Raw genomic sequence first — 72,089 nt, forward strand, 5'->3', positions numbered from 1 at the left:
TCCTCGTTGCTGGAGAAAATCGCTGTGTTGGTCTTGATAATAGGACTCATCAGCACAGAGTGCTTCCTGGTAACTCTACTTCTGTTTCATTCCTTCCTGATACTAACCAACCAAACTACATATGAAACGACAAGGCGACATCGCATTCCTTATCTTAGGACTTTACCTGAAAATGTGCATCCTTTCAGCAAAGGCATGGATGCCAACTTAAGTTCTTTCTGCTGCTCACCGAGCTCCGAGTACCCAATTTACGTACTCCCAAGCCGAGAGGAGTTACAGAATATGGTACACCCATTGTGTTGCTTTCAACTGTAAGTAATTTTGTTGTGACCCCTGCTTTTGCTAGCTTCATGTTGTCCGGGAGTTGATTTTAGAGTGGAATTAAACCCCCTGTAAACATGTAATAGAGGAATGTAAGATGTTCCTTGCACATTTAGGTTGCAAAAGGATTACTGGTCAACTTAGTATTGTCAAGCTCCATGTGAGGTTGGTAGAGAATTTAAATCCTGTTGATGTTACATATCACTACAAAGATTATGGCATGTGGTCTATTGATTTATGTTGCCCTTGGTTAGACAAATTCCTCCTGCCCATGAAACAATGTAACAATAATATTAACATTATATGCCACTCCAAGTTATTTCTTTTTGCACTTGAATTTCTTGGGAAAAGAAAAGGTTTAATTCAAATATTTATGAGATTTCTATTCTTTTTGACTAAGATTGTTAAAGATGACTAAGGCATATTACAAATTTAATGTCTAAACTTTGCTGGTATAAATTCAATGATCTATTCTTAAAACTAGACAATAAGATAAAACACTGTTGGATTTATGGTTTTGTATTACCTTTGAAAATGAAGTTATAAATATTAAAGAAATACAACAAGTTAGATACAAGTAAGTAGAAATCAAAATTATTACATACAAGAGAAGTGTAAAATGAAATGCCTCTCTTTCAATACTCTTTACTTATAGGAGGAGTTTATATATACTCTAGTTGAATTTCATTTATAATCATCTTCATCTATCCAATTTAATCTTAGATTCTTCTTAACCAAGCTACTACATTAATAAATTATCTTTATTCTTTTACTATCTTTGACCATTAACAATTTATTTAAGATAATTGTATCTTATTTTTATTTTAATATTTTGACTTTGCTATTGATTAAAGGCTTTTAGATCTAATTCTTTTATTAACTTCTAATGCATATCCTTTATTAATGCTTTTGTTAGCAAATCAATAAGCATGTCTTCTATTGCATAATACTTCATGTCAATCATTCCAATTTCAACCTTCTCTCTTATAAAGTGACGTTGAATGTGAATATGCTTGGTTCTTGAGTGATGCTTTAGATTTATTGTAGAAGTAAGATATCTTTAGTTATTACATTATATTGAAGTTGCTTCCAATTGCACAAGTCCAATGTCTTCTAAAATTTATTTTAGCCCAATTGCCTCTATTACACCTTAAGTTACTGCCATGTATTCTACTATCATGGACACAGAAATACAGACTCGAGATCTAACAAGAAGTTCAAGAAGAACTGGCAAGAACTAGATTAATCAGATGAATACAAGAACAACACCAGAGAGGTGAGCTAGAGCTCCAAGAGATGTGTTGTCGAGACTGAAGAACTCTTCAGCCTCGATTCTAATATATACTCCTATTTAGGAAGCTTCTCAAACAACTTCTACCAACTAGGAAGCTTCTAGAAGGTTCCAGAGACTTGCTTCTAGAAGGTTCTAGAAACTTGTCTCTAGAAGGTTCTAAGGACTATATCCCTAATATCTTCTACTAACTAAAAAGCTTCTAGAAGATTCCAGAGACTTGCTTCTAGAAGGTTCTAGAAACTTGTCTCTAGAAGGTTCTCAGGACTATGTCCCTAACATCACCCCCTCTTTTAGCTTCGAGGTCTTTGAGAAGCAATGTTGTTGTTAATCAGTACCAACGCAAGAAAATGAAGATCTGTCGCATAATGTCTGCTATGAACTCCAATTGTTGTTCACGAGGCAAGTGGTTCATCGGCCCTTGAAGCCAACGGTAGTGGCCCACTCCTTCAACTTCTGACCAAGCATGAACTTCCGTGTCCTCATTGTGAAATTGTCCTGCAAACACGCCTTCTGGCTGACTATCGTAAGCAGGCTCGAACTCAAATACAATCACCAGTGATCGGTTACTCGGTATCCTCCGTCGTCGTCGTGGTGTAGGCGATTCTTCATCTCGGGGTCGCCTTCGTGAGCTAGTCGGTTGAGATAATCTGACTGACATAGTATCTATCTCTTGGCTATCCATATCAGAAGACCAAACTATGGCTACTGCAAAAATTCTACTTTATCTTGGAGAAAATAACTACATCAATTGCAAATTTTGGTGGTGCTTTCTCCCTTTCTTATATTCTTGGATGAGCAAGCTTTAGAAGGAAGCTATCGTCGAACCGGCTTAGGTTTATGAGGATATTGTTGATGAAACTCCTGTATCTTTTGCAGCGCATTGGCGAGATTTTCAGCTGACTCTCACGTTTGCTCATTAATGTTGTAGCCGCTCCAATGAACAAGGTATTCTAGGTTGCCCCACCTTTGCCGTGAATCCAACACCTTTTCAACCTCATATTCCTCGTGGTTCTCGATCTCAATACTAGGTGGTGGACATTACACTCTTTTAGGAAAAGACGACTCTCGATAAGGCTCCAACAGAGAAACATGAAAGACTAGATGTACCTTCATAGAAGCCGGTAATTCCAGACGGTACGCCACTAGATTGATTTGCTTCTGAATGATAAATGGTCCCAATCTTCGATAGTTCAACTTATCACATGGTCGCTTGGTCTTGATATTTCGTCGAAGAAGCCATGCTTTATCTCCAATTTTGAAAGTAGGTACTTGATTCTGAAATCTATCTGTAGATGCCTTGTAAGATTCTTTAGCAGATTGTAATTGAAGCTTCAACGTATTTTGAAGCTCTGATAGTTGTTTCGTAAATCCTTCAGCTACTGGATTGTTATTTGTTGACGGATTCAATAAATCAAGCTTCAGATGATACCTATAGTTGGAAAAGAATGGTATATATTGAGTCGACGCATGGAGGGTGTTGTTATATGCAAACTCGGCTAGCGACAGATATGTGGTCCAATCATCTTGCTGATAGTTGATGCTGCATTGTAAATATTGTTCCAAGACTTGGTTCACCCATTTTGTTTGGCCGTCAGTTTGAGGATGAAAAGCCAAAGAAAGCTTGATATCCACCTTCAGTATCTCAAAGAGAGATCTCCAAAACTTTGATACGAACTGGGTTCCTCGATCTGATACGATATCATCTGGTAGTCCATGATATCGATATACATTATCGAGAAAGAGCCTTGCTGGGACTTCACTGGATGATGTCTTCTTACAAGGGACAAAGTGCGCCATCTTTGTAAGCCAATCTACCACGACAAAGATGTTGTCAAATGAGTTCGATGATGGCAGGTCCGTGATGAAGTCCATGAAAACTGAAGACCATGGTCGACATGGAATCGACAATGGCTGTAGGAGTCTATAAGGGTGATGCCAAAGATTCTTGAATCTTGAACAGATGTCGCAGGAGAAGACAAAATCTTTCACATCCTTCTACATTTGGGGCCACCAAAAATCTCGAGAAATAAGCTCCAAGGTCTTGTTGAATCCAAAATGTCCTATAGCTAGAAAATCGTGGCGAGATTGAAGAACTTGGAGTCGTGCTGGTCCTTTAGGGATATACAATCGCTCCTCAAAGTATAAAAGATCTCCTTCCACCTTGAATTTGTTGTCATTGGCATGCTGCTTGATATCAATGGCTATTGAATCTTCAATGGTTACGGCACGTATTTGATTCAGGAAGTCAGCATCAATTGGCACAATAGTAGCACAAAGCCAAAATTGCTCTGGCTTCAAGAACATCGTATATTGTTGATCAAACGCTGCTTCTCCAGCCTTTGGTACAAGATACGATCTCCTCGATAAGGCATCAGATAGTCCTTGTTGCTTTTCAGGTCGATAAGTGATAACAAAATCGAACCTAGATAGCAACATATTCCACCGAGCTTGACGTCGATTTAGAACTCGAGTCGACATGAAATACTCCAAATTCTTGTGATCTATGTATACAGTCACTGGGTGTGCAGCTCCTTCAAGAAAATGATGCCATTCTTGGAAAGAATCCACTATAGCAAGAAGTTTCTTATTATGGATTTCGTAATTACTTTCAGCAGCAGAGAACTTTTGAGAATAGAATGCAACCGGATGGAGCTTCTTGTCTTCTCCCATTTGTGAAAGTACAGCTCCCAAAGCAAAATCCGAAGCATCAGTTTCTAAATAAAAAGCCTTTGTAAAGTCTGGATGTATCAAGATTAGAGCCGTAGTAAATACGATCTTCAGGTCTTGAAATGCCTTCTCCGCTAGAGGTCCCCATTTCAGCTTATCCTTGCATGTCAACTGAGTGAGAGGAGCAGCAACTTGAGAGTAATTCTTGATGAAGATCCGATAGAAGTTGGCAAAACCAAGAAAGCATTGTACGTCTCTAACCATCTTTGGAACCTGCCAAGACACGATTGCTTCAACCTTCTTGGGGTCCATCTTCAAGCCTTCCGTAGTCGCAATGAACCCTAAAAACTCCATCTCTATTTGGTGAAATAAACACTTCTCCAACTTGGCATATATTCCTCGCTCACGTAGTTTTTCCAAGACTAAACGAACGTACTTTTCATGCTCTTCCTCATTTTTGGAGAATATCAGAATATCATCCAAATAGATGACAACAAAATCATCAAGGTGCTCTCAAAAAATGTCATTCATCATATGTTGAAAGACCGCTGGAGCATTGGTAAGACCAAAGAGTATGACATTATACTCAAAATGGCCATACCTTGTACAAAAAGCTGTCTTCTAGTCATCTCCTTCCTTGATTTGTACGAGGTTATAAGCTCCCCTTAGATCAATTTTTGTAAAGATCCTTGTACATCGAAGTTGTTCTAAGAGACCAGAAATAAAGGGTAACGGGTAATGATTCTTCTTTGTTACCTTGTTGAGGCCTCGATAGTCCACACACATCCGCAATGAGCCATCTTTCTTCTTCACAAATAAGATGGGTGCTCCAGTTGACGATTTTGAATGATGGATGAAGTTCTTGGCTAGATTCTTGTCGATGTACTTCCGCAACTCCGCCAACTCCGTCTACGATAGATTGTAGATTGGGCCAAAAGGCGGTTGTGCTCCTTCCTGTAAGTCTATGGCACAATCATATGGTTTGTGTTTCGGTAGCATGTCGGCATTCTTCTTTTGAAACACGTCTTTAAAATCCTTATATTGCTTCGATATACTTGTTGTCGAGATCTTCTCCCTGGTAGTTGGAGCCGCATAAATGACAAATGGTGTACCTTTCTTGGACGATCTTATAAACACTCTTGCTCCAATGAATAAGGATTTTTCTATTTGGGGTTTTCTACTAGGCTTGCTCTTGGATGGTTTTGTGGGAAAGGTCATCTTCCGCAACTTCCAATCTATGAATGGGTTATGCTTTTTCAACCAAGAAAGATCGAGAATAACAGGATTTGATGGGATTCTAATAATATTGAAAATAATATGACTACTATGGCCCTTAAACGTCACTTCTATAGGTTTTGATTCATGGGTGACACTACTAGACAATAAAGGTCGCCTATCTATGACCTCAACGTGAACAGGTTTGGATTTTTGTACTAAAGGGATCTTATGATGCTTTATAAATTCTTCATCTAAGAAACAAGCAGATGCTCTTGAACCTAAAAATACAAAGGTTCTCAGTTTTTGAGGGTCAATAAGCGAAGGGATTGTAAAGCAAAGGGCAGGTTAAGAGGAAAGAAAGGAACCTGGTTGTTGTTGCGATATTTCACTGTCCAGCCGCACGGTTCCTATTGTGGCTGGGCATCCTTGTTTTCCTGAACAAACGCACCTCTAGTCTTGACAATATGTCGGTTTTGCTTCTTGGGACAGTTTCCAACTTTGTGGCCTTCTTCACTGCAATATAAGCATAGACCTTCTTCCATATGCCGCTTTTTTTCTTCTAGAGTAAGGGATTTGATATGTACCACATCAATTTGCATGTCTTCTACCTCTGAATGTGAATTCACTCTGCTTGTCGACATAATTGGGACGTGACAAACCGTATGTTGTCTTGAACGTTGGTCTTAGCGGCGTTAGAATAGGCGATTATCGCACTTCATAGCTTGGCTAATAGCTTCATTGAGCGTTTGCGGATCAGGATGAGTTAACAACAAATCCCTCACATCGTCCCTTAAATCCCAATAGAATTGACTCATCAACGCTTCTTTATTCCAATTGATGTCACATGCTAATTGCTTGAAGTCCGATGCATAGACTGATATAGAATGCATTCCTTGTCGTAGTGACTGGATCTTTGTTGTAGCCCATCGAACCTTGTCGTGTTCACCAAATGCTTCCGCAAACGCCTCCAAAAAGGTTACAAAGTTGTTTAGTATGGACAATTGTTTCTCAAACAAAGGAGCAAACCATGATAGAGCTTGCCCTGTAAGTAAGGTCTAACAAGTCCAACATGTGACTCTTCCATTGGATAGCGTTCAGGCTGTAAAACTATTGTCAACCTGATTTGGTTGACGAATCCTCGAAACTTAGAATACTATCGTGATGTAACACGATTAATAGGTAAAAGAGTGTGGAGATTATTATAATTTAAGAGATCTTAGTTCAAAGTATTAGAACAAATTATCTTAGAAATATAGTTAATAGCCAAAGGGGTAGAAAAATTAAAAGGTATCAATGCTGCCTTTTAGAAAGGTGACTTCTACTTACTTTGTAGTACCATAAGTAAGGCAAATCAAAATAGATTGGAAAAATAAATGATATAGGAATCTTTAGAAGAAAGCTAAGAGTAAATTCTAGAAAAAATTTACTTAGAAAAGCTAGATATTGATACCCGGAGAGGATCGGTTATGAACCAGGATCGAAATCAGACCCTGAGGTACAAAATTGAGTCTCGACGACGACTCCGGGACTCTTTGGCACATCGAAGAATGGAGTTTGATAGAAGATTGAATAGGGTTTCTATGAGCATTGATTTTGGGTGATTTGGAGTTGATATGAATTTGAAAGAGCTTTGCAAAGTTGAGTTTTTTTTCGGATGACTTGGGTTTTATGAAATAAAATAGGGTTTATGTTTTGAGTGATTTCGAGAGTTTTGTTGCAGACCTATAAGTGAAATTTTTTGGGTTCATGGTTATAGTTGTGTTGAATACATGTTGTGAATTTGAGCTTGATCTAATGGTTGAACTAAGAGATATTGAGGTTTAAGTGAGTCAAGGTCTCAGAAAGTAGAATTTTAGGTTCAGTGAGGGTTTTTAAGATTTCATGCAATCTACTAGTTGGATTGGAGTAAAACTTGTGTGAGAGGATATTAGACTTGTTTTCCTATGTCCATAAGAAATTTGAAACCAATCGAACGGCAATAAGAAGAGAAATTGACTTTGGAAGGTTGGCAACAAGATTGGAGAAGGAGGCCGGCTAACACCAAAACACATTTTTGAGGTTTTCGTCAATTTGGTAACTCCGATCCTTTTCAAAAAAATTTGCTTGTTTTGAACTTGATTTTTAAGATGTTTGCAAATTTTGAATTGAGATCAACGGTTTATTCATTAGATATTGAGGTTTAAATCTATCATAGGAATTACTAGGATTTGGATTAGGGTTTGGCTAGGGTTCGGTTTAGGGTTTGGATTAGGGTTTGGATTAGGGTTTGGATTAGGATTTAGGATTTGGATTAGGGTTTGGATTAGGATTTAGGATTTGGTTAGGATTTGATTTAGGATTTGGATTAGGGTTTGGATTAGGATTTAGGATTTGGTTAGGATTTGATTTAAGATTTGGTTTAGGGTTTAGAATTTGGAATAGGATTTAATTTAAGATTTGTTTAGGATTTGACTTAGGATGTAGGAATTATTAGGGTTTAAGATTTAATTAGGTTTGGTCTAAAGTTGAGTGAAATTCAATAGGATTTAAACTAGAATTAAATTAAGGTTGAATTGACATATATTTGAGTAAAATTTGTGATCATTCTAATATTTCTTTAAGAATTTTATTGTTTTTTTGAAATTTCTTTGAGTTTTTTTTAATTTGATTACATTTGTTTACCATTATTATAGTCTAATTAGAGCATTGTTAGTATTCTATTAGAATTAGGATTTTGTTATCGCAATTTCTATTCTTCCTTCTACAGCTAGGTACCCGGAGCATTCTCAAGTAAGACTTCACACATTACGACAACGCGTACCATCGAACTTGTCTGGAAGGCTAACTCGGGGCTCCTTATATTGTAGAACCAGCGGTGCTTGTCGAACCAGAGGCAAAGTTGCTTCTCCAAGTGCAGAAGTTTGAGGCTGGTACAACCTAGATTGTGCCATTCCAGATGCTCCATCATTATGAAGCCTTGCCATGACTCCTTCAATCTCTGCAGTTCTTTGCGATAATGTAGCTAGAGCATTCATGATAGCATTCAACTTAGACTCCGAACTTTTCGTCATACTAATGTCTTGGCCCTCGGTCATTCTAAGAGAAGGACAGAAATGACTACAAGAAGACAATATTGGTTTAGAGGAGGGTACTCCGCAACCTCTAAAATGCCTTAAGAGCTTCAAGAAAAGGGGTAATCCATTCTCTCCAAGAAGAATAAGACTCCAATATTGTAACAAAAGAAGTATCAGTTTAGAGGAGGGTAATCTGTAGCCTCTAAAATACTAGTACACTTCCAAGCAAAGGGATAATCTACACTCTAACGAGGAAGAAACTAGCTCTAATATTTGAGATGAGTGCAGTCTCGACAAACTGTAACGGACACAAAAATACAGACTCGAGATCTAACAAGAAGTTCAAGAAGAACTGACAAGAATTAGATTAATCAGATGAATACAAGAACTACACCAGAGAGGTGAGCTAGAGCTCCAAGAGATGTGTTGTTGAGACTGAAGAACTCTTCAGCCTCGATTCCAATATATACTCCTATTTAGGAAGCTTCTCAAGCAACTTCTATCAACTATGAAGCTTCTAAAAGGTTCTAGAGACTTGCTTTTAGAAGGTTCTAGAAACTTGTCTCTAGAAGGTTCTAAAGACTATGTCCCTAACATCTTCTACTAACTAAGAAGCTTCTAGAAGGTTCCAGAGACTTACTTCTAGAAGGTTCTAGAAACTTGTCTCTAGAAGGTTCTAAGGATTATGTCCCTAACATCTACATCAATTGTGGACTTTGTAATTCTTAGTTGTTTCTTGCAATTCAATGAGATTGCTTCCATTTCAACAAAGAACACATATTCCATTGTTGACCTTCTATCATTTGTATCTCTAACAAAATTTGCATCACAATAACCATATAATATAATATTATTTCCTCTAATATATAATTTGAAGTTCAAAGTGTCTTTCAAATACCTCATAATCTTCTTGATGGTTGTCCAATAGATTGATCTAGCCTTTGACATGTATTGACTCACAATACTCACCACATGTCACGGACATACACATGTAAGCCAGTAATTACAGGTATAAATAAGTAGAAGTAAGTAAAAGTAGATAAGAGTAAGTTAATTCTATAATATTTGATATGAAAGCTTCTTGGAAGCTTCATAGATACTACTTTGACTTTATAAGTGTCTTTAATTGACTTTTTGGGATTAGAAACATAATCAACAAGTTGGCCATGTGCCACATATATTGTTAGCTTGAAGACCAAGCTAACTATGTGGCCCAGATGTAGAAAAACTTGCCTTATAAGTCAAGGCATGTGTCCTACAAAGTCAATACATATTGGAGGTCCTATAGAATATTGCCACGTAGCTCTTAGTAAGATAGTATATATAGAGATAAGAGTGAAGCCTTCTTCACTCTTATCAACTTCTTTCTTGCTTCCAGTCTAACTTCAAGGGTCTCTAGTTTTCTTGGCTTTTGGCAATAGCCATTCCAATTTCTTTTTTAATATACAAATCAAGTTATTTCTATTTTGTCATCTTTCTTTAAGAGAAGTCTCACTTGTTTATTTGTCTTTATCATGTTCTTGTCCTTGACAAATTGACAAGAGTACACTTACAATATCAGAGCTTTGTCTAATCTTGATTAAGAGCGGATTACTTCTTTTTCTTGATAAGATATAAGCATATTAGAAGTTACGGGTTACCCTCTTCTAAATTGATATTGTCGTTAGTATTTTCTTTGTTCTCAAGTCCTCTCTTCTATTTTTCTTAAGCGATATTAAACATCTTCTCTTTTCTAAGTGTTATTATGGCAGAACTTGCTGAAATGAAGAGTGCAATGGCACAAATGCAAGAGCAATTAAGGGAGTTAATGCTTGCGATGCATCAACTCAATTTAGCACCATAGGGAGCAATAAGATTGGCAGGAAGTAAAGATATAGAAATGATTGGAGCTGCTTAAACATCTGCACCAAATCATGTCCCTTCTCCTATGGTGGAATGTCCTTCCACTATTAGAAAATCAAGAATTGCCCTACCTAAGAAGTTTAATGGTACTAGATCAAAGTTTAGAAGATTTATCAATGAAGTACAGCTTGTGATTGAACTTCAACTCCAAAGCTATCCAACTCCAGGATCACAAATTAGATTCATTTGTATGCTTTTTTCAGGTTTAGTATTATTATGGTTTTCATCTTTTCTTGAAAGACAAGATCCAATATTGGATAATCTACAGGTTTTTTGGTGGAATTTCGATCCATATATGGAAAACATGATGCAATTCGTATTGCAACCAATAAGATTTGTATTTTACGACAAGGCAACCAATCAATAACATTATATACTTCACAATTTTGACAACTTGTAATTGATATCAAGTGGGATGATGTTGCACTTATTAGCCAATTTCTCTATGGATTACAGTATGAGGTAAAAAAATTAATGCTCAACTTACCTGATCCTCAAACATTGAGTCAAGCAATTGACTTTGTTGTGAAGTGCGACGATCGCCTTTTTGAATTTCGATCTGAGAACCGTACAAGTGGACCTCAATGTTACTATAATTCAATAGCAATACCAACATCTCTTCAACACATACATTCAAAAGTGGAGGATATGCAAATTGATGCAGTACATTTCAAACCTCTTACTGAGCAAGAAAAGACTCGTCGTTGTCAGGAAAGATTGTACTTATATTGTGGGGAACCTAAGCACACTGCTCAACATTGTCCAAAGAAGCGACACAACCATAAAATAAAGAGTACGACGATCAAAGGAGATAACATGTCGAAAAACAAATTTATCCAGCTACAATAGCGATTGTGCGATAGGAACCTTGTACAACGCCTAGTGAAGGTCCTATCTTCTCCTCAAAATCCTCTCCAAGTTTTACGATAAATGTTATTCTAGGACCTAAATATCTCAAAGCCTCTACTTTGCTAGATTCAAGAACCTCAGCATGTTTCTTAGATGAAAAATTTGCTAAAAGACATAGCATATTTTTAGTAAAGAAAACTAAACCTATTTATGTAGAAGTCATAGATGGTCGTCCGTTGTCTTTAAGAGATGTTACTCATGAAATCCTTCCTATAGAAATAGCAATTAATGGTCATTGTAGTTTTGTAATATTTAATATCATTAGATCTTCTTCTAATCTAGTCATTTTAGGTTTATCATGGCTAAAAAAATATAATCCTAAAATAGATTAAACTTCTTGTAGTCTTGACTTTTCTGAAAGTATGACGAAGAGTGTAGTTAATCAAGTAGAAAGTCATAATTTTAGTATAATTAAACCTATATTTTTAGGTGCAAGTACTTTTTTGTATGCTACAAAAGAAGGATCACCTTGTGTCATTTATGCTACATCTGTTTCTATAAATGGAAAGACTTCAAGTGGCATTCCAAGCCAATATCAAGATTTTCAAGATGTATTTGAGAAAAAGAATGCGGATACTCTTCCAGAACATCGTTCCTATGACTGTTCAATTGACTTTCAAGAAGAAGCACAATCACCATTTGGACCAATCTACAATTTATCTCAAAAAGAGTTGGCTGAATTCAAGGAGTATATTGAAGAAAATTTGGCCAAAAACTTCATACGCCATTCCAAATCTCCAGTAGGAGCTACAAATTTATTTGTAAAGAAAAAAGATGGATCATTGTGGATGTGTGTTGATTATCAAGGACTCAATAAAATCACTATCAAAAATAGATACCCGCTACCTTTGATATTTGGACTTCTTGATCAGTTGAATCAAGCTAAGATCTATACAAAAATAGATCTACAGGGAGCATATAATTTGGTATGCATCAAAGAAAGACATAAATAGAAGACTACATTTTGAACAAGGTATGGATATTTCGAATACCACGTCATGCCTTTTGGACTTACAAATGCACAAGCAGCATTCTAACATCTAATGAATGATGTCTTTCGAGAGTTTTTATATGATTTTGTTGTTTGTTACCTAGATGACATCTTAATCTATTCTAAGAACTCAGAAGAACATGAACTTCATGTTCGCCAAGTATTACAAAAATTAAGAGATGTGGAACTCTATGCCAAGATAGAAAAGTATGTATTTCATACTACTCAAGTTGACTTTTTAGAATACATCATTTCAAATGAAGGACTTGTGATGGATCTTAAGAAAGTTCAAACTATTATAGATTGGATGATCCCCAAAATAGTAAGAGATGTCCAATATTTTTTGGGATTTGCCAACTATTATTGGATCTTCATCAAAGACTTCTCTCAAGTTGCAACTCCACTTACACGTTTGACTTGCAAAGACAAACTTTAATGGAATCAAGAAGCAGAAGTAACATTTGAAGCTTTGAAGACAACCTTTGTTTTTGCACCAATCTTGTATCACGTTGATTTTTCTAAGCCATTTTTTATGGAAATAGATACATCAGACTTTGCTTTAGGTGCCGTATTATTACAAATGGGAATAGATAATAAACTTCACTCAATAGCTTTTACATTCTAGAAAATTTTCAACAGCCGAGATCAATTATGAGATATACGATAAAGAACTTCTTGAAATCGTGGATTTGTTTCAAGAATGGCACCATTATCTAGAAGGTGCTTCTAGCCCTGTTACAATATATATGGATCACAAGAACCTTCAATATTTTATGTGAACACGTATTTTGAATCGTCGCCAAGCCTATAGGAATACGTCTTTGTCAAGATTCAAGTTCAAGATCACTTATCGACTATGAAAACAACCAGGTTTATCAAATGCACTCTCTAGATGATCTTACTTTGTAGCAAAGGAAGGAGATGATGCTTTTGATCAATAATGAATAATTTTCTTGAAGCTAGAGCATCTTCATCTTCAAGCAATGAAATCAACACTAATTGTTCATTCAACTTTCATTAACCAAGTTCAGTTAAGTATGTCTTCTGATCCTCTTATTCGTGATATTGAGGAAAATCCTTCAAAGTCTCATGATACTTCCAAGTTTGAATTCAAGAAGAATCTACTATATTTTGAGAGACGCCTATATGTTCTAGAAGGTGAAGCTCGATTACGTGTTCTTCAAGCTTGTCATGACTTTCCAGTAGCAAGACATTTTGGGTACAATAAAACTTTGGAATTAATATTAAAGGACTTTTGGTGGCCACAAATGTGGAAAGCAATCAAAAATTTTGTACAATCTTGTGATGTTTGCTCAAGATCAAAAACTCCTTGTCATCAACCTTATGGACTTCTTCAGCCATTATCCATTTTAGAACAACCATGGTCTTCTATTTCTATGGATTTTATCACGGATCTTCCAATCTTAGGTTCTTATGACTCTATATTCATGATAGTAGATCGTTTTACCAAGATGGCATATTTTGTACCATGTACAAAATCTATCACAGGTGAAGAAATAGCTAAGCTCTTTCTTAACAATATCTATGGCTATCATGGATTATCCAAGGATATTATATTAGATAAAAAAACTCAATTTGTATCAAGATTTTGGTGGACTCTTTTCAAGATTCTAAAAGTGGATATAAAACTATCTTCAACATTCCATCCTCAAACTAATGGACAAACAGAGCAAGATAATCAAGTTTTGGAGCAGTATTTAAGATGTACCATTAACTACCAACAAGATGATTGGACAACTCTTTTGCTATTGGCAGAGTTAGCTTACAATAACACAATACATTCTTCTACAAAAAAAATACCTTTCTTTGCCAATTATGGTTATCATCCACGACTTGATACTTTTGACTTTTTAAAAGTTGATAATCCTGTTGTGAAAGTTTTGACAATTCATTTGTAAAAGCTACATACAACAATGCAGGCGTAGTTAAAAGAAGTTCAAGAACAATAAAAGGTCAATGCGGATGTTTATCGAAAGGAACAACCACCATTCCACATGGGTGATAAAGTATGGTTACTTTGTTGCAATATAAAGACCACTCGTCTTTGTGACAAGTTTGACTATCGAAGGCTTGGACCATTTTCTATTTGTGTACAAATCAATCCAATTGCATATCGTTTACACCTACCAGAATCAATAAAAATCCATCCAGTATTCTATGTGTCTCTTCTTGAACCATACAAAATAGTAGACATACCAAGAAGAAGACAAGCTCCACCTCCTCTTATAGAAGTGGACAATAATGAAGAGTTTGAAGTAGAAGAAGTCTTAGATTCAAGGCGGCACCAAAATAAAATGGAATATCTTGTCCATTGGTGTGGATATGATATTAATGAATGTACATGGGAGCCAGTAAAGAATCTTGTAAATGCAACAAAGGCGATGGAGGCTTTTTATTGATGACATCCATCAAAATCAAGATAAAAATCTTCTTTATAAAAGAAACAAGATCTAGGCAAGATAACATTCTACTTTCAATCTTTGTTTGTAGCTTCTTTGTAGTTGTGACGCTCAAGCGATAGAGAACCAACAACCAAGGGATTTGTCTCAAGAGCCTTTGTTTGCTGACCAACTGAACAAGTCATTACGATTGTCACAACCTTCACGAGGATGAAACTGAGATGAAGATCTTCAAAAATAACATGTTCTTCCTCGAATAGATGGCGAGATATAACACATTTGGTATCACAACCTTGTAAAGGACTCTCGATGTTTGGTGATTTTACTAGAGATAGAAACAACTCCTGATGGTGTTCCAAATGTTTTATTTGAAGGAAGTTATAAAGGCCTGAAAAATGATCAAATGACTAGGTGGTCTTCCCACCCTAGTATAGGACACTACTGATGGTTGAGATGCCCTATCAATCATCTTTGAAGAGAACAAAGATCAGAGTATGTGGTGAATACAATTTATCGCATCATAGATTTTCTCAACATATGATTACCACTCCTCGTGGAACTCCCCTAGAAGGGAGGGTAATATCACAGACATGTGCATGTAAGCCAGTAATTACATGTATAAATAAGTAGAAGTAAGTAAAAGTAGATAAAAATAAGTTAATTCTATAGTATTTGATATAGAAGCTTCTTAGAAGCTTTATAGACACTACTTTGACTTTATAGATATCTTTAATTGACTTTTTGGGATTAGAAACATAATCAACAAGTTGGCCATGTGCCACACATGTTATTAGCTTGAAAACCAAGCTAACTATGTGGTCCATATGTAGAAAAACTTGCCTTATAAGTCAAAGCATGTGTTCCACAAATTCAATACATATTGGAGGTCCTATAGAACGTCACCACTTAGCCTCTAGTAAGATAGTATATATAGAGATAAGAGTGAAGCCTTCTTCAATCTTATCAACTCCTTTCTTGCTTCCAGTCTAGCTTCAAGGGTCTCTAGTTTTCTTGGCTTTTGGCAATAGCCATTCCAATTTCTTTTTAATATACATATCAAGTTATTTTTATTTTGTCATCTTACTTTAAGAGAAGTCTCACTTGTTTATTTGTCTTTATCATGTTCTTGTCTTTGACACCACATATGCAAGATCTATCTTTGTACCAACTATTGCATATATAAGTGAGCCTATTACTATCTTGTATAAAACATCTTTCATTTCATCTTCAACTTGAGCAAACTCATCATCCGTGAGCTTCATCAACTTCAAATTGGTCTCTAAAGGTGTTTCAATGGGCTTACACTCTTCTATGTTGAATTTTTTCAACACCTCTTCAATATATTCTTTTTTGCTCATTATAATGGTCTTCTTATCATAATCTCTTACAAATTCTAGTCTTAAATAATAATAGAGTTTTTTCAAATTATTCATCTCATATTCTTTCTTTAACTTTACTTTCAACTATTCTATCTTCTTTATGATATTCAATAAAATTAAATCATCAATATAGAAGATGAAAATTAATATGAACTAATTTGATTGCATCATATAAAAAGAATGAGCAATCTCACTCTTTACAAATCCCTCATTCACAAAGAATGTGTTAATATATTAGTACTATGCCCTTGATAATTTTTTTAGTCCATATAATAATTTCTTTAACTTAAAAACAAGGTATTATTTTCCTTCTTTAATAAATTCCTAAGGTTAATTTATATATACATCTTCTTTCAACTTTTCATTCAAGACAACTATCTTTACATCCATTTAATGTATCCCAAAGTCCATTGCTACCCCAATTACCACTATAGTTCTAATAGTATTGAATTTAGCCAAAAAAGTAAATATTTCATTGAAATTAATATCAACAACTTCTGAATAGCCTTTGGTAACTAATCTTATCTTATATCTCATAATATTGCCTACTATATCTCTTTTGGTTCTAAACATCTACTTACAACTAATTGAAGATCAATTTGGTAGAAGTTGAATCAATTTCCATGTTCTATTATTTATGAATGATTTATATTCTTCTTTTATAGCCTTCTCCCACTCTATAGCATCTGTGGACTTCATTGCATTATACAAATTCAGTAGATTAGCAAGAAGTGCAACATTAGCATGTTTTTTACTTACTAGAGGGAAGATGTGGTTTTTTCACTATTCACCACATGGTTTTCTTTCTTTCAAAAGAAATCTTTTTTTACTTAAAGAAGATTCTTCTTGTTCGACTTCATGCTCTTTTCTAAGCTTCTTTTCTTTTAAATCTTGTCTTTTTTCATTGAAAGGTTGATATTTTTTTATCATCATCATCATCATAAGCTTCAAAATCTTTATTGCTAGTCCTAGGAATAATAAAGGCCTTCTTTTTCATCTTCATTACTTCTTCACCTTCATTCACATCTCTACTATCTTCATTGTTATCAGTTTGTTTTACTTTCTTTACTGAATTTGAAGATGTGTCTACAAACATACTATTACTCCCATTTGGACATATTTCTAACTATTCATAAGTACTCTTATGCTCCAAAAATTCTACATCATGATTTTTGATGATTTTCTTGGTATCCAAATTCATTAGCTTATATGCCTCACTACATTTAAAAAATTCGACAAATACATATTTTATACATTTTTTATCAAGTGTGGACCTCATATAATCTAGTACCTTTGTATAAGCAATGCATTTAAAAATCTTTATGTATAAATCACAAGGTTTCTTCCCACTCCATACTTCTTCTAGAATCATTAATATAAGTACACTTGTAAGGCATCTACTCCTTATATATAACAAATTCACTATGGTTTCTATCCAAAATTCATATCCAAAGTATTGAACATGTAATATATTCCTTACTATCTCTATAATAGTTCCATTTGCTCTTTCAACAACTCCATTTTGTTGTAGAACATAACGAGTAGAGATTTAACTTGCAATATCTTAAATCTTCAAGAAATAATCAAAATACTTTGGCAAATGCTTATACCTATAGTTCGTATGCAACATCTTGATCTTGTATTCACATTCTTTTTGTCTAAATACCTTAAACTCTTCAAATCTTAAGAAGCATTCACTCTTGGATTTGAGGATAAAAATCCATATCTTTCTTAAAAAATCATCAATAAATATGATAAAGTAACTTGTTCCTCAAATTGATGGTATCATCATTACTCTACAAACTTCAAAATATACAATCTCTAATAACTTGCTTGCTTATGTTACAACTCCACTTAAAAATAAGGCCCTTTGTTATTTGTCTTAGATACAACCTTCGTAAGTAATTGATTTCACTAAGATCCAAGTTACTTATTATGGATTGAAGCTCTTTCATGCTCTTGGTATTCAAATCATCAAGATATTGTTGTAAAATGCCAAATTTATCTTAATCATGTCGAAACTCAACAAATATAGCCACTTCAATTCTATTTATTTTTTGCACTTGATGAAGTAGAGGTTGCCATTCCTAAAATCCTTAGCAACATTATATCTATCCAATGTCTTTATAAAACATATATTCTTATCTAATTGCATCTTAGAACCATATAAAATTAATTTACTCACCAAAAAGAGGTTTTTTAAATCTTATATACATATAAAACATCCTTCAATTTGATCCTCTTGATTTTTTTTCTCACAACAATCTCCACTATAATGGAATCCATTCTAATAGCTTATACCATGCCATTATCTTCCATAAAAAAATTATTGCTGAAATTTCTTTACAAATGCCAAATGAACACTTGTAAAGAATCATGTACTTAGAAGCATCTGAATTAGTAATCCACTTAGATATCGCAATGATAGAGATGTACACATGGAAACTAATAAAAAATCTTACAAATACAAAAAAGAATGTCAAAGCTTTTCATCAACGACATCCATCAAAACTAAGATGAAGAATAGCAAACCTTTGTTATAAAAGAAACATAATTTTAGAAAGTTTACATTCTACCTTCTATCCTTATTTGTAACTTCTATATAATTGTGGTGTTAAAGAGATGAAGAATTAATAGCCAGTAGATTCAATTCAAGAGCCATCATTTGTTGAATTATTGGACAAAACATTGTGATCATCATAGCCTTCAAGACGACATAATAGGGATGAAGACCTTCAAGAATAACATGTTCTTCTTAAATAGATGGCAAGATATAATGTGTTTGATATCACGACCTAAAAAGAGACTCTCAATATTTGGTGATTTTATGGGAGGTAGGCATGACTCTTAATCGTATTACAAATATTTTTTTTGAAGAAAATTATGAAAGTTTCAACAATGATCAAATCATGCAGTGATCTTTTTGTCTTAGAATGGGACATTATTCATGGCTGGAAAGGACCTATCAACTATTTTCAAAAAAAACAAAGATTAGAATAGATAACAAATACATTTTACTATATCTTAGACTTCTTTAACATGTCATCATTGCTCTTCATGGAAATTGTTTGTAAAAGAGAGGATAATATTACGGATATATATCTATTGTAATTATTATCTAGATAATATGAATACATAGAAGTTAAAAAAAATAAATTAATTTCATAATATCTTTTAGAAAAACTTCTTAGAAGCTTCTTAAATGTTATTTTGACTTTATATATATTTGTAGTTGATTGGTAGATTAGAAACTTGATCAACAAGCTAATCATATGCCACATGTGTTGATAGCTTGTGGAACAAAGTAATGATGTGGCGCCTATCATGGACATACAATTAAAGAAGGTTCAAGAAGGTTCTAGGAGGTTCTAGAAGATTCTAAAAGGTTCTAAGAAGGTTCTTATAGATCCTAAAAGATTCTAATAGATTCTAAGAAAGTTCTAGAAGATCATAGGGAACCTTAGAAGGTTTTAGGAGGCTTTAGATGATTTAAGAAGTTGTTGAAGAAGGATCTTAAGCTTGCTTTATTTCCAAGCTTTATAAAAACTTCTCAAGAAGCTTTCTAGAATCTAGTATATATAGGAGTCAAGGTTGAGGGGATCCTCAGTCTTGACAACTCATTTCTTGTGGTCTAGTTAGGATCTTCTTGTCTTATATGCAATTATTGTTCTAATGTCAAGTTAACTCCATTTCTTCATCTTGAATCCTTATCTTGTATATGGTCCATAATAGTTTGTCAAGATTGCCATAAAATAATATTAGAAGCTTAGTCTTTCTTGATAGAGAGTAGATTATCCCTCTTCTTGGAAGTACTATAGCATTCTACAGGTTGCAAATTATCCTCTTTTAGACTAATATTGTTCTTTTCTTAATATTCTTTTGGTTTTTTTTTTCTTTATACCATAAATTAGGTTTTTTTCTTTTTTTCTTTTGAATGCATGAGTTTCTCTGATTTTCTATGGCAAAAGGTAAAAAAGTAAATATGAAAAACTCCAATGAGATCAAATTAGATTATATTATTGATGCTCTTGAAGTATTAAAGATCAAGACAAAGACTTTGTTAAAGTAAAATAAAGAACTATATATGATCATACATAATGGTTAAAGAACCAAAGTGCCTCAACCACCACATCAAATATCAATAGAGATTTCAAATTCTCAAATGACTATGTTTCTTTCAACAAACATAGGAGGTGCATCCACTCAAGGCAATGATCTAACAACAATAATAGCAAAAGAACCAAGGATCAGCCTTCTAGAAAAGTTTGATGGCACATGCTCAAAATTTTATAGCTTTGTAAAGCAAGTATGACTAATCACCTTACTTCAACTTCAATGATATTTTACTAAAGCATCTCGTGTTGGTTTGGTTGGAACCTTGCTCTCAAGTCAAGCTTTATCTTAGTTCGCTCTATTATTTGACAAGAATTCACCTATATTGCATAATTTTGAAGCATTTTTTGCAGTAATTTGTCAAAGCATTTAGTGAACATGATAAGGTTCATTCTTCAACAACTAAAATTCAAAGTCTTTAATAAAGAACACGTTTTGTATCAATATATGCTTCAGATTTTTGAGAATTAATATGTGATATAAATTTGGGAGAAGATGCATTGATGAGCCAATTTCATTAGGAATTAAGAAACGATGTCAAGGACTTATTATTGTCTATGCTAGATCCTTAAACACTCAATGAAGTCATTAGTCAAGCTGTGAAGTATAATAATCATTTATTTTAATGATGACAAGATAAATGTTTTTCAATTACACCACATGTATACACCAATTATTTTTCATCTTCTTCACAATCAAACTCTAATGAGCATTCGGATGTAGAAGATATACAAATTGATGCAGTTTGCTTCAAATCTCTTTATGAACAAGAAAAAAAGCATCAAAGTGAACCTAGCCTATGTTTATATTATGAAAAATCTAGCCATAAGATTAATAATTGTTAAGAAAAATACCAGCATATATATTGAATGAGGAGTGCAACCACATCATCAAAAGCTTTGCAAAAAAATAAGGGCGTCCAGCTACAATAGGGACTGTGCAACTGGATTCTTCACTATCACAAACCAAAAAAAATCATGTACTCTCTACTAGTCTTTCTCATTGTTTTTCTATACATGTATAGTTAGCAGTCAAAAAACTAGAGTTTCATGCATTACTTGACTTGAAGAGCTTCTACATGTTTTGTTGACGAAGAATTCTCTAGATTCCTTAAAATTTGTATGGTCAAAAAATCCAAAGTCATACATGTAGAAGTAATAAATGGTCGATCTTTATCCTCTACAGATCTCACTTATGAAATAGTTCTAATAAAAATAACCTTTGATAACTATAGAAATTAAGTAGTATTTAACGTTATTAAATCATCATCAAACCTAGTTATTTTAGGACTTTCATGGCTTAAAAAATACAATCCGCAGATAGATTGGATATTCCAAAAGTTATAATTTCCTCTAATAGATCATAGAACCCTCAAATCTATGAAAAAACTTCTAACATCCAACAAGCCAAAATTTAAACAACATTTTTTTTATTAGAACAAGAACATTTGTGAAGGCAGCTAAATAAGGCATTATGTTTGCTATCTATATAAATCTACAATTGAAACCTCTGGTTGCTACAACAATAATTCAAAAGGCATATAAGGATATTGCAGATGTATTTGAAAAAAAAAATAGAAACATCTTGTCAAAGCATTATCATTATGATTGTACAATTGACCTTTAAGAAGATGCTCAATCACCATTTGGACTCATCTACAATTTATTCTAAAATGCGCTTATAACTTAAAAGGAGTACACTGAAGAAAAACTAGCTAAGAATTTTATTCGACATTCCAAGTCACCAATTGGTGCTCCAATATCATTTTTGAAGAAGAAAGATGGATCTTTATGAATGACTGTCAATTATTGCGAATTTAATAAAATCACGATAAAGAATCAATATCCATTGCCATTGATATGTGGACTTCTTGATTAATTTAGCCAAGAAAAGATCTTTACAAAGATTGATCTATGAGGTGCATATAACTTCGTATACATAAAGCAGGGAGATGAATGGAAGACAACATTTCGTACTAGATATAGACATTTTGAATATAATGTCATGCCTTTTAGACTTTCCAATGTACTAGCCATATTCCAATATTTAATGAATGACATATTTTACGAACATCTAAATGACTTTGTTGTGATCTATTTGGATGATATTCTAATCTTTTCCAACAATTTGAAAGATCACAAAAAACATGTCCGCCTTATGTTGGAAAAGCTATGAAGTGCTGGACTATATACAAAACTAGAGGAGTGTGTATTTCATGCACCTTAAGTTGAATTTTTTGGATATTTTATTTCCAAGAAAGAATTTTTTATGGATACAAAGAAGGTACAAGCAATCATCAATTGGACAAAGTCAAAAACTATACATGTTGTTCAATACTTTCTTGGATTGCAAACTTCTACATGATTTTTGTTAGGAATTATTCTAAGATTGCTGCTTTACTTATATGCTAGACATGTAAGGACAAGTTGAATTGGGACGCCAAAGTAGAGAAAGCCTTTCAAAGCTTAAAAGATGCTTTCATAATAGCTCCAATTTTGCTACATCTAGATTTCAACAAGTCCTATTTTATGGAGATCAATGCCTCAAACTTTGGATTAGGAGCAACCTTATTGCAATATGGAAAAGATGACAAACTTCATCCAATTGCATTATATTCTAAAAAATTCTCAGCAGCAAAAATCAACTATAAAATCCACAATAAAGAGTTGCTTGCTATTGCAAATTCTTTCCAAAAATGGTGCCACTTTCTTGAAGGCACCTTTCATCAAGTGACTATATATATAGATAACAAAAATCTTAAATACTTCATGTCAATCCGAGTCTTCAATCGTTGCCAAGCATATTGGAGTATATTTTTATCACAATTTGACTTTTGTATCATGTATTGATCAGGGAGCTAAAAAAAGTTATCAAATACATTATCAAGATGTTCCTACCTTGAATCAAAAGAAAGTGAGGTAGCATATAATCAACAATGGGTAACTTCATTTAAGCCTAAGCAATTTCATCTTTGAGCAACCAATGTATCAATGCCTGTAGATTTATCATTTTTTGATCACATTTATAAAGCCTCAAATATAGATCTTTTTATTCTTAATATCAAGCGCCTTCTCAAAAACCTTCCTGAAGAGTCTTCTAAATTCAAGTATGAAGACAACCTCTTGTTCTTTGAAAAATGTTTGTTCATTCCTAAAGAACCAACTTGCTTGCGCATTCTTACAATATGCCATGACTTTTCTATAGCTGGACATTTTGGATTCAATAAGACCTTCGAACTTCTATCTAGAGACTTTTGGTGGTCTAAAATGTAGAAGGACGTTAAGAAATTTGTACTATCATGTGATACTTATTCAAGATCAAAGAATCCTCGATATCAGCTATATGGACTTCTTCAACCCCTTCCTATTCCAAAACAACCATAGTCATTTATTTCCATGGATTTTATTACAAATCCTCTACCATCAAGTTCATTTGATAATGTCTTCGTAGTTGTTGATGAATTGATCAAGATGGCACATTTTATACCTTGCAAGGAGTCAATTACTGGTGAAGAAATGGTAAGCCTCTTTATTGACAATGTCTATCCTTATAATGGATTGTCAAATGATATTGTGTCAGATCGTGGGTCACAATTTATATCAAGGTTTTGGAAGGCACTCTTCAAGATTCTTAAGGTTGATATCAACCTTTCTTTTGCTTTCCACTTTCAAACTGATGGCCAAACAGGATAGGTCAACTAAATTTTTAAGCAATATTTGAGGTATACTATCAACTATCAACAAGACAAATAAAATTCCTACTTGTCATTGGCAGAGTTTGTATATAACAATATAATCTATGGATCTATGCAACAAATGTCATTCTACTCAAACTACAGTCATCATCCAAAGTTGGATATTATAGAGCCTTAAAAGTTGGAAAATTCAGCAGCAGAGGAGTTTGCTATGAAGATGGCCGAACTTCAAGCAACCATGAAGATTCACCTAAAAAAGGCTCAACAATGTTATAAGCTACTGGCAGATGAATTGAAGGAGGAACATCCTCTATTCTAAGTTGGTGACAAAGTGTGGCTTCTTTAGCATAATATAAAAATCAATAGGTCATGTAATAAGTTGAACTATCAAAGGCTAGGGCCATTTATGATTCAGAAACAAATCAATAATATAACTTATTGCTTGGAATTACCTTTATCCATGAAGATTCATTTAGTCTTTTATGTTTCACTTTTGAAAAAAAATAAAGAATCAAATATATCATATTAAAGATAACCACCATCTCCTATGATTGAAATCAATGATCATGTTGAATTTGAGGTAGAAGAGGTATTAGATTCAAGGATAAGACATGGAAGGCTTAAATATCTAGTTCATTGGTACGGATATAATATCAACGATCATACATAGGAATCAGTTGGCAACCTTGTAAATGTACAAATGATGGTTCAAAAGTTCCATCAACAACATTCATTCAGAGCAAAAGCTGCAAAATGAAGAACAATAGCTTAGTAAGATGGCTTCATCATGAAGATTCTTAGTTCTTGGCCTCATAAAGAAAGAGAGGATATAGCCTCTAAAAAGGTAATTTTTTCAAATGTTTAGAATGGTATAAGTCAGTAGTTCAAGTTTACGACCATAGCCTATTTATATTCTTTTGGTCTTGTTTACTTTATATGATATGGATAGTCAAGAGATAGATACCATGCCGGTCATACCATCTCAACCAAGTAGCTTGCGGAGATGACCTTGAGATAAAAAGTTGCTTAAACTAGGAAGACGTCAAAAGACATCTAGTAATAGGTTGCTGGTAATTGAGTTTGAAGTAGAACCTACCCATGAAGGACATCTATAAGGAATGTTTGCAAGACAATTCTATAACAAAGATATGAAAGTTCATGCTTGATCATAAGTAAAAGGCTTGAGGCACTATCAATGGCTACAAGGGCCTATGAACCATTTTCTTTGTGAAAAACAACTATAATATATAGTAGATATTATGTAATAGATCTTCAACTTCTTGTGCATATACTCACTTGTAGCAACATTGCTTCTTAGAAATCTCAAAGCTAGAAGAGGAGGTGATGTCACTGACATACAATTGAAGAAGATTCAAGAAGTTTTTAGGAGGTTCTAGAAGATTCTTGTAGATCCTAGAAGGTTCCAAAAGGTTCCAATAGATTCTAAAAAAGTTTTGAAAGGTCATAAGAGACCCTAGAAGGTTTTAGAAGGCTTTAGATGATTTAGAAAGTTGTCAAAGAAGAATCTTAGGCTTGCTTTGTTCTCAAGCCTCATAAAAACTTTTCAAGAAGCTTCCTAGGATCTAATATATATAAGAGTCGAGACTGAGGAGATCCTCAGTCTCGACAACTCACTTCTTGTAGTCTAGCTAGGACTTTCTTGCCTTAAATCCAGTTATTGTTCTAATGACAAGCTAACTCTATTTCTTGGTCTTGAATCCTTGTCTTATATATGGTCCCTAATAACGCTCATATAAAAAACTTGCTATGCAAGTTGAGATATGTATCATGCAAAGTCAACATGTTTTTAGAGGTCCTATAGAACGTTAATACATAGATCTTAAGTAGATAATATATATAGGGGGAAGAGTAAAGCCTTCTTCACTTTTTTCAATTCTTTTTTTGCTTCTAGTCTAGTTTCAAGAGTCTTTAGTTTCCTTATCTTTTGGCAATAGCCATTCCAATTTTCTTTTTAATACACATATTTCTCTATTTTTATTTTGTCATATTTTTTTGAAAGAGCTTCATTTGATTATTTGCTTTCATCAAGTTTTTATCCTTGACATATTGTCAAGGTCTTTCTATAAGGTCTTAAACTCACAATCTTAATAATTAAGAACCTAACAAATAATATTAGAAATCTATAAGGTTAAAATCAGCACTTTTTCATGCCAAAATATAAGTTTAGATCTTACAAACCCTAACATTAGTAAATACCATAAAATCTATTCCACACAAGTACAACCACTAGAGAATGACATCAACTTACTTGAATAGTATAACAAAGTGTGTATGGGCCTATAATCTATTGAAAAAATATATAAATAAGATACAAGTAGAAATCAGAATTATTGCACAAAAAAGAAGTGTGGAATGAAATGCCTTTGTCTTCCAACATCTTTTATTTATAGGAAGAATTTACATCTATTGTAGTTAAACTTCATCTATAATCATCTTCATCCATCCAATTTAATCCTAGATTCTTCTTAACCTATCCACCACATCAAACCTTAGTCACTATATTAATAAGTTACCTTCATTTTTTTTTATTATTCTTTGACCATTAGCAATTTATTTAAGGTAATTGTATCTTATTCTTATTTTAACATACCCAAAGTAATTGTATCTTATTCTTATTTTAACATACCCAAAGTAATTGTATCTTATTCTTATTTTATTAATAAAATGTTTTTCTACTGATAGCTTAATATTTTTTGTACTTGAGAACTATGAAGGTAAAGGTATCTGAATTTGTTTTGCTGCTCTATCTTTAGCAACATTCCTAATCGATTGATATTTTTTAAGACTTTTCGGGCATGTCTAACACATCTCAACTTTAGAAGATGGGATTATGGGCCTGAATTGGTCTTTCGTCTCTATTTTTCTCTCGATTAAATCAAAACCTGTTGAAGACCAGCGTGACATGTGTTGCAGCTTTTTATTTCCAGGTAGCAACGCTTATTGTGAACCGTGGCTGTACTTTGGGAAGCGATGATTTCAGCTCCACCACTGTCCTGTCCTGCTTCCTTTACCAGGGTGGACAACAATGAAAACATGAACACCACTCTTTTGGTTGTAGACCTCTTCTCTGTTTTTCTCACCAGCTATGTGAGGTGACGGTAAGTATGGTTTCACGCTCTAACTTTCCATTTGTGCAAGTTCAGATGTAAGTCACCGATTTCATATCTTCGCATCGCTACGGGTTGGTTTGTTCATGGGCAACAGTTGTGTAGCTACAGATTCAGACACAGATGGTAGTGAGCTTCACAGGTGAATCCAAATCATGCAATCCACAATCGAGATTGTAAGCAAGAGATTCTGAATCGACATAATCAAGTACATAGATGACTTGATCAGAGCATTTGACCCTTGAGAGGCTCCTTGATCCCGGTGGGCTCAAGTTCTAACCAAGATGCACAGAGTCTCATCGACATCATCTCCACTTTATGACAATGCAGTCTCCAGCAATTGCTGTTGCAATACTACGTGAGAGAGGGTCTGGCTGTGAAAATTCCCACTCTGAACCTCTTAACCTGAAATTATCTGCCACCTATCCTTCCAGTACAGGCACTTGTTTCTCTACGACCATCCCTCTCCACTACAAATGGCCCACCGTTGTAGCTTTGTGGCGCGCTGCACTGAGCAGTTGACGTCATTAATTCAACCATTCACTCTCTCAGGATTTCGGAGTTGGCTGCTACCAAGATGGTATGTGCATCATCATTGGGAGATTGCTCGGAATTAAAGGATATTAGATTCGCTAAGGCAGCAACAGCAGCCTCCAGTCTCCATAGCGAGCCGTTCGACGACGTTTAGAATGGAGGAATATTTTTGAGGAATTGAAACTTATCCAGAAGGCTGGGATCTAGTCGGTAAAAATTTCAGTATCCGTAGCTTTCCACTTGGTAACAAGATGGAGCACACCATCTGATTGACTAAAAGTGGGTTTGATTTTTATGGTTTCCACTTTCGAAAAAGTCCTTCCCTCAACAAAATGAATGTGATACTGAATATAAAATGTCAAAGATCATTTTGATTGGATGTAAGAGCATCTGAGTCATTAAAAAGGAGTGACAATGAGGAGCAGCATGTTGATGAATTCTTCACCACGGAAGCCTAGTTTTAGGGGCATATACCTTCTAGGTAGCTTTTTTTCTACTAAGTAAAGTAGCTTTGTAATTCTTTTGTTCTATGGCCTTTTAAAGTTTTCTTTTGGGTGTAAAGACCCTTTTAAAGATATTTTTAAAAATATTTAAAATTCCTAGATAAAGTCTTAATGTTAAATTTTTTTAAAAAACAAAATATACAATTCTAAAACAATTAATATAAATTTTATTTTTGAGTTGAATAAAAAAGAAGAGATAGAACTACTCAATTTTTTATAAGAGTTATAAAAGGTATTGTCTTCTACTTTTGCAAGATACTACAAAAATACCGTAAGATCTATTTTATCTTAAATTGTATCCAAATTATTATTACCAAAGTTTTATAGTTGATTACTGATATAAATTGATAGTAAACATCTACCAATAATATCAATTAAATCCTAATAGAAGTACTTAAGAAATTGTCCTTTGTAACAGTTTCAAATTTCAATAAAAAAAAAAAAAAAAAAAAAAAAAAAGAGCTAAGTAACTATTGTGGATCTTAATAACATTTAATGCATAGACCATTTTAGAAGAAAATCTCTTCATGTCATGATGTTATTTCAAAACTAATTAAGTTATAGTTTAAAATGATTATAAACTTGTAAAAATGGTGTATTCTGGAATAGTGACCTTGCCAAGAACAATTAGGCTTGCCACAAAAATAACCATGTAAAATGTTATAAAAGCTAACTAATCAAGTCAAAGATATGATATAGTAAGTTAAAAATAATAATAATAATAATAATGGATTGAATATACACAACTTTGAAAATACATTACATGTTGTCAACATAAAATCTGGTCTTATTTAAAGAATCAATGTAGCAATGCAATCACAAGAAATAAATTAGAAAAGAAGTCTAGTAAAAAAATTGCAATAAAAATTACAAGGGTCAAAACAAATATTGTTCTATCTCTCTTTCAGTTGCAACCAGATTGACAAGGTCTCAATTTCATCGGACATATTGCACTGCATTTACTATAAATAAATAAAATAAATAAATAAATAATCATATTCACTGATTGTGCTACAATCTGGCTGGCAAGTGCAACATTAGGAAGTTTCAGTGCGTAATTACTAGGAATTAGGGTTTAAGATTAACCAGTCCTTCAATTAATTTTTCCCCTGTAATTTCTTTTGAGTCACTGCTAGTTGCTCGTCACAAGCTTCAACTTCGGTGCAAAACGGTGGTCGCACACTTCAACTCTTTAGTACAGCTTTGTGCATGTTTGTGGCCTCATTTCGAAACTTAGTATGCAAAGTGAAGGAATGACGTTGTGTATTCAGATGTGAGGTCAGAATGTGGAAACGCAAGTTGTGTATTCAGAGCAACGAACGTCATTCACACCACTGGGGAGCTGTTGCGGCTGTTTGCTGCTTCCATGACCTTGGCTTTTTGTGATTGCTAGGAGATTGTGGAGTCGTCGTCGTTAGGAAGGCTACGGTGTTTACCCAAAATCATGCAGCAAATTAGAAGGAGCTTTGACCCACTGCTCCACTTGCCCGAGAAGCTGTAAGAGACGTTCTTACATTCGTCAGCTAATTGAGAGGTAGAACTGTTGCTGCTTGCTCGCTGCCATTGCTCGCAGCTGTAACCCAGTGACAGACCCACGTTCCCGTATGCACTGCACACACACAGACTCAATGTTGATTGGTGTCATTGAGTGTCATACGAATCACAGGCATTCACATTGTTAACAACATCATCACAGAATAATGGAACTATCACTATTATCAGGAATTCGTAACAGAAGTAACGACCCCAGCTACTGGTTCTTTCATTCTTGTTTGCACTACGGATACTGCTGTCGGCTGTGAGGTGCTAAGTTCCTGACAGATAGCCATTCTGGACTCATGCCACCATAGAATTGCGAGTAAGAAATCAACAGCAACGACATGCTAATTGCTTTCGGAAAAACCAACCTGATGACTTCGAAGACGATGTTGAAAACGGAGTAGTTCAGAGGATCAGAGTTAGTGTTGCGCATTTCCAAAGTGCAGACGAGGAAGACAAGGACGAAGAGAGACGCGGAATCCCTCGTCAGAAGCTGTTTATACTGTGTCGATAATCTGTTGTCATCTGCGCCATCTGCAGTACTTTTATGCTTTTCTGGATCGCACAGGTCGGAGGTACTAAATAGGTGAAGCTGGTTGAAGTCGGTGTGCGTCAGTCGCGTGTGTTGACGTGACAGGTATACAGGATAAACTGCAATGCACCTACCAATGGCAGAACATGACAGACTTCTTAGCTGAATACCTTGTAACATCTGACAGGTGCACGACTCGACTCTAGAATCGAAGGTTAGCAAGAAGATCACAAGATCGGAGATCACAGCGATGATAGAGGAAACTTACATCATTGCAGAGTAGAGGACAAGCAGAGACGGAGACAAAGTGCTTAATGTCAGAACGTTCATTCCAGAACTGCGTGTGTTTAGCGACTGAAAGAGCCCATCCATCAGCTTGATCCATGCACTTCGATCAGGCAGGGCTGCCAAAGCGGCCGACTTCCACTCCAATGCGCAAAACGCAATCAGGTCCACCGTATTGAACCCCAAAACAGTGGCAATTATCCATAGGCTTTGCATGTGAGGAAATAGGTGCGTGGAACATCGGCGCGGATATCGAAGTAAAAAGTTGTATACATCTTTCTGAGGATCATCGGTGCGCTTCAAGGTGCGAAGCCCCCAGATTATGAATCGCAAGATGGGCGGAAAGAGGGTGTTCCCTCCGAGGAAAAGAACCGTAAGAGAGACAAGCACGAGGGAGGACGTCGCAAACGGTACAAAATTCTCGTCGAGCGGGGACGATCCCGTGTTAGAGAACGCGGAGATGGACATAAAGATGGCGGCCAGGGTTGGATTGATACCTTGGGCGTCGAATAGCGAGCGGATCTTTGACGCTTCTTTGCTATTGAAGCTGTTGTTCCAGACGACAGCGAGGAATCCAAAAGTCAAGAGGACGACGATGTAGGTTGGAATTATCCAGGACAACGATCGAAGCGCTTGGTCCTCTAGCCATCTGGCAATTCGAAGGTCATCCGATTGCTGCGCTACTTCTTGCTCATCAGATAAATCATTGAAACGGTTTGCAATGTTGATTACTACCGGATCTGAATTAATATGTGGGTGTCTTCCAAACCCAGTACCAGAGTCATGGCTTTGAGCATCTACTTCAGCAACGATCTGCAGAGTGTGGTTCGATATGGGACTCATACCTGTGGCCCTCGAATGATGGCAGTCAGAAGAGTTGTAAGATGAGAGTTGTGAAGATGATACATTGGCAGCGTTGGACGTATCTAGAGCTCGGTTGTAGCGTAAGATGCGTAATCGGCGGACGTAAATAGGGAGGAGCGAGACGAAGACGCTGCTTCCGAGGAGCATGAGCACCATCAAGGTAAACAATCCTGTAGTGTTGAAGTCCCGAAGCAGCACGCTAGTGAGCCCGGTAGTAGTGACCATTGAAACTACAGTGAAAATGCAGTCCAGGAATGAAATCGAATTTCGCTCTCTGCACCACCACAAGGACATCGTTCCGACAATTGTCAAAACACCGTAATATGCTACATGCAGCCAGAAGAAGGTATGGGAACCACATACTATCCTCTTTAGCCTTTGTTTGCTGCTCTCCACCCTACGACGCATCATATCTGAATTAAACGGAGATTTGATCCATGACATGCTTAAACTCTGCATGAACTCCCGAGGAGTCTTGAACCTTTTTGAATGACCGATGTTGCTTGCTGAATTACTGTTCCGTGGATGAGGTGGTGCTTCGGTCAGCTGCTGCCCATCTGTCAAGGTTTTAGATCTGAGTGATGAAGAATACGAGAGCTCAAGGTTCCGCTATTTGAAATATGGATGAACGACTGTGACCAGCATACTCATGGTCTAGCAATCTACTCATGCAATCATCCTGACTCACGTACTTAGCCACAGATTGCGAAGTAGGTGACCCCTTGCTTCCTGCACTGTCGGCCACTCAACGCCAAGTCTCGAAGGTATGCATGGTGGATATGATAACAGTTCACATGTACTCGAATAGCAAGAAATAGATGCTTGTATTCGAGATGCGCAAGCACTACTGCCTGAAAAATTAACAATGCAATTTAGGCATATCATGGAGGTCAGAGGTGGGGGGGGGGGGGGGATTTGGTGAAGCATGAGTCGAATGAACTCGATGCTGCAGTTGATTTCAAGTATAAGATTCTTCCAGGATGATCTATTCCAGACAAGGCATTGCAGAAACATCCGTGCAAATTGCGTGGCGGGTAAAGCGTGCTGCCCAGCACATGAATCCGACCGAAAGGCAGCTAATGCGCCGGACAACAAGGCGACGGTGTTTCACGTAGGCACATGTGAGGCGCATGAAGAACCTCATGAACAACGTCCCGAACTCACAGCTGCTCAATGTACAGCCATCCCTACCTGGCGAGGCCCCAGCTCTTCCCAAATCCATGACAGTACCAAGCTCTATAGAACATCGTCTCCACACACTTCACTTGGCAATCAATCACGCTGCAAGACGACCCCACCCATGGCTTCACAACGCTGACCACGGTCACGGTCAATCGTCCCATTGCTATGGACCCACACAACCATCAGCAATAATCTCACTTGAGCAATTATGCATTCCAACCTCCTGTCCATTACAACCCTTGATGATATGTTCAAGTTCGGCTGGTGTATTATTCCTTGTACGTAACCCAACTGCCCCCCTTCGCAGTCGGGGCAAACCCATTTTTTATCCCTTCAAAAACACTGTCTCAGGTCCAATCAAAAGATTTCCTGCGTCGCCTTCGCCGTGCCGCCGTCTCAACCTCGTACAACGTCCGTGACAACTCTTTTGCGGTGTTTGACATTTACCTGGCCTCTCCAGTGCGAGGTATATCAAACAACTACCGGGTCACCTCTGTACTCATGTACTTAAACCGACTTCCGTCACATCTCCCCTACTCCCCTGGTTTCTAGACAAAGTCGAGCAAAGTCAAAAGAGTAAAGCTTCGAAGCAGTAAGATGCCTCAAGACTCTAAGCCTTAAACTTCCCTGTCAGAACATTTCCTGCAGCGTAGCGTCGGAGCAGAGAACAGACCCAACAACAAAGCAGAGTTTTGCAGGTAATAGGAAACAAAAATACAACAACAATAACCTGGACTCATCAATCCAGAAGTTGATCTAATGGCAGTCCTGGCAAAATTGTGTCGTAGTAGCTGTGCAACCTAGAGATTCAAAAATCAAAATGGGTTACTTTGGAGTCCACTGATAGTGCATGGCTCTGGCTCTTCAAAAGAAAGGTAAGGGATGTCTGGATTATGGTTGGGCTTTCTCCCTCCATCACAAACAAAAATCAAGCTCCAGAAGTGGTCACGTATTGGCAAATCTTGACACTTGTGGTTCAAGACTTACTCACACGGTCTCCAAAATCTTTTTTCATGCAATATAGAGCCGGTCCATCTGGTGGGACTCTGATCACGGCCTCATTGGTCCAATTACTCCCTCCTGAAAGGCAGCTTTATTACTCAAAAAATGAATGTATTGCATGTACAATATATATAACTAGAAAGCTGGAGGAATTTTGAGCTTTGACGAGGATAAAGGAAAAGGCCTTTGGAAGAAGAAACATTTCACTAGAATATTCTTTCCTCAACTGTACAAAGTTGTAGATCCAGCCTTCCAAAACCAAAATTCATAGACCAAGTCCCCCATAAGGAATGAGGCCATCTAAATGTGGATGATTTGGCAAAGAGGCATTGCTATAAATGTATGGAGGGCACAAGGCTGCACGTGAGACTTTCTTTTGTGTCAATTATACTTCCCACAACTTCCAAAGATTGTACTAAGTAGATTACATAGGTTTTGGACTTTAGACAAGCCAAAAGAATTCGGGATTGTGCAACTTCATTCATACACAAGATGACTTTTCAAAAGAACAAGCCATCTTTCCAGCACAACTGCCTTTAAAATTCAAAAAATCCAACATGTGGTTGTTAATAGATAGCCTATGTAATTGACACATTTGTGCTTGATGAAAGGCCAAAAGTTTTGACAATATTATGTGGAGTGACTTTAAGGAAAAGGAAATTATTCGGATGAGATTACAAGGGTGGAGCAAGATTGCATATTAAAACAAGAAGGAAAAAACAAAACAAAACAAAACAAATAAACAACCACATCTTAATATTAATTTCTTGTTTAGATAGATAGCTTGGAAAATCCAAGGGCTTAGAAAAGGACACATAATCAAATGGAACTCTAAGCTTGTGCTTAACCAATTCATAAAACAAAACCTTTTAAGAATGAAAAACAAAACAAAACAAAACAAAAAAATACATCTCAAAGTCAATTTCTTGTGAAGATGGATGACTTGCAAAATTTGAAGGCTTAGAGAAGGGCACACAATCAAAGGAAATTTAAGCCTGTGCTCAGTCAGATCATAGTATACAACCTCCCAACACATTAGTTTGCACACAATAAGTAGTGCCATTTTTTATATATATTACAAAAGCCCCAACTTCTGTGCATTCAAGAGAGTATTAGGAAATTTGTAGCTCATATTCTTGAGGTGATGGATCCACTCTGAACATGCCAAAAAGATAAACAAACATACATAGTCAAAATAAACACTTGGAATTAACATTAAAAAAGAATGTAATGTATCACAGGAGACTGGACAGAGTGATGTTAAAGACTGGTTGTTCAATTGAGGAAGGGTCAACAGCAAACTGAACTCTTTGCACAGATGTGGGTGGATGTGGACAAATGTTGATGAGGTTGTGTGATGCTTTAGAGGCACTCTTTACACTAATTTTAGAGTTAAAATTTGACTTTAAATTCATTATTTTTCATGGGGACGGAAATAAATAAAGAAATAAGAAAAATAGTGTGCCTTGTTATATTTTTTAATTTCTTTCTTGTATAGATTTCTACAAGAACCTATATATTGTGATTGTGTTTGGAGAGAGCTCTTCAATTTATTTAAAGTCAAATAAGATGGATTTTGAATTAATAAAAATTTAAATAAAATTTAAATAATTTTAATTAATTTTCTCCCAAAATTTGATCAAAATGATGGACATAGAACTCACTTCACATTTTGCTAAAAAATATGAGGTATCAAAATGGTGATTGAGGGTCAAAAAAACTTTAAAACTGAAATTGATCACCAATCTGTATTAGCTTTATTAAATAAATGATACAGATAGATTGATGATGACAATAATATGTATACATAAATTGAGGGGAACATGAAGTTGATAACTAGAATTCAAGCAAAAAAAACTATATATATATATATATATATATGAAGAAGTATTGCAAAGAGAAGTAGATGAGAAGGCAAAGAGACAAATATGATGGAGCATTTTATAGTTCTCTAAGTTATTGATTACATAGATGTTGATGATGATACCAATACTATTTTCTTACACTGAATATATACAAGATGCCAAAATCATGTAGTCATTCATTTCAAATACAATGCAAATATATGTATATATTTGCGTGATATATATATACATATATATATATATATATATATTTGAATCATGAAACATACTTAATTACAAATAAAAACTAAAACTAGTGCAAGAACTTATGAAAATTGAACACACCTCCACTAATTTCAAATAGACCAATCTTAGAGGTCTTAATATTTTTCTTAAAAACAACACATACATACATACATACATACATATATATATATATATATATATAGACATAATGGGAGCAGACAAAAGCCATGACAAGGCCCACTTCTCACAAGGCTCAAAGGAGAGTGAAACTCAGAGCCAGAGCTTGAGCAGTGACTGAACATTGAGGAAACCCGGTGTATGAATCCCCAGAATGTGGGCTTCAATGGCATGGCCTGTAAGCATGAGAGAGACCCAGGTTCACGATCCACAGCCAGCCATGGCAATAGCCGCAAGCAAGCAAGCACACGATGCACGACCACTGCAGTTCCACTGTAACGCTTGCCATGCGAGTGGAGAACCGATCGACAATCCATGACGTGGAAAACGGAGAGAGGGGAATCACAAGCGCAGTTTCCAGCCACAAAACCAACTGCATGGGCTGTGTCAGACGGGTCTCGTATTCGTTGGACGGAAAGGAGGGGGCTCAAAGGAAGCGAATCTGTACCGACCGGGTTGCACAGTTGGTGGATCCTTCGCCAGCCAGGTGCAGTGTCAGATGTAAGCTTCTGAAAGCTCACACAATCCCGTACTAGATTGTTGCAAAACCTTTGGTGGATCACTGAACGAGCGAGCACCACGCAGTTTGAGGTTGGGTTTGAGTGAGGGTACTGTGTGTGTGCAGGCTCTTGGGCGGTGCACGTAGTGAAGTATCAACGGACTGTCATGATCTGTACACCACCCCAGTTAGTTCTTTTGCATCAAAAACTCTCGCTCTCTCTCACTCTCTCGCCAACAGTTCGTGCAGCTCCAAAGTGCCGCAACTTCGGCATCAGGTGGTTGTGAGTTTGCGGAGCTCTGCTCCAATGTCAAGCTTCGTCCGTTGCACACCTTAGTTTTGGAAGTCTTGTGAGGCCTATTGAGTATTTGTGAGATGCAAAGTTTTGTTGAGTTGAGGAAGATATTCTTAATTGCTATATAGATATAAATATATATATATATATATATATACAAGAAATTGTCTTTGCTTTAAGGGTAACATATTGAAGTCTTGGTGTCTTTAATGTTTTTATGAAGTAGAAAGTAATTGTTGTGGTGGTGTAAAATAGTTTTGGTGATTTTTTGCAAAGTGGACAAAACAACATAATTAGAGCCCATGGAATGTAGTTCACTGTATCAAATTTGGCTACTAGGTTTTTTTTTTTTTTTTTTTTTTCTCATTTATTGAGTTATATAAATAATGCAAAAATTAATTAATGATATTGATTAAATGATTATTAAACTTATAGATATATAGAGTCATGAAGAGATGGATGGTACTTTGAATGGATGCATATGAAGATATCATTATTATTATTATTATTATGATATATATATATATATATATATATATATATAAGATATTACTAATGATAGTAAAGTTTTTGCTACTCCTATTACAATCCACTATCCACTCAACATTTTTATTTAGTTAATTTTTCTCGAAAAAAAAAATGATAACACTCTTATTGTATAATTTAGCTATAAATATTTGATTTAAAAAATAAATAAATATGTTGAGTAGATGGCTGGTAGTGGTGGTAGTATTAAAAATTGGAGCGGCATCAGCAATGTCCTATATATATATATATATATATATACATATTTTGTATCTTAGTCCTTTAATATGCAAAAATAAAAAATATTTTTTATTTTATAGACAATAGATGCTAAAAAATATATCAGCACAAAAAAAATAATCAAGTAGTCAAATAAAATATATTTAACTTTGTAATTGATATAATCAAAATATAATATTTTTTTAGAAAAAAATTTAGAATATATATTTTTTTAAATTGAATATTTTAGCATCCAAATTAGCATATTTGTACAAATTAATTTTTATTCTTTTTTATTAATAATAAGTAGATATTCATATCTTTTATATATCTTTCATATATATTACTCGGATATATATATATATATATATATATTAATTTTTTTAATCTATTTTAAATTATATAATTACATTCATTGTTTTTATGATATATTCTTATTCTAAAGTGTGAGTTGATTTTTTTTATTATTTTTTTTTAATCTGATGTAAATGCTAAATTTTTGTTTTAAACTTTTTTTTATGTTAGCTTTATATAATAATTTCGATGTTCATAAAAGAATTAGAAAAACATCCTCAACACAAGTCTATTCTTCTTAAGAAATGGGACAAATTATACATAGAAAAAGACATAATTGGTCTTAGAGATGATAGAGTAATCAAATTGAACTTTACATTGGTGTGGTGTAATTTAGTTTTGATGGTTGTTCCATGTTTTTAGTATTCTTAGCTCGTCCTCCAAATATAAGGAGTTAAGTATTCGAAAGTATTTATTATACTATATTAATACATAGGATATACTTTTTTATCAAAAAATTTTAAAATAATAATAATAGTAATAATAATGTAATGTAGTCTATTAAATAATATTTTACTAATATAAATTTTATTAGAATAATTAAGTTAGTTAAGTGATAAAAAATATAATTTACAAGATTATCATTATTTTTCTATTTTTTAATAAAATGATACATAATCATGGATTGATTTGTAAGTATTTTGTCCTTATTGATGTAAAACAACTTTTTATTTTATTTTTATTATTTTTATCTTGCTTATGAAAATAAAAATAAAGTATTTTAAAAAAATATCATTATATGTACTTTTTTACATAAACTTTTAAGTTTTTTCTTTTTTCTTTTTTCGTATCTTTATAATTCTTTTTGCGACAAATAATGTAAGCAAATTCCTTGTTTGAATTTACACCAATAATTTTAATTTTCATCTACATACACAATTGATATATCTTCATAATTTTAAATTTTTTATTGCTTAGTAGAAGATCCTATGTATTCTATACAATTTTTTAAAAGTTCATTAAAACAAAAGAATTACACTATTTTGAAATAAATATAAAAATAAATTCCAACTTTATAAATAATCATATAATTTATTCTACATTAAGCTATAATAATAATTATTTTATTCTCCAAAACACAAGCATATATTGATCTATAATGTATCAAAGTACAAGCATGCAAAAAAACGTAGCACAAGCACAACATATACAAATTAATACAAAAGATTGTTTAAGGTAAGATACAACTTAATCTTCTTAGTTTTGCTTTTAGTTAGTCCAATTTTATCTCAACTACACATCTTAAACAATAATATAATTCTAACTACTACTTCACCATTGCCATAATATTATTTTCCAATAATACTAACCACCACTATGATACTAACCACCATCATAATCATAACATTATTAATCCTAGTTCCAACAAGTTCCTAATCACATCTCAAAAACCAATATATTGTAACCACTACTTTATCATTGCTATAATTTTAATTGCCATCAACCACACCTACCACCAAAATTCTAGCCACAGCAAACTTTGTCTATTATTTTGCTTATGAGCAACAAAACTTGTAGAAAACTTTAAGACTTTATTACACTAAATATTAAAATGCCACTCTAATGTTCAATAAGGCCATCTATAAAGCCAAACTATATTTGTACAATTTTATTACACAATCATACATTAATCTTTTGTTTACTCAAAATCAAGTCTTTAATTTGTTTATGATTCCTATAGTTTGAAGTTCTTACTATGCATATATAAAATCTTACATAATTACAAGCACAATAGAAACAAAATAATATTATGATTTACATCCAATATCAAATTATTTATAGGAATAAACTTAAAATTTAATATGCTCTATGGAAGGAAAAAAAAAAAAAAAAAAAAAAAAATTGTTAGAAACAACTTTTTTCTTTTTCTAGTTCACATCATGACTATGTTTTATCATTTTAAATGTATCATCTGAAGTAGACTTCTACTTCGAGAAAAAAGATTGAAAAACAATTAGATTACAAAGTGTGAGAACTTGATAGGCAGCAGCAACTGTACCCCACTTCTATTATCTACTCTTGATCCATCTCCAGCTTCCAATTATCTTTGTCAACTTCTTGAGGATGTGAACCAGGAACGAGTGGTAGTAGCATGCTCACCTGATGCAGATCTCGAGAATGTTACCACCGAGAAGCACAGCTGAGCAGCACAACTCCATCACCATCCAAGAGTATTCATGCCTCCTTTTCTCAAACCAGTTTTGTCTGAATAGATCCCGAAGATGTAGAGCTCGCGGAGATGTGGAGCTATTATTTCAGTAGACTCCGACGTGATAAACGGAGCACCCATAAAGGTTTACAGGTGTATTTTGCTGGCACCCCGTACGAAAATGAGGATCTACAAGTAGGAGATAGAAGCCTCCAGTGACTGGTAATAACTTGTAGTAGCCTGATTTTGGTCGTTATAGTTGGATGCGTCGGTTAGGCAAGTAGTGCAAACCAAACACTCAAATCGTAAAAACTCGAATCTGATCGACCGCCAAACTAAAGAAAGTAAAACTTCCAGAGGTAGAGGTATCCACTAAGCCCATGCCACTTGGTGGTACGTAACGTGGATCAGAAACGTATTCGGGAACTCAGTCAGAGATAATTAGGCGATTGGGAAGCGTCCTGTATCTGGAGAAGGTCCAACATCTCTCTTCCACCACCTCTTTACTTCCCAAGTTGTAATCAAATTACGTACAGAACGTAAATTCACAAATTGTCACTAGACAAACCGCAGCACATAAATGTGAATATATAGACCTAATGCAATACCGATAACCAATTGCACACCCCAATGAATTGACAACAGACGAAAGTATGCTACTAAATGCGATTTAGCAGGGAATATTTCGATCAAAGGTGCCATCCATTCACACACATTCCGAACGAGTATATCGATTCAATCTTATTCCCGTCAAACGGCGTCCATGCGATTAAGGAGCCACAAAGAGCCATACCCAGGAAACAACTCATTCTGTAAAAATCTAAGAGGTGTAAGTGATAGGTGCCAAAGTCTCTTGCAGGGGGGCAAGCTGCTCCTCAACACTCTTGGCAGCCTTAAGACGCAACTGGATAAGCTGCTTCTTGCGTTCATAGAACACCTTGGACTTGGCCTTCCTCTTCTCCTCAAGCTCCTGCACATCGTTATTACAGAGGATTCAAGGAAAACTATTACTAGCTACTAAATTGATTCTCGAAAAAGCTCCACAAAGTGGTGGTCATTCATAAAGTTTTGAATACTGGTATGAAAGATAAGTTAAATGAGTAAAATGCTTAAGGGAGGAAGCTTCAACAACTGCACCCACCTTGATCGTGTCGTAATGGTGCCACCCGACCTCCTCTGACAAACGGCCCAACAAACAGAATTTGTGTCCAGGTTGCAGTCTCAATACTCTGCAGCAGGGCAATAATGTCAACAATTAGCACGTCCTATTACACCATTCCACGATATCGTTGAAACAGATAAGAAACTCAGTGTCATCCCCCCGGACAAGCAAACCACAATCTGGGATAGGAAGACGGGTAACTCACTTCAGAGCGTCTGGAATAACCATCCTCTTCATCTTATCATAAGGTGCAGGGACACCTTCGAATGCTTTTAAGCGCTCAAGGGCAGCAGCGCCCCTCTTGGTCTTGTGTGGGATCATTCTGAATCATATTTGCACCCATTCATTCAAATTCAATCCCAGAATTAATATTTTATGGAAAGACCTGAAGACTGTGGTTTCAATTGTACCGCAATGTATGAGACAATATAATGCGTTTCTGAACAGCGTGTGCGCAGGTGATATCTCCACCGCTCAAGGTGAAGATTGCGTGGCGCCAGGTGGCACAGTTGCTCTGAGAATTTAACAATTAAAAAACATTGTAGACAGCCCAAAAAATAGGTCAAAGTTAAACAATAGGTAAGCGAAACGATTAAGTTCAAATGATAAACTGCATCGTTCAGAGGAATTTGAATGAAAAAATTATTATCAGTAAGTACATGTACGGATGACTCGAACCTAAATCACAGATTCCGGATATCGACTATGAGACACGTTTCCAGGTACTTCAAGAGACGCTTACAATACTTAAATCGAAAAGAAAATGCCGTCGGAGAACTACTTGCGAGGCGCAGTGCAGAGCTTAACTTATATAAAACAATCTGTAAAGTGGGGCATTCAAAGTAACTGAGTAACACGATACTAGGACTGAAGTTACTCATAAGGATGTACAACGAGTGTATTAACACTTGACGAAACGCAACTAACATTCAATCCATTAACCTCGAAAATGTTCTTTCAAGAGGATGGAGCTCCATCCTCGATCCGCTAACGTACATAAAAATTGATCATAACTTAAATTCTATATCAGAAACCATTAACCGATGTGTCCCGGGCCGATGGTGGAAAACCCTAAAGGAGATTCGTGTTAGCAAAACTAAAACCCTAAATAGGTTCCCTGAGTCTGTACCATTGCATGGACCATCGATTGAGGAGTCAATCGAAACTCACAAAGGGCTCGAATAAGATGAGAATCACAAGAAAATAATAATAATAATAATAATAATAATGCTCAGCGAGATTACCCACGGATGGTCCTCCATAAGATGCGTGCTGGGGACCGGAAATGAATGGGACCCTTGCTGGGCTTGGTGTTCATCCTCTTCCTCAAAAACCTAAGGTATTTCATCTTCTGCCTCACAAGGCCACCTGACAAGCAGATCTCCTCGCAGCGAACAACGACCTGATTCAACCCCAGGTGACTACATTAAATTCCGAGAATTCCACAGAAACGGAAAAAAAAAAAAAAAAAAAAAAAAAAAAACGGACAACATGTGAGAAGGCGCGCATTGCAGAGGCAGAGTACATACGATTTTCTGGCCATTGAGAAGCTCTTTCGCGAGAATGGAAGCCAATCGGCCGAGCATATGGTGACGAGCGTCAACCACCACCACCTTGGCACAGAGCCCTGAACCGGAAACCATTGTTGCGTTGCGGTGCTGCTGCTGCGACGAGAGCCGAATCGAGGATGGAGCTCTGACAGCGAAAGAGGTACTCCTGAGGTCTCAGCCGCCCCTTCAACCCCCACTCGCTCTCTCTCCCAAAATCCCACCCCCCCCCCCTCTAAGCCCTAATTCTCCGATCCTGTCACCCGGCCTGCTCCGAACCTACCACTAACCCGAACCTCTTTCGAGATGGGGTCTTAACTCAGCTGCTTGGCCACTATTCTCTCTTCCTCATAATCGTCTTGCCTCACAGAATCTGGCTTAAATTGCTGATATCTTGAGTGGGTTCTAAACTCTAAGTCTGATGTACCCAAAAACCCTACGCCAGTTCTTGCGTGTGCGTATTTGTCTTTTGAGTAGTGAGAGTTTCTATTACTTCGATTCAGACTGATGTCAATTTACTTGTGTAGGACGTCTCCGCGAAGAAAGTGTGTCGTTAGGGTTCGTTTCTTTGTCAAAACGTGTGTTGATTCAGTTTATTCCTTGTGTTGGAATGAAAATAATCTTTGTGTTTGTTTTCGTCGATTATCCTGAAGGAGTGTTATCAGAAATGCCGTAACTTGTAGTCTTTTGCACCTTGATCTGCCCTACTCGATGATGTGAAAGATGGTCCTGTTCATGTGGCCCACAATGCCAGGCGACTTCTCTGCAGTAACCATTCGAATATTCCGGTGAAATCTGAGTTTAAAGTGCAATCAATGGGATTTATATATTTTCGGCTGCCTGGCAGGAAATTAAGAGATAGTCTTTAAGGCCAGTGACGAATTGTGGCAAATTCACTATCAGTTGCAGTTTTGCGCTTTGACGCCAATAAACAGGACACCAGAATTTAATGGTCAAATATCAGCTGAATAAGTTCGGCAGAACTCTTAAAAATGAGAGCTGCACCAACTGTGTGTTGAGTGTGATAGCATACCTGTACGCATTTTGATGGAACACACTACGACGGACATACACGATAAACCGACAGTTAGAATCTACTGCAATTGTGTAGAAAGTAGACGAAGTTCGATATTATCCAATCCAGAGGAATAACATGCAACAACGACATGTGATTTCAATATTCCATGGCAAGCTGATCAATCTCCGCCGACATATTTCAGACTAAAAAGTCAGTAGATAAAGACCACAAGGTGTTCGCACATCAAAAGTCTGGTGTATTTAAGGATTTCTGATGCTAAAAAACCCCTAGCTGGATGCCAGTAACTGAGACATTAGCTAAGACGGATCCCAGGGTGCCGTTGAAGACATCCATTCTAACCAAGCAAGCAGCAATCAATACGTGTCTCTTATCACAAGGAGAACGTAAAACCGTGCATCTAGTCGCCCTTCTTCCTGAAAGAGCAACCTTCAGTCAATCGAGCCCTTCCTCCGGTTGGTTGGCAAAGCACTGTGGAGCAACTTCCGCAGAGCACCACCGTCTGAGAGTGGCTGAACACAGTTGTGCTGCGCAAAAAGAAGAAACAAGATCGTTACTTTTCGGTAGGCTCAGAATTCAACTCATAAAATAAATGGCCCATTGTAAATTATGAAAAAATAGAATTATACGTAAGCCAGGGAGATAGCTGATTATACGACTCAATTATTCAAAAGACAAATAAAAATAGTATAACGTATCTGAAAACCACTTACATGCTGAAGCATCCTTGACACTTCACATCCTGTATCAGCAACACAAGACGGACATAAGCATCAATTGGAGGATTCGTAACATATAAATGATTCAAATGAAGACATGCCGTGTGAGGAATGATAGCACTGTGCACGCGAGGTGCTGGGGTTATCAAGCAATCACAACAACGACGATCTCAAGCTACTATTCAATGAGCACCACCGCCTGCTAGTTATCAACGTACGAGAAGGACCGTGAAGCAAGAATAATCGTGTGAATACAACAGCATCCGGACAGACATTCGTGCATTCACCCTAACCACAACCACCTAACAGAAGTAGGTCACGGTAGTAAGAGGGAGACGGCCAACGGTATTCAAGAAATCATCAGAGAAACGACGAAACAAAAGTTAAATGCTCTAGATGGGCAAAAACAGGGCCCAGATTCTCTACACCACCGCAATAACCTGGTAATAAAAGAGAGGAGGTTACACAATCGCATACCATGAAGAAGGAGTTAGGCGACTGCACGAGACGTTTCAACTTATGCTTTCGCTTCTCCAGCTCCGCAGGGGGGTGCAAGAGGTCGATATCGTTGGAGAGCACCATGTTGCTTGATTTGTGTTTGAGCTGCGCCAAACTCCGGCAACAGTTCGCGCTTGAGCTTCGTTAACGCGCGGAGCAGCGAGGACGACGAAGCGAAAGAGGGCCCAAGTTGAGGCCGACGCAATGCTTTAGACCGCCCTAGCCGATTAGGGTTTTTCTCCCCCGGGTCCATCCGCTGCTTCAACGGGTCCTCCCCGGGTGCGGTCTCGAGATCCCCCCGGCTCTGAATCTACTTGAACCAAGATTCGAGGTCTCATTCCCAGATCTTGTATCAAAATTCGAGATATCTTTCTCATGTCTCGAACCAGCATTTGAGGTCTTTCCCAGATCTTGAACCTATAATTGAGGTCTTTCCCAGATCTTGAACCTATAATTGAGGTCTTTCCCAGATCTTGAACCTATAACTGAGGTCTTTCCCAGATCTTGAACCTATAACTGAGGTCTTTCCCAGATCTTGAACCTATAACTGAGGTCTTTCCCAGATCTTGAACCTATAATTGAGGTCTTTCCCAGATCTTGAACCTATAACTGAGGTCTCGTTCCCAAGTCTTGAATTGAGGTCGTGATGCATAGAAAGATCTATAATTCAACAAAAAATAAGTACATAAATACATTTTCCTTAAATGGAAACAAAATGATCTACTGATACATTCAAATTATCAATTAATTTATAATTAAATTTTATCCAGAGGTTATTAACAATTTGTGTAGTATTTAGTTTTTAATTATGTTTTTTTTAAAATAATTGACTAAATATTTGTGTACAAAAAGAAGAACTCTAACCATATAGTTTTACGAATATGTTTGTATCTTTTATTTCTTTTGATGTTTTGATGATGTATGTCATGAGAGTTGGATGTTTATTATTCAGATTTTTGTGGATAATTTTTTTATTACATCAAATTACTAACTAAGTAACTTTATGAATTCATATATAATTTATGAAAAATACAATTATAATTGATATTTTTCAAATTGAAAACATTAAAATCTTAATCAAATCACTGTTTAATTCATTTGTTTTTATCTCCCATCAACACATTCAAATAAATAATACACAAACTTATTATTTTAATGTTATAGTTTTGATGTAAATATTGTATTAGGATCCAATTAATTTATTATAAATCAAAGTTTTTAAATATCACCAAAAGGAAAAAATTTATGGGCAAAACAAATACATATAATTTATTCTAAAAATAATGATTTAAAGTTCTTATTTATAATAATTTATCTAAATACAATGACATTTTTATAAAATATTATAAGAATTTTTTGTTTTTTTTAGAAACCATGATTTGTGTTTCTTTAAATAATATATAATTATTTAAATTTTATATGAATATATATATATATACAAGAATGATAAAGTGATCCAAATTTTTACTAAAGCGATCTACTCTATCTTAACCATCATTGCACCCTTCTAGCCTCCATCACTAATTCTAACTATTGTTAAAGATGGTGTCATACTGTAATTCCTTATAGTATGTAAAAACTAGTTAGAATATATAATATGTTCATAGGTCTTGGTATATTTTAGAATGGTTAATAGATTAATTTAAAGAGAGTGGATATAAAAAAAATTATTTTGAGTTTTATCTATTTTGATTATAGCATTTAAAAAAATTATACGACCTAAATGTTTAGTATGAAGCTTTAAGAAGAGATTAGAGCCTAAAGAAGAAAATCTTAACTAGTAGGAGGCTTATTGGGAGGGATGAAAGCAAAGCATGGTTGGATGAAGGCAAGGAATGGAAATCTTCATTCGTATTGGTCAAAGGCCATGTCCAATGGGCTTCAAGGAGGCTGCCCAAGGCCTTATTAGGAATTAGGATTTCTCTTTTGAAGTTATTTGAGCTTTGGAGGCTAGGATCATTAAGTTTAGGTTTTTGGTTATGGATTGGGTACAAATTTTCTGTCATTTGGATTTTTTATGAAGGAGTTATTGGCGCTCAAAGTTGAGGTATCAATTTTGTACCTACTGTCACTCTTTAGAGCATAACATACATTTGTAGAGAGCAATAAAGGATTGGCGATTGGGATTGGAGAGAACACTTTTTCAACTATACTTTTTATATGCTTTTTGATGAATTTGGAATTTAGATGAAGAAGATATAGAGGGTTGAAGTCAAGACATCCAAATCAAAGATAGTAAGTAAGTATCATAAATATAGAATACTGATTGGAAATCTAAACAAGAAGCTCAAGAAGAATCGGCAAGAACTAGATTAATCACATGAATACAAGAACAACACTAGAGAAGTGAGCTAGAGCTCTAAGAGGTGTGTTGTCGAGACTGAGGATTCCCTCAATCTCGACTCCTATATATACTACAAGCTAGGAAGCTTCTCAAGTAGCTTCCACAAACTAGGAAGCTTCTCAAGCAGCTTCTACAAGCTAGAAAGCTTCTCAAGTAGCTTCTACAAATTACAAAGCTTCTCTAGAACCTTCTACAACTTCCTAGTATATGTCTTTGACATCACCCCCCTCTTAAGCTTCGAGGTCTCTGAGAAGCACTCCTATTGTAAGTCAGAACTAACGTAAAAAGTTGAAAAATTGTTGCATAGTGTCTACAATATACTCTAATTGTTGTTCGCACGACAAGTAGTTCATTGGTCTTTGTAACCAATGATAATATCTGTTGTTCTTGTTGCATTCAAGCTTTAGTAGACCAAAGCAATTGAATTAATAGAGATGTATTCGAACACAAAGAAAGACAAGTTATATGAATTGGGTCTGTTAGTATCACAATTGACTGTACTCTAACTATCTGAAATCAATTATTAAACTACAAAACACTGAGGCTTACTACTTCCATCTTAATTCAACCCATAATCTATTCTATAATTATCAATTCAATAATACTTCTCTCAATCACAGTTCTTCATAAGAAAATAATAAAGAAAACAAAGAGGTAGCACCAAGCTTACCTCAACTTACGACTCTCACAGTCTGGCTTTCGGCTTACGACTCTCATAGTCTGGCTCTCAGCTTACGACTCTCACAGTCTAGTCCTCGGCTTATTTTTTTCAACCTATTTATCCTATCAAAAAGATGATCTGTCGGCCAACATATTCCAAAGGTTATGACCTTTGGAATTCTTAACCATTTATTCTACTAACAACCTATTATTACCAACTAAACTACATAACTATCAGTCTAATTCTCAAGGTTGTCAATAACCAGCCAAGTACATACCACAAAGTTTATTTACCTATTCTACATAGCCCACTCCTAATTGTGCACCACCCTCGCAAATATTATTTAGCCTCAACTTATAAAGACGTAGCAGCGTTGGCTTACCACCCTTTGAATTGGTGACATTCTCCTCTTTACATCTTTGTCATCTGCCTCAGTGTTCGAGGGTTCTCCATCCAAACGCATCGTCAAATCTTCATTCAACAAATTCAATTTCCATACTTGAGACTCACGTCGGGCAATATGGTTGTCATGCTTCTCCAACATCTTCTGCCATTCTTTTGTCGGTTTCAAACATATCTCCGAAGATATTGTCACTGAAACTAACGTATTGGTTTGCACTAAACTATTGGCTTCTTTCGCTAATGCGGCTAGTTTAGTCTACAACATCGCAACCTCTACCTGCAACCATTCTTGCCGTTCTTTCTAATTGGTCTCCCTCCTTACTGTCTCAGATATCATGTTCGCCATCTTCTCCTTAACCACAAAAGAAGATACGATGCTTGTCAAGAGCCCCCTTCTTACTTCTTACTATGGTCCAATCAATTGGGTCGATTCTCCCTTTTATAGCAGAAAACATGTCCCAAGTGTATGGATAGTAAAGTTTAAGCAGATTAACATTGATTTGTGTCGTAAATTTAGTATCCATAAAATCTTTCAATTATATTGAACTATTTGAAAATCCTTCAATAACTCGGTATGGCCCATGCCATCAAACTTGAAATTTTTCTAAATTTTTTTTTTAAATCGACTATCATAAAGAAGTACCAAATCATTTAGCATAAAAGCCTTTGGTCTAAGCTTACTATCATAATAAGTCTTCCTTCGTTTTTGTATCGGTTCCATTATCATTAATGCATTGGGTCTAGTTTCATCAAATTTTTCTAATTCTTCTAAATGGTGCTGTAATGAATCCTGATCTCCCAATCTAGTATTTATAGTAATTTGTAAACTTTGGACTTCCAATTCAATAGATAATATTGCTTCCTGGCCATAAACCAATTGGAAAGGAGTAGCATTGGTAGTAACTTTATACACAGTACGGTATACCGATAAAGCTGCAAACAACTTAGTGTCCCAATTTGTTCCCACTCCTGAAACTGTTTTTGTTAAGATTTTACATAAAATTCCATTAGTCTTTTCCGTTTATCCATTGGTTGTAAGGTGATACGGTGTAGTCTTTCGATGTTTTATCTCGTATTTAGCCATGAGCACTTTGATTGTACTATTTATAAAATAAATTCTTCGATCACCAACAAATTTTCGTAGACAACCGAACTGTGTAATAATATTTTCATACAAAAAAGTTGCTACTATACTTGCACTATCAGTTTTCGTAGCTACTGCTTCAGCCCATTTTGTTACGTAATCCGTTGCTATCAATAAATACCATTTTTGTCCATTTCTCGAAGCTGGTACAATTGGTCCTACAAAATCAATTCTCCATTTTTCAAAAGGCGCTTGAGCCAGAATTGGTACCAATGGCATTGTTGAAGTTTCAGTAGGTTGACCCGTTCTCTGACATGGGTCACAATGACGGACGAATTGGTGGGTATCTGCAAACATTGTTGGCCACCAATAACCAACTTGTAAAGCTTTACAAGCTGTGCTTTCCACCACAACTATCCAAGTGGCAACCTTTCAATATAATATGCACTTCACTCTGATAAATACAGCGTCGCAAAACTCCATCCTTGCCTTGTTTATATAAAGCTTCACCAATCATCATATAAGGTGCACATTTTAATATTAAGTATTGTTTAAGCTTTTCATTGAAATTGGGTGAGAAGGTTTGAAATGTCAAGTATTGAATTATTTCATTATACTTCGGAGTAATTACATCTACCGCAAACAGTTTTGCATTAGGTAGTGCATCGTTAATGGCTTCATTATCCAATATATTGGATAACCGAGATAAATGGTCTGCATTGGAATGTGATTTTTCTGCTCTTATCTGAATAGTAAAGTCAAATTCCTGCACGAGTAAAATCCATTGTACAATATGACCACTTAATTGAGGCTTATTAATCATATATTTTAAAGCATTATGGTCGACATAAAAAACAAATTTATAACCAAGAAGATAATGTCAAAACTTTTGTATGGAATAAATTATTCCCAATACTTCTCTTTTGGTTGTTGTATAATTTCTTTCAGTAGCTATCAATTGACGACTTGCATAATAAATAAAGTGATCAAAATCCAAGTCATCTTTCTGGCTTAGTACAGAACTAATAGCGACATTAGATGCATCTATATAAACTTAGAATGGTTTTGTCCAACAAGGTGCTACCAATAATGGTGCTAAAACCAATTTCTGTTTCAATGTTTTGAATGTAATTATACATTTCTTTGTCCAAAATGGACTAGTCCCATCAATTGGTGGTTTTTTCAAGAAATTTATCAAGGAAAGGCATATAACTATGAATAGATAGATAAATCACCGATAATAACTGACATGGCCAATAAATGCACAAACACCTATAACAGTGTCTGGTTGCTTTAATTCTACTATAATCTTTATTTTATTTGGATCTGTAGCAATGCTTGCCATTGAAACTATATGATCCAACAGTTTACCAAAAGGCACACTAAATTGGAATTTTTCTAAATATAAAGAAATTCCATATTTGGTACATTGATTCAAACATTGATCTAGATATTCTAAATGTCTGGCTCTCGTACTAAATGTACAAAAATCATCTAGAAATATTTCCATTGAAATTTGTAGATAATCTTGTAATACTTCCGTCATTATCCTTTGAAATATAGCTGGTGCATTACAAAGCCCAAACGACATAACCTTATAAATAAATGTCCCCCAATTTGTAGTAAAAGTAGTTTTTAATTGGTCTTCTTTTGCAATCTTAACTTGATTATTATAAGAGAATCCATCAAGAAATGAATAACATTCATGTCCAACGATAGCATCCAATATACTATCCATGAATGGTAAAAAAAAATAATCCTTCTTAATAGCCGCATTTAATTTTCAAAAATCTTGACAGATTCAAACTTTTTCATTCTTTTTCGATACCATAACAATTGGTGAAACCTATTCATTGAAAGGAATCGAATACATAAACCCAACCTCCAAGAGTTTATCTAGTTCTTCTTTTACCATAAGTGGGTATTTTAGATTAAGTCGATATTATCTTTGGCGTACTGGTGTAGCGTTCTCCTCCAATATTATTCGATGCTCATAAACTTCAGTTGGAATTCCTTTCAAATCTGCATACGACTATGCAAAAGCAGTTTTATGCATTAAAAAGTAATCCACCCAAATTTCTTTCTACTTGCTTTTTATATCATCGTAAATCTGAATGATTTAGGGAGCCTCCCTTGTACCTAAATTAATTGGTTGACATCATGGAATTTGAGGAGTCCCTAGACTGATGTTTTACTCAATTCCAGAATCTTTCATAAAATTCAACACATTAGAACTTTCCAACTCTAGTTCCATAGAACTAACGTGATAAACATCCCGTCTATTTATCCAATATGCAATCATATGATCAGAATCATCAATAACATCTCGAAGAACTAAGTACTCTTCTGGTCTCTTGCATTGGTAGTTCATACTAGTGTGCTCAACAACTTACCTTGTATCAGCATAAATTGGGTCAGGTGCTCCAATTTCTTCTTCTGTAGACTCATCTTCACAATCGGACGTGAGTTCTGAACTGGCAACTTAAGTTTCTTCGTGATATTGGACATGATATATTTGAAGCACAATGTTATCATTACCTTTCCCAATTGTCAATGTACGACGGCCCTACTTATTTCGAGCTTTAGCTTGATACAACCACAGTTGCCCCAATAAAATTAGATATGATAATATAGAGCTTTGCAATCAAAAAATAATATAATCAATTTTGTAGGTAATCCCCATAATTACTGTATGAATACTTCGTAAAATACCCATAGGTTTAACTCGACTGGAGTCAGCCATTCTCAAAACTACTGTAGTAGGTAATAAGTGATCCAAATCCAACTCCTCTATTGTAGAGGCATTCACAAGATTTACACTAGATCCTCCGTCTACTTGCACTCTCGATAATAACACTCCATCAATTGAGACATCAATCGTAGATGCACCCGGATCGAGATTCAAACTTATTTCTCGGATTTCTTTATTTCGAGATCTGTGACGAATTAATGAGGAATTCAAGATAGTTCGGCACTCAGGTGCTACAACTAATAGTTGCTTCATAGAGATCGTGGGCTGTATGGTGTCCAAATCTTTTAGAATATCATATGGTTCTGTATTAGTGATAATTTCCAATATCCGTTTCTGCTTCCCAGTTCTTCACACCAATGCATGTAAATTTGTTTTCTCTATATTAAAAATTGGTAAAGCTACTAGAATTGAATTTGATAGAGCCTGTAAAATTGGTTCTTTCAATGGGTAAGATTGTTCTCCCAATTGAACTAATATTGATTCCTTGGAATTCACGCCTCTTAGAGGATCTTTCAATGGAAAGGACATTTTTTGAAATTGTGTAGAGAATGGAACAACTCGACATGGAATCAAAACCTTTGTAATTGGTATCTCATTGGGATGCATAACCGATTCAAATCTTATACAGAATAAGTGGCCCATGTCAAGACTTGGATTGGATGTCCCTATAATTGGATCCTATTGATCTTTTGCTTCAGGATCACCCAAATGTTGAATTGGTCCTTTTTTCTTTTGCTGACTTCTTGTATGGACACCTTGGATTACTTCTACCCGATGAACTGGGGAATCTTCAAGACCTTGATTTATCTCCTCCATTTTTCCTTGGCTTTGGATTTGTTGATCTTGATTATTGAAATTGAACGAAGCATTACATTGCTGATAAGTATGTCTCGACTACTTGTAATTTGCACATACTGACATGTAATCATCACTGGCTTTGGGATTGGGACATTCACTAGCATAAAGACCAATCTGTCTACAACGGAAATAACGAAGTGATCTTCTTGCACCCCCATCCGGCATATTGGGTGTTTCTACCGATATATACATATTAAGCTTGTTCCATGTAGGGTTAAAAAATGATCTTGGTTGTCCCATTTATATGGAAGGTACTTAGTTTGATGATACTGGTGGAACATATTGTTGAAACCTCTACTACTCCTTCCCGTAGTTCTGGAGGTTTGATGCAGACCCTTGATTAAAATTAGAACTTTAAAAATTATTGAATGTTCAATTTTATCAATTAGTTCGATTTCCATTCTATCCATACGTATTTCTCATTTGAACTTGATTGACTTCTCAGTGAGTCGGTGGGATCATGGTCTGATTACTGAATTATTGTTGCCTTTGTAAATGCCAACAATTTTGGATAAGGTGCTTTCCTCCGCAAAATGTACATTGAACATCCATTTGTCTGGGTGATGGACATTCCGTATCAAAATGACCTTGTCCCTTATAATTATCACAACATAAATTAGGTCTCGTATTAGAAGGCTTATGTCGTTTCTCCTTATCTTTAGCAATATTAACGACCAATTCTTCCATCTTCTTTGTTAGATTTAATAATAAGGCTTCATTTGGATCTTTAACAATCACATTTGTAAAAAACTCTGATTGTTGATAGGTTGGCGATGTAAAATAAGGTGTCATCATTATTGGTCCTATTGCTTGGAGTAGTGTAGCATTAATTGATTATTGCAACATAACATTCTTCACATTAGAGGCAGCCATTTGTGGATAATTATCCATTGATACATTTTCCGGTTGTATTTGTTGGCTTCTTGAACTTGGAATCATCGTGGCCCCCACTGTTAACAATTGATCATAATGACATTCTTCCCATACCTTTGCTCATGCTAACGATGCCTCTACCATGGCTGATCAAGCCTCTTTTATAAATATTTTTAAGTTTGGTGGATGCAAACCGTTAATTAATATCGACAATATAAATGCATCTGGCATTTGATTATTTGACCATTTACAAAATATATCTACGATCCGGCCATAATAGGACTCTATGGATTCTCTTGCAAACATCTTACTATTCATAAAACTTTCTCGAAGCTGATCTTCAAATCCAATTGGTCTAAAATGGATTAGGAAGGTGTTCCTCAAGGCCTCCCAATTGAGAAATCTACCCACTGGTTGTCGAATATATCATTCAAAAACTTTAAATTTTAAAGTTGCTGGCAACCATCTCAACCAAATGTCTTCAATTCTACCATTATTAGCCACATAGGCTGTCAAAAATTGAGATATATGGTGATTGCGATTACAGTCCGACCAACCACTAAAAGTAGGTAATGGTGCCACACTTGTAGTTCAGTCTCCTATTGCTCCCATTTGTACTGCAATTGGTACTTCTGGCACTCCCGTGGCCATTGGTGTTATCACTGGTCTCCTTACTATTTGAATTTGAATTTTTCTTCCTTTGATTTTTCTTGGACCTGCAATTCCTTTTGTCGTTCTCGTAGGCTATTTCTTATGTGTAATTGCTCATCTCTTTCTTTCGTTTGTCAATTAATTCTTTGATAATCTTCCCCTCCTTGTGATTATCACTCATAATCTTTCATTCTTCTTTACGAAATCAATATTACCTTGAATTATAACTCACATATTTATAATCCTAAAATTCGTTCTTCTCACGTTCTCATTCAACATATAATTCCATCTCTCATACAATCAATTTCTAACATTTCATACTGTTATTGTTTCCCTAGCGGTGATGCAAAAATGTTGTTTTTGTTGCATTCAAGCTCGAATAGACCAAAGCAATTGAACTAATAAAGGTGGGTTCAAACTTGGAGAAAGATATGTTATATGAATTGGGTCTGTTAGTGTCACAATTGATTGTACTCAAGCTATCTGAAAACAATTATCAAACTACAAAACACCGAGGCTTACTACTTCCATCTTAATTCAACCCATAATCCGTTCTACGATTATCAATTCAACAATACTTCTTTCAATCACAATTCTTCATAAATAAATAATAAAAAAAACAAAGAGGTAGTACCAAGCTTACCTCGACTTATGACTCTCACAATCTGGCTCTGGGCTTACGACTCTCATAGTCTCGCCCTCGGCTTACTTTCCTCAATCTATTTATCCTATCAAAAAGATGATCTGTCGACCAACAGATTCTAAAGGTTATGATCATTTGAATTCTTAATGATTTATTCTGCTAACAACCTACTATTACCAACTAAACTGCCTAACCATCAGTCTAATTCTCAAGGTTATCAATAACCAACCAGTAACTTACTACAAAGTTTATTTACTTATTCTACAATATCCTATACCTTTGATTTTCGACCAGGCATGAACTTTCGTGTCTTTATTGTGAAAATGCCCTGCAAACACTCCTTCGGGAAGATCACCATAGGTAGGTTCTACCTCAAATACAATCACTAGCGACCTGTTACTAGGTATCATTTTTTGTCTTCGTGGTACAAGCGGTTCTTGATCTCGGGGTCGTCTTTGTGAGATACTCGATTGAGAGGACATGACTAGTATGATATCTATCTCTTGGCTATCTATATCAGATCGAAAAAAATAAGTACTAAACATGGACGAATGGGCTCAAGTTATAGATTTATAGTCTCTAATTATGTCTTTTAGAGGTTCATTCTCCCCCTTCTTTGTAAGGCCGAGGATTAAGAGGCTTCAAAGAGAAGGGACTTTACTGAAAAACTTTCATTAAAAGGACTTAGATTTTTGAGGATAGTGTTGATGAAACTCTTATACCTTTTGCGATGCATTGATAAGATTTTTTGCTGATTCCCATGTGTGCTCATTGATATCATAACCGCTCCAATGTACTAGGTACTCCAATTTTCTCCACTTACGTTGTGAATCTAGTACCTTTTCCACCTCGTATTCCTCGTGGTTCTCAATTTCAATACTAGGTGGCGGACATTGTATTCTTCCTAAAAACGATGACCCTCAATAAGGCTCCAATAAAGAAACATAAAAAATTGAGTATACCTTTATAGCAGTCGGTAACTCTAGATGATATGCCACTGGATTGATTTGCTTCCGGATGACAAATGGTCCTAATCTCTAGTAGTCCAATTTATCACATGGTCGCTTGGTTTTGATATTCCGGCGAAGCAGCCATATTTTATCTCCAATTTTGAAAGTAGGTGCCTGATTCCAAAATTTATTTGCAGACGCATTGTAAGCTTCTTGAGTGGTTTGCAATTGAAGCTTCAATGTAGTTTGAAGCTCTAATAGTTGTTTCACAAATCTTTCAGCTACTAGATTGTTATTGATTGACGGATTCAACAAATCAAGCTTTGGATGATATCCATAGTTGAAAAAGAATGGTATTTTTTGAGTCGACGCATGAAGGGTGTTATTATATGCAAACTTGGCTAATGATAGATATCCAGTCCAATCATCTTGCTGATAGTTGATGTTGCATCATAAATACTGCTCTAAAATTTGATTCACCTATTCCATTTGGCCGTCAGTTTGAGGATGGAAAATCAAAGAAAGCTTGATATCCACCTTCAATATCTCAAAGAAAGATCTCCAGAACTTTGATACAAATTAGGTTCTTCAATCCGACATGATATCATCTAAGAAACCAGGATATTGATACACACTATCAAGGAAAAACCTTGTTGTGTCTTTCCTTGACGATGTTTTCTTGTAAAGGACAAACTGTGCCATCTTTGTAAGCTGATCTACCACAACAAAGATATTATCAAATGAATTTAATGGCAACAGGTCTGTAATGAAGTCCATGGAAACTAAAGACCATGGCCGATGTGGAATAGGCAATGGCTGAAGAAGACCATAAAGACGATGCCGAGGGTTCTTGGATCTTGAACAAATGTCATAGGAGAGGATAAAATCGTTGATATTGTTCTACATTTGGGACCACTAGAAATCTTGAGAAATAAGTTCTAAGGTCTTATGGAATCCAAAATGTCCCACAATTGGAGGTTGTGTCGAGATTGGAGAACTCAAAGTCATGTTGGTCCCTTTAGAATATACAATCGCTCCTCAAAGTATAAAAGATCTTCTTCCACCTTCAACTTGTCATTATTGACATGTTGCATGATATCGAGGGCTACAAAATCTTCAATAGTCGCAGTGCATACGTGGTTGAGGAAGTCAGTATTAATTGGTACTATAGCAGAGCAAAGCCTAAATTGTACCGACTTCAACAATGTTGTACACTGTTGATCAAATGCTGCTTCTCCAACCTTTGGCGCTAGATATGATCTCCTTGATAATGTATCAGATAGTCCTTGTTGCTTTTGAGGCCGATAAGTAATAACAAATTCAAACATGGATAGTAACATATTCCATCAAGCTTGACGACAATTCAAAACCCAAACCAACATGAAATACTCCAAATTCTTGTGATCCATGTATACGGTCATTGAATGCGGAGTTCCTTCGAGAAAATGATGCCATTTTTTGAAATAATTCACTATTGCAAGAAGTTCTTTATTGTAGATCTCATAGTTGATCTCGGCAGCAAAAAACTTTTGAGAACAAAATACAATCGAATGAAGCTTCTCGTCTGTACCTATCTGCAAAAGTACAACTCCCATAGCAAAATCTGAAGCATCGATGTCATACTGTAATTACTTATAATATATAAAAATTAATTAAAACATATAATATGTTTGTAAGTCTTGATGTAGATTAGAGTGGTTAGTAAATAAATTTAAAAGAGAATTGATATAAGGAAATTTATTTGGAGATTTATCTATTTTGATTATAGTATTTATATTATGTAGGATTTAGATATTTAGTATAAAGCTTAAGAGAAGGTCGAGGCCTAAAGAAAAAAATATTAACAAATAGGAGGCTTATTAGAAGGGATGAAAGTAAGGCATGGTTGGATGAAGGCAAGGAATGGAAAACTTCATTCCTATTGGTCGAAGGCCATGCCCAATGGGCTTCAAGGAGATTGATAGAGGCCTTATTAGGGATTAGGGTTTCTTTTTCGAAGTCATTCGAGCTTTAAAGGCTAGGATCAGAAATTTTAGGATTTTGAGTATAATTTGGGTGAAGAGTTTGTGTGATTTCGAGTTTTTGTGAAAGAGATATAGGTGTTCAAAGTTAAGGTGTCAAATTTGTACCTACTGTCACTCTTTGAAGTATAACATATGCGTATGGAGAGCAATGAAAGATCAGCGACTAAAGTTGAAAAGAGAACTTTCTTAGCTACACTTTACATGTATTGTTTGACGAATTTCAAGTCTAGATGAAGAAGTTATAGGGCATTGAAGACAGAACATGTAATTCAAAGGCAATAAGTGAGTCATTTTGTTGATAGTAATGGTTGGAGCCATAGCTTGAGTTTGTGGACGAATTTTTGGCTCAAAATTTCTATAAGTATGAATTATTAAGTTAAAAAGCTATAAATCAAAGTTTCATGGTATTTGAGTACTTATTTTGTGAGATATGAAGAAATTAGCATGTGGATGTAAGTAAGCTAGGTTTAAAGCTACTATAGGGTTTTGACGATATCTCAAGATCTGTAACAAATTTGTAGTTGAATTTTTTTTAGAAAGTTTTTGAACATATACTAGTACTTCGTATAAAATTTAGGATTGTTTGGACGGTCCGATCGTGAGATATGAGCTGTTGAAGTTTGAAAAACATCTCCCATAAGGATATGTAAGGTTTAAGATCTTTATCATACATTTGGATGTTTTTTTGGTACTTGGGCTTGTGTTTTGATATAATTATCCAAAAAGAAAAAATATTATATATATAACTTGGTATTTTTATATCTTAGACTTGATTGAGTATTTAGTGGCAACTAAAAGCCCAACACTTTCTTGAGGCAAATTCTCTCTATCCCGACAACATGACTCATCCATCAGATAGCATTTGGACTGTAAAGCTGTTATTTATCTAATTTGATTGATAAAACCTTGAAACTTGGAACGCGTACCATCAAACTTGTTTAGAGGGCTAATTTGGGGCTCTTTTCATTATAAAACCAACAGTCCTTGTTGAACTAGAGGCAAAGTTGCTTTTCTTGGTGTTGAAGCTTGAGGCTAGTGAATACTCAATTGTGCCATCCCGGATGTTCCATCATTATGAAGTCTTGCAATGATTCCTTCAATCTCTATAGCTCTCTGTAATAATGTAGTAAGATCATTCATAATGGCGTCCAACTTGGACTCCAAACTTTCAGGCATACTACTATCTTCACCTCCGGCCATTCTAAGAGAAGGAAAGAAATGACTCTATAAGAAGGCAATATTGGTTTAGAGGAGGGTACTCTTCAACTTCTAAAATGCCTTAAAACTTTCAAGAAGAGGGATAATCTACTCTCTCTGAGAAAGATAAGACTTCAATATTATAATAGAAGAAATATCAGTTTAAAGGAGGGTAATCCGCAACTTTTAAAATGCCAACACCTTCAAGCATAGGGATAATCTACACTCTAACAAGAAGGAATTAGCTCTGATATAAAAGTTGAATGTAGTCTCGACAAATTGTCATGAATTTAGAATACTAACTGGAAATCCAAACAAGAAGCTCAAGAAGAATTGACAAGATTTAGATTAATCAGATGAGTACAAGAACAATATTAGAGAGGTGAGCTAGAGCTCTAAGAGGTGTGTTGTCGAGACTAAGGATTCCCTTAGTCTCGGCTCCTATATATACTACAAGGTAGGAAGTTTTTCAAATAGCTTCCACAAGCTAAAAAGCTTCTCAAGCAGCTTCTACAAACTACAAAGCTTTTCTAGAACCTTCTAGAATCTTCTACAACTTCCTAGTATATGTCCTTGATAATAAGTGATTTTGTTCATAGTAATGGTTTGAGCCATATCTTGAGTTTTTGAAAAAAAATTTGTCTAAAACCTTTTGAAGAAGATAAATATGTTGTGTTAAGAAGCCATACATACAAATTTTGTAATATTTGAGTGCTTAGTTTGTGAGATATGAAAAAATTTGCATGCGAGTGTATAAACACTTAGATTTGAAGCTATTGTTAGGATTTTCAAGATATATCAAGATCTGCGATGAATTTGCAATTGAAATTTGTTGTGGAAGTTGATAAGAATACATCACTACTTCATGTAAAATTTGAGTAAGTTTGGAGGATCGGATCTAGAGTTATGACGTATTGAAGTTTGGAAAATTTTCTATATAAGGATATACAAGGATTTAGAGGATTTTATCATATTTTTGATGTATTTGGTTACTTGAAGCTTGTGTATTTGGTGTAATTGCTCCAAAAAGGAAATTTTATATATAAACTTAGAGCTTCTCTTATTTTGAAGCTTGATTTAGCAATTAGTGACAGCGAGGAGTCTAGTGCTTTTTTGAGGCAAATTCTCTCTACCCCAATATATTGGTGCAAGGGATTGAGATTGGCGAGAATAGAGGCTACGATTGAGAACTCGAATGGAATTGAAAGGATACAATGTTAACATGAAGATCGATTTAGTAAGAATTTGGTTTTCTTTATCATTTTTGTATATATATATATTTAAAAATATTTATTCAACATATGTAAATAATATCATTTTTATTTTTTATTTTTTTACAATGCTTTGAATTATTAGACATTTTAAATTCTTTGACTTGACTAATAAATATTATTGTTATGATTTTGTGCAAAACTAATAAAATCCTAAGATGGCACATAACTTAAGGGACAATAGAAATAATATGAATTACTCTCAACCCTAAATCAACATTATTGGGACATTGCAATTGAATACACAATATCTTTCATTAATTAATTCATCCAAAATGAATAAACTCCAAAAATCAATCATTTTTTTTTTGGAATCTACTTTACTCTTTGGTGCATAATTAATAATCAATGAAATTTAATATCCAATTAAATTTTATTGACTTTTATTAATTAACATAGAGAATTAACAAGGGTTAAGTGGACTATTTGTTATTAGGTGAGGCAAGGCCACATGGCTGCCAAGACTAAAGTAACAAGCTTAAATTGTAGGATCTTGAAAAGGATGATTTTCATACTCTATTCAATGTATCACATCTAGTGATTGAAAACATTTGATACCTAATACTTTTTCATATGACAAACAATATTAATTAATGGAAGAAACATTGTATTCTTCTTTAATGCATAACTAGAATGTGCATCAAATTAAGGGGAATGTTAAATAAACCCATGTTTATACAAAATCAATCCATTCTTAATGAAAAATATGATAGTCATGATAAATGTTGTTGGTTTTCATCGGTTTCCAATAATGGAGACATGAATTGAGAGGTCAATTTTTTTCCATTTAACAGTCAATGTGGTTGGGTCGATTTAGTAAAATTTTGGGTCTACCCCTAAAATTTAAGGGACAAAGATCAGATCCACGAATCCAAACAAATGAGACCCAGGACCATTAAGTAAATTCTGAAAATCATCCACCCAGGGTGTAGAGTTTAGAGTGCCTAAAGGAAACCCTAAATTTCCACGAAGCTCTGCATCTTGGTTGGAAATTCGACGCAGCGAGGTGATCCTGGTGTGATAAAATGTTGGGTCCCGACGAGGAAGACGATCCAGATGCACATGGTGTTGAGATGAAAATTCTACGAGGAATCAGTTGGAAGTGACTCAAAATGCTAATGAGAAAGGTGGTGTTTAGAGATGAACAGGTGATTGAATGTGGAGGTGGTGCAATAAATCGAGCGATTCTACTCACCAGCTTCGTGAGACTCAGCACACAATTTGGGGTTTTTGGCCTGCATTTGGTATCCAAAGCTTTCTGGATATCTATACACTCTTTCAGTAAGGATGGCCATTCAAGTTCACTAGCAAGAGTAGCAATTTCTTCATTCCGATTATCGGTTGGTCAATGTACATGACTGGTCACATTCCCCTGAAGCGCATGGATAAAAGGAGTCAATTGGTACGTGAAGTTGTAGCTTCAGCTGCAGTTGTTCAAATTGTCGTCCACACAGTCAGTATCAGTCCTTGATTGCACATGGTCTCACCGTTCATTAGCCGCTGTGAATACCGATTGCCTCCTAGGACGATGTTTTCAAGTAATGAAGCCCTTGCCATTATTCTTAGAGGTTAAGAAAGTCATGTTTTTCTAGCTTTTAAAACCACTTCACAGATCGGTGGGCCTCATGATTGCAGTTGGAGGAGAGAATTCAACGCAAGTAAAATGCTATGATTCGACCAACTAATTCAAGGTATATTTTAGAATTAGCCATTTCTGTCATATCACACAGATTTTCTTTGGATGAAAGCTCAATTCTCAACTTAGAGAGCGTAGCTTCCCAAATCACACAAGAAGCTAACACCCTGTTTCTTGTAGTCCAATTCTGGAGGTTGTGAAACTTTTCATTGAAAACACGTTTTGCTGGTTATGCACGGGTGTCGAAGTAGCAGTTCCAAAACTGTTACTTAGACACCTCTAATACTGAGTGGACACCTTGTTCCATGTACCGTTGTATATACACAATACAATTCTTATTTACATAAAAAAGTTTTAGGATAAATTTATTGGAAAAGATTTGTGTGCAACAGTTCATGGCATTTTTTCTTGCTAAATTTTTAAAAATTCATTATTCATTTCATGTAATTCTTTCATTCTCTTTAAAAAGTTTATCAATTTTATTTATGGAACTTTTTGTTAGAAACTTATCCTTATTTATTTTAGTGTAAATAAGAGTTTTATCATGTGTAAGTAGGGATGTTCATGCAATAAAAGGAAAGTGTCTATGTAATGGTTTTCATAAATTTTAATATATAGTTATTTTATAGTATATATTAGAAACAAAAGTAATTACTTATAATTTTAATGTTATTGAAATTAGTTGACTTATTATGGATATGTGTTTATTGCTATTGTAATTTCTCAAATAAAGTAAGAAATTTTAGAATTGTTGAGGTAAGCTTATGAATTATGTAAACATTCAAAGTCTACAAACATTGAGCAAAGTGCATTAAAATTACTCTATAATCAATATGTTATGGTTTGTTGTATTTTTTTTAGAAAAATTTTCTTGAAAAAGTTCAGTTTTTCATTAAAACACTATTAATTTTTTTGAAATATACGTCTTTTGGTTAATAATTATTTTTCAAACATAATTTTTAATGCTTGATATTTGTATTGTTTGAATATTAATTAAATATTATTTGAGATTAGAAGTAATGTGAATTAATCAAAGTATTTAAATATATAAAATATTTTTATTTTAATCCATTTTAAGTTATTTTACTTATTAAAGTTCATTGATTATAATAAACCTATTAAATTTTTTTGATTATAATAAACCTATCAAAGTTTATAAAATAAAATTAGATGTTTATATTATAATTTCATGAACATTTTTTGTAGAAAATAATTAGCTTTTATCAAATCTTCTAAATACTATTATTTTATAGTATGAATATTATTCATTGAATAATTTAGAAATAGTTTTTGATTAGTTAATTTTATTTTATAAGCAAGAATAACTTACATATTTAATTTCCATTCATTTGCACCAAACTTGTTTTTGGAATTCAAAAATACTATTTATGTCTTTTGAAATATATTTCATATATAATTAAAAAAATATATTAAAAAATATATTAAATTAAATTATATAATAATTATGTCTATATATATATTTTTAATTTATTAAATTTATTTCTAATTTAATTACTACAAATAATATCTTTTGTCATTTACAATAATGAAGCACAATCTTGTTGTATCCATTTACTACCAATTTTTATGGATTTAATTTTAATTGTTTCTTTTTGGCTTTTATAATAATAAAAATGTATTGCAATTTATTTATTAAAAAATATTATTATTAATATTTTATTATTTTTTAATATTATTTAAAAAATACGCTTATTTTAATTTATGTATAATTGCCAACTACTATTTTTTTTTTATCAATGAATCTTGTTTAAAAACAAATAATTTAATATATAAATTATCTTGGTTTAAAAATCATATTAGAATTTTAGTATATATCATAAAGCATGATTCATAATGAAATAATCCATTATTCTTAATCATTTCATTGGAACAAACATAAATAGTACTATTTTTCAATTATGCCAAAACTCAATAAAGACTAAAACTCTAATACAATTAGTGAATTTGATCCATAAAGTCTTTTGGAAAAAATCTATAATATTAAATCAAATAATCTAAAATGCATATATATATATATATATACTTATTTATTAAACTAACACTCTAATAAAGAAATTAATATGTAATAAATAATGAAAAAATTCAAATAATATTAAGACATTTAATACTTATTTTTTTATAATATAAATATATTTATTTTAAAAATTTAAAAATAAATTAAATTTCACAATTTTAAATAATTAATATAAATATTTTTTGTATCATTTTTTTATTAATATTTAATATTTAATATACATATATTAATAAAGATATAAAATATCTGTAATTATAATTAAAATTTAAATTGATTTTATAATATATATATATATATATATATATATATATAAAGAGTTATTGAAGCCATACACCAATTTTGTTAAAACTACACCTCCATTTCCATTTCATGATCTATTTTGTAAATATCCCTTGTTTTCAACCCATGTTCTTAGCTCTTGTTTCTAGCAACCATCTCCACCTCCCATCTCTACCCCTGCCTCCACCTTCCGTCCCCACCTTCAATCTCCACCTACCATCTCCACCTACCATTTTTACAATATTTTTATTTTTGGATATATATATATATATATATATACATATAAATATGCATGTATTAATTTTATTGATTTATTTAAATATAAATATATCATAATTTATATATTTTAAATATTAAATTTGAATATTTCATAACAAAAGCATACATTTTTTTGAACAAATAATTTTTGTATTTGGTATCAATTGCTAAAATTAAATTGCATTGGTTTTTATATTTTGTATTCTTGAGTGAATTTTTTTATTGATTCTAAAATTTATTATCAATATTATTAAGTATCATGATAAGCATATATAACTACATAAAAATAAAAATATAATTTTGAGATTTAAAAATCATAATTGTTTAAGCTTAAAGTCCAAAGATTTGTTAGATTCTAATTTTTTAGTCATTTTAAATTAAAATAAATTAAAAAAAATATTTTACAATAAGTCACTAAAAATTTATAAAACAGCATTTATTTATGAAAATAGTATAAATTAAATAAAATTTGAATTATTTTTTATTTTATTTAAATAATTAATTTTATGTAATATTGTGTTATATGAATCATGAATTTTTTTGTGTGTTCTTGTATTTTTATTTGATGAAACAAGTTTTTTCTTAATGTATCCAATCTTTTATTATAAGAGTATGTTTATTGCACACATATTTTTTATCCGAAATAATTGATGATTGTGATATAATAAGAATTCTATTTTAATCTAATATATAAATTTAATATCAAATTAATATATTATATAAATATTAATATTTTTAATATATGTATATATATAATATATATATATATATATATTTTATATTTTCTAATATTAATTGAATCATTAATATTAGATTATAATAAAAACTTTACAAATATGTTAAAGTTTATTTGAAGCATAAAAAAAATATAAAAGATTTGAATAAAGATTTGAAAGTAATGCTTCTAAATTTAAATACGTTCAAATTTAATATTAAAATAATATTATAATAATATCTTTGATTAAATCTCAAGTTATGCATGTCAATAAATAAATTAATTTTTAGATTTCTGTTCTTTTTTCTTATACTAATCAAAAGTTCTCTGTGTTATTACAAAATTTGTGAAAAAAATCATGAACAAATGTAGTATTATTTATAAATAATTTTTATAAAAAAATAGTCACTTAAATATTTTATTCAACTTCTAAATTAATTTATATTTAGCACTTCGATTACATTTGATTACTATAATTAATCTTACACTATGAAAAACTTACTAAAATGTAATTACTTTTCACTACCATTTTCAATTATGTGCATGAGAGGAAGGGAGTGGGGTTGAGTTAGAGTGGAAATAAGAGATGGAGATGGAAGATAGAAATGGAGATGAAGTCAAGACATGGTGGGGATAAGGAGTAGGATCAAGACATAATAGAGACATGAGGTAGAAACAATGGTTGAGAACAATGTTGTATTGTAATTGTCTATAGTATATAAAAATTAACTAAAATATATAATATATTTATAAATATTGATATTCATTAGAGTAGTTAATAAGTTAATTTAAAGAAAGTTGATGTGAGAAAATTTATTTTGAGATTTACATATGTTGATTATAGTATTTAAATCATACAAGATTTAGATATTTAGTATAAAATTTAAGAAGAAGATTGGGGCTTAAAGATTAAGATTCAAACCTCTAAGAAAATTATTTGGAGGAATGAAAGCAAATAATGGATGGATGAAGATAAAAGATGAAGACCTTTATCCCTATTGGTTTAAAGCCATGCCCAGCAGGCTCTCTGGAGGCTATCTGTGACCATAATAAGGATTTTTGGTAACTTCAAAAAACAAATTTGAGAATCAAAAGAAAGAATTGTAAGATTTAGGATTTGATCTATAATTTGTATACAAATTTTAGAAGATTTTGATTTAGGGTGATGAAGTTATAGCCGTTTGAAGTTAAGTTGTCTTTTTAAGACATATTTTTGCTCTTTTGAGGATATAAGAAGTTTTATTACAATTTTTGGAGATCGAAATATGCAACAGCAAGGATGATTTCAAGACTTATTTTTTTTGTAAAAGAATTCATGTATTTAGAGTTTGTATGAAGGATTTATAGACTATCAAAGACAACACAAATAATTCAAAGGCAATAAGTGAGTCATTTTATTGATAGTAATGATTGGAGGCATATCTTGAGTTTTTTAACATATTTTTGGCTTAAAATTGTCAATAGTATGTATTATTAGATTAAAACTATATATTAAAATTTTATGGTATTTGAGTACTTAGTTTATAAGATTTGAAGAAAAATGCAAACAAATGTATGTAAGCAAAGGTTTGAAGCTATTGTTATGATTTTGGCAATATCTTAAGATCCATAATAAATTTACAATTGAAATTTTTTGTAATAGTTTTTGAAAGTATATCAATACTTCATGTAAAATTTTGGTTTATTTGGACAGTCCAATCGTGAGATATGAGCTATTGAAGTTTAGGAAAAATTCACCATAACGATATATAAGATTTTATAATTTTTTTATCATATTTTGGATGATCTTTGGTACTTAGGGCTTATATATTAATTTAATTTTCCCTGTAGGGATAATTTTATATATAAACTTGGTGATTTTTTATTTTATAACTTGGTTGAGCAATTTAAGACAGCTAGAAGGACAATGATTTATTAAGGCAAATTCTCTTTGTCATAACAATGGAAAACAAGAATGAAGGTTAAGAATGGAGGATAAGAATGGAAGATGGGATTAAAGGCTAAAAATAGAATTGACAACAAGGAACATGTATAAAGTAGATCATGATGTAAAAAGAAAGATATAACTTTAATAAAATTGATGTATAACTTTAAGAACTTCATATATATATATATATATATATATGTATATTATATTAAATAGATACAAATTTTTATTAAATTGATCTAACTATCTTATCTACTGTAAAAACAAAAATGATATTTAGATTTATTTTTATAATATTGGATCCAAAACCATATGATTATGATTATTATACTTTTTTTTATCATAAATAGATCAATTTAACAAAAATTTGGATTTATTTAATATATATATTAAAATAATTTTAGCTTTTGTTAAATTGACCCATCTAATCTAACTATCATAAAAATAAAAATAAAATCTTTAAATTCTATTTTATACTATTAATAGATCAAAATTTGATTGTTAAGTATTAGTTGGACTCATCACTAAGTTTCTAATCATAATCATATGCAATGATTTATAGATTTTGAGGCTTTTTTAAAAAAATAGATAATATTTATATATCTACAACTTCTTATCTTTGATGATGATTAAAAAAAAACTCAAATTGCTTATTTATACATTTAACTATGATCAAATCAAAGAAGCTTTGAATAAAAAATGTCTATCTTGCCTTGCTTGTTATAGAGCCTCATTAATATGAACATTATTTTTGTAGAGGATCGATTGAGTTTGTAAGTTAGAGATTTATTGCTTCTTCATAGGTTTCACTATCCATCTTCTAAGTTGTGCATTGAACTGAATGTTGGAGGTATAAATTTTTTTCAAGTAACATAGTTTATATTCTCTATAATCAACGTGATGGTTTGATATTTTTACGTTTCAATATGGTTGACGCTCTAAACTTTTGAATCCCTACATTCATACATATTATTGTGTCTTTCAATGATTTGTCATTTCATTGATTGGAGATAATTAAAATTCTAAGTTCTATGATATCTTTGATATTTTAAAATATATATTGATTGAGAAATTTTGATAATTAGAATTTTTTCTAAGAGTTGGATTACGAAACTGGAATTTGTCAAAGTACTAAAGAATATTTGAAGTATATTTAAAAGAGTCAACTATTTATTTATTTTTATAAAAGACATAGAAATTATCTAATTTACTTGAAGTTTTATCATGTGCTAGCTATGAATTATTATTGATTGCTTACATTTGAAACAAGATTGAATTATCTTTAAGATCCAAGATCCTTCCAATCTATAGTAATATAAATCTTGTCACAACATAAGACAATATAGATCAGAACAAAATTAAACAAAAGAAGATAGAATAGAATTGAATAAAAAAGTACAAAATCAAACTTAATTAACAGAAAGGAACTAAATCTATACCCATTTATATCCAAATGGCCAAATATCCAAATAGCCGGATATCCAAATGACCCTAGCTAGTCCTATTTATACTTGGTCCAATCATCTTCAAATTTTTTAGAATATTTTTAATTGTAGATTATACTTGAATAACCACCTTAGGTCTTTTTTAGAATGTTCTATGGTGGATCTTATATAGACCACCAATCTAGCTTTAATTTTAGAAACTTTTAAAAATTTCTAGAAACTTTTTAAACATCGCTCTAACTATCTATCTCTATGCATTGACAATACAAATATCTTATCCATACCCTATTACAATTAATTCTCTTTTGCTAATGTGGAACATCCTTGTTTTTCTCTCAAAGGTATTTTCAAATTATTTCTTGACAAATACAAGTTCTCATATTACATTTTGGATAGGATAACCTTTCCAAAGGACTTTGTATTGAAGCTTTGGATATTTATTGCTACTGCAAAGATAAGAATATTCTAAAATATTATCTATTTCATACTTTTGTTGATCATCAATTATAACTAATGATAGTAGTAATTGGTGATGGTTCAAAAAGTACCTTGGCTTAATATAAAACTCCTTAAGTTGTGAAACATGGAAGATTGAATAGATCCGAATATATAGTAGAAACTCAAGGCAGTATGTAATATTAGTAATTAATACAAAAATACAAAAATATCCAAGCCATTGATGTATCAATTTAAAAATTTGGATTGATGTAGCAAGTAGAAAGTTAGCATTGAAAAATAATACTTAGTTATCCTCTCCAAAGGTTATCATCTCATAATGGTTTTGTGCATACTGCTTTTGTCAATTTTGTGCAATAAAGAAGTAATGTTGTACCTCTTGCAATGCCATTGTAAGCAGTTGTATAAACTTATTTATTGTTAGATTGTTGGTATCAATGGAACGATAAAAATTTATTGGTGTAATTAGATGGTGACCACTATTAAAATTGAATAGTGAATGATTAGTACTTGCTTCAATACTATCATTATAAGTAAATTCCATGGACATCAAATATTCATCTCAATCATTATAATAAATTTTCATAAATGCTTATAGCATATTTTCCAAGGTCCAATTTGTATGCTCTATTTGTCAATGTGTTTGAAGATAGAAGGTTGTAGACATGGCAAGCCAAATGCTTAATAGCTTAAATAAAACTTGCTAAAAACCTCTTATAAAGTATAAATCTCGATTTGAAATGATGACATGAAATAATCTATAGTAATGAAAGATAGTATTGAAGAAGATCCATACAAGTATTTGGGCATCAATACTAAAGGATATTGCAGCTAAGTGAAGTTGCTTTGAGAATCAGTCCACAAAGACAGAAACCGCAATATGAATGTGATGCTTTTGTAATAAAGACATAATGATATCCATAGTCACATACTCTCAACTTGTCGTAGATAGTGGAATTTGCTACAATAGTCCAAAAGATGCTATATTCCATACTTTATTATATTGGTATGACTCACAAGAGCGTGCAAAAGATCAAACATCACAATCCAAATCTGTCCAAAATCATATACTTGAGATTTATTTTAGAGTCTTCTCATGCCTAAGATGTCTAGGTATTAGAATGTCATGTCTTTCTTAAAATATGTGCATTTAGAATATAGCATTATCAAGTACATAAATTTTCTTTTTGAAATAAAACAAACCATGATTAAGACAACAATCTTGATATTATACATTGTCCATCTTCAGTCTATTAGTAATTATTTTAAAATAAGCATTTCAATGCATAGCTTTCTTTCATTTTGCTCTTCTAATTAAATTTGAAATGGTATTACTAATGATAGAAATTTTTACCTTATTCTTCAATTTATATTTCAAGTTTAGTCTATGGGATAAGGTGTTTGGCAAGGTGTGTTTTGTCCTTGCTTATATTTAAGTTAAATATTGAAGAATTGTAATTTCTCTTCTCAATGATAGTGTTGTGATTTCATATTTTTTAGATGAAAATTGTATAGCAAGGGCTAATGATCAGTCCAAACAATTATTGACTTTCCTAATTAATAGTATTGCTACATCTTTGTGGCATGTACAATTGCTAATTTCTCTCAATCACATGCAAAGTAATTACGTTGTATCCTTTTGAACTTATGTCATTTATATGCCATAGATTTAAGGCTCCTACTAAAGTCTTCTTGAAGGATTGTATCAATAGCAAAGTTGGAAGCATTAATGTTAAGTTTATAGGGAAGGTTGAGATCATACAATTATAATATTGAAGCAATAATGAGTGCCTCTTTTAACTTATCAAAGGCCTTTTTTTGCTCCTATTTATATTCAAATGGAGTACCTTTCTCTAATAAACTAGTCAGTGATGCAACAATGTGTGCAAATTACTAAAAAAAATAGTGATGATATCTAGTAGGGCCTAAGAATAAGCTGATTTCAAAAGTATCATTGCAGATTAGTCAATCTTCTACTGCTTTCACCTTATCCTATTCCATGCATATGCCTTCAAAAGACACAATATATCTCAAAAAAATGATCTTTGACTTCTAAAGTTCAAAATTTGATTGCTTGTAATAGAAGTGACTATCTTGTAGCCAACATAACACTTTATGTAGATGTTTCTCATACTCCACAAAGATTTTAGTATAAACTAAGATATCTTCAATGAAAACAACTACATGCTTATTCTAAAAGTTCCAAAATAATTTGTTTATGTGTTCCATAAAGGAGGCTAGAGCATTAGTGAGGCCAAAAAATAAAAAATAAAATATTCAAAATACCCATAGCATATATAAAATATAGTTTTTTCTATATCCTCTCTTGTAATATGTATCTAATATTAGCCACTTCAAAATTCTAATTATCTAAAGATAATTACACCTTAAAATTAGTCAAAAAGATCATCCTCGTATAAAAGTGAATATATATTTTTAACAATCTGCTTATTGAGGTCTTGATAGTCAATGCAAAGCCAAAGTCTACCATCTTTTTGATTGCAAAGAATATAAGTACTCCCTATGGTGACATGCTTTTTTAAATAAGGCCCTTTTCTATCAGTTCGTTGAATATCTTTTACAACTCTTCAAATTTATTTGGTACTAGGTGATAAATTAGGCAACTTGCTAGTTTGGCTCTAACCAATAGTTCTATTTGGAAGGAGGTACCTCGATCAAGCGGCACACCACTAGGTAAGTTGGTTGAAAAGACATCCTAATATTCACATATAAGTTGCTTTGCTTATTCTACTCCTTCGGCTGTCTTTTTCACTACTAAGGCAAGATTTGAAACCACCATATATACCAGTTGCTTAAGCTATACTTGT

General features: G+C 33.7%; 4 protein-coding genes across 12 annotated transcripts in view; 1 reads left to right on the top strand and 3 right to left on the bottom strand.

Moving 5' to 3' along the window:
• LOC112280036 (protein S-acyltransferase 10) overlaps positions 1-636 on the top strand; it is a 4,936-nt gene extending 4,300 nt beyond the window's left edge. For all 6 annotated transcript variants that reach the window (XM_090250223.1, XM_073534020.2, XM_073534003.2 and 3 more), the window contains one exon: positions 1-636. This exon is cut by the window's left edge. In XM_090250223.1, coding sequence (XP_090106349.1) covers positions 1-315 — 315 coding nt within the window. In that variant the 3' untranslated portion in view covers positions 316-636.
• Positions 637-28,956: 28,320 nt separating this feature from the next.
• On the bottom strand, positions 28,957-32,251 carry LOC112281446 (sodium transporter HKT1). 4 transcript variants are annotated; one of them, XM_090250227.1, is made up of 4 exons: positions 32,039-32,251; positions 30,466-31,620; positions 30,034-30,327; positions 28,957-29,735 (listed from the first exon to the last, which is right to left on the bottom strand). In XM_090250227.1, exons 2-4 carry the CDS (start codon positions 31,569-31,571, stop codon positions 29,516-29,518), a joined length of 1,620 nt encoding a protein of 539 aa, XP_090106353.1. In that variant the 5' UTR covers positions 31,572-31,620; positions 32,039-32,251; the 3' UTR covers positions 28,957-29,515. The 4 variants fall into 4 exon arrangements, with proteins under 4 accessions (XP_090106353.1, XP_024373745.1, XP_073390131.1 ...); XM_024517977.3 differs by lacking the exon at positions 32,039-32,251 and adding an exon at positions 31,828-32,032; XM_073534030.2 differs by lacking the exon at positions 32,039-32,251 and having other exon boundaries at positions 30,466-31,157; positions 31,328-31,821.
• Positions 32,252-40,558: 8,307 nt separating this feature from the next.
• Positions 40,559-42,698, bottom strand: LOC112283606 (large ribosomal subunit protein uL13). Its single transcript, XM_024522528.3, has 5 exons — positions 42,530-42,698; positions 42,245-42,402; positions 41,206-41,322; positions 40,980-41,067; positions 40,559-40,808 (listed from the first exon to the last, which is right to left on the bottom strand). Exons 1-5 carry the CDS (start codon positions 42,641-42,643, stop codon positions 40,659-40,661), a joined length of 627 nt encoding a protein of 208 aa, XP_024378296.1. The 5' UTR covers positions 42,644-42,698; the 3' UTR covers positions 40,559-40,658.
• A 1,063-nt stretch (positions 42,699-43,761) lies between these two features.
• On the bottom strand, positions 43,762-44,970 carry LOC112283611 (small ribosomal subunit protein eS27y). Its single transcript, XM_024522541.3, has 3 exons — positions 44,780-44,970; positions 44,297-44,325; positions 43,762-44,110 (listed from the first exon to the last, which is right to left on the bottom strand). Exons 1-3 carry the CDS (start codon positions 44,882-44,884, stop codon positions 43,984-43,986), a joined length of 261 nt encoding a protein of 86 aa, XP_024378309.1. The 5' UTR covers positions 44,885-44,970; the 3' UTR covers positions 43,762-43,983.
• Between the last annotated feature and the right edge of the window lie 27,119 nt (positions 44,971-72,089).

Source organism: Physcomitrium patens, chromosome 1 (genome assembly GCF_059467195.1).
Source record: "Physcomitrium patens ecotype Gransden chromosome 1, ASM5946719v1, whole genome shotgun sequence".
In the NCBI taxonomy this organism is placed as follows: domain Eukaryota; kingdom Viridiplantae; phylum Streptophyta; class Bryopsida; order Funariales; family Funariaceae; genus Physcomitrium; species Physcomitrium patens.

What these genes read in the sequence shown, in the direction of transcription:
- LOC112281446 (XM_024517970.3), bottom strand. Translation starts at nt 31,805, where the DNA reads ATGCAGAGTTTAAGCATGTCATGGATCAAATCTCCGTTTAATTCAGAT. An exon ending in GTCCTCTACTCTGCAATGAT is followed by an intron (nt 30,328 to 30,465) that starts GTAAGTTTCCTC and finishes TGCCATTGGTAG; the next exon opens with GTGCATTGCAGTTTATCCTG. An exon ending in ATCGTCTTCGAAGTCATCAG is followed by an intron (nt 29,736 to 30,033) that starts GTTGGTTTTTCC and finishes GTGTGTGTGCAG; the next exon opens with TGCATACGGGAACGTGGGTC.
- LOC112283606 (XM_024522528.3), bottom strand. Translation starts at nt 42,643, where the DNA reads ATGGTTTCCGGTTCAGGGCTCTGTGCCAAGGTGGTGGTGGTTGACGCT. An exon ending in TTCTCAATGGCCAGAAAATC is followed by an intron (nt 42,403 to 42,529) that starts GTATGTACTCTG and finishes GGGTTGAATCAG; the next exon opens with GTCGTTGTTCGCTGCGAGGA. An exon ending in ACCATTACGACACGATCAAG is followed by an intron (nt 40,809 to 40,979) that starts GTGGGTGCAGTT and finishes AACGATGTGCAG; the next exon opens with GAGCTTGAGGAGAAGAGGAA.
- LOC112283611 (XM_024522541.3), bottom strand. Translation starts at nt 44,884, where the DNA reads ATGGTGCTCTCCAACGATATCGACCTCTTGCACCCCCCTGCGGAGCTG. An exon ending in CGCCTAACTCCTTCTTCATG is followed by an intron (nt 44,326 to 44,779) that starts GTATGCGATTGT and finishes TTGCTGATACAG; the next exon opens with GATGTGAAGTGTCAAGGATG. An exon ending in TGTCAAGGATGCTTCAGCAT is followed by an intron (nt 44,111 to 44,296) that starts GTAAGTGGTTTT and finishes CTTTTTGCGCAG; the next exon opens with CACAACTGTGTTCAGCCACT.